General features: G+C 41.2%; 1 protein-coding gene and 1 pseudogene across 1 annotated transcript; both read right to left on the bottom strand.

Moving 5' to 3' along the window:
- Positions 1–9369: 9369 nt before the first annotated feature.
- map2k4.S (mitogen-activated protein kinase kinase 4 S homeolog) lies at positions 9370–48131 on the bottom strand. The gene is made up of 12 exons (XM_041578047.1): positions 47946–48131; positions 35895–35988; positions 26868–26981; positions 24721–24895; positions 23800–23919; positions 23206–23325; positions 22701–22752; positions 21354–21481; positions 13938–14015; positions 12736–12884; positions 11674–11719; positions 9370–10339 (listed from the first exon to the last, which is right to left on the bottom strand). Exons 1-12 carry the CDS (start codon positions 48040–48042, stop codon positions 10226–10228), a joined length of 1287 nt encoding a protein of 428 aa, XP_041433981.1. The 5' UTR covers positions 48043–48131; the 3' UTR covers positions 9370–10225.
- Positions 48132–50346: 2215 nt separating this feature from the next.
- Positions 50347–51953, bottom strand: LOC108702395 (annotated as a pseudogene).
- Between the last annotated feature and the right edge of the window lie 7009 nt (positions 51954–58962).

Here is a 58962-nt window from a genome sequence, read left to right as displayed (position 1 = left end):
AAAAAATATATGTATATACATAGCTAAAGTGCCGCCATAGACATGTTGGAAGCATCATAAAAATTGGTGTCAAAGTGGCCCCGTAGACTTGATGGGAACTTTAATCAAAACATATGGAGCCAAAGTGTCCCACATTGACTTGATGGCCACATCACAACGTTCTTATCAATCTGTGTCAGGGGACATTCATTTTTACCCTATTTTAGTACATTAAAATGTAAGACAGCACAAGTTTAATCAATGACCTGACCAAGACCAGGTATCACCATAAAAATTTACCACAAATGGAGGAACCATATGTCTCGCTATTAATTTTAACATTATTTTAATTTCAGAATCAGTTGGATTCAAATCATTTTGATTTTGATTTTGTTGAGGAGGAAAGTAGTTTTGTCTATCTCGGGGTATTTACCAAATATTTACTAGCAATAGCTAAGGATGTGGCTACTGAGAAGGGACTATAAAATACTACAAGACACTGTGCCTTAATTCTTCTCCATGAAACAAATGTTCTTAATAAACGATTTTAGAAATATTCTTGGGGGGGAGGACAAAAAAAACCTAAAGATTTATATTTTTAAATTCCTGTACTGAAAGTTACTAAACTTGTGTACAATTCCTTTTGCCTTTTTTTGTGAGAAATACAAATTCCATTTTTGAATAAAAACATTTTTTTTTTTAAAAAAAATGACTTTGCTCCAATCATTCCCTAATGAATCGTTTCTGTTAAAGACAAATTTTGGATCAAAGTTAATTCCGGAGATAGCCGTACAATGTGTATGTGTGTAATTATGTACATTATTAGAAAGAAAAGCCATTTAGAAAAATAAAACAATAGCCTGAATGGTACCGTGTCATTGGTGCTTAGTGATGTCATTTTTGCCACACAAATCATCAAAATGTTTATTATAAGAAATATTGTACCCTAGAGATCAAGGAAAATTATATTTGAAGTTGCTTAAAATTCTATGGCCTATACAGTGATTGTTGCCACCAGAGCTTGCCATTTATGTCCTCTATTCCACTAAGGCCAGTTTCATCAGGAGCCAATGAAGTTCAGAGTTAATTTGGTCCTACAGCAGCCACTGCTGAAACTGTAAACACAGCAGAGATTTCCTCTAAGGCATCTGAAGGCCACCCAGATTTATGTGGTAGGGGCATAACTGGGAATGGGAGAATGCATTGGAATGGCCGTAGGCTTCTCTGCACCCACTTTGGATATCTATTGGGATTACCAGTAAAGTACCTGAAAAGTCTGAAGTTCCAGCAATTATATAGTTACCTGTGTTTTAAAGAGCCCCATGGCACCCCATTTATAAACCTTTCCACTAAACTTAGAGCAAGAGCCCAGCTGAGAGAAAGCCATGTGTAATGCATGCTCTGCTGGGAGTTGCACGGAGTAGTGGTGTTTGTGTCCTGAAAATAAAGTACACCTCTGTAAAGACTGTTATATTTGTTAGGTGAGTTTCCATTTAAAATAACTCCTAGTATTCTCCTTTTATTCTCTCCAGTGTCTGAGACTGATGGATCTTAAGGTGGTCGTCTTCCCCCCACACACTGATTTCTGCTGTTTCTTGTTCCTCTTAAGCGCATGGGAAGTCAGGGCAATCCGGCAGGGTTAGCACAGGTCCTGGAGGCCAAGTGCAGTCATTTCTCTGTTAAATAAGTCAGCTCTAATTGAAATAGCACGCATTAAATGCTATGAGGCTTCCCTTCATACTAAAATAAAGACATGTTGCCATTGGGGCTCATATTTTATGTTGGCCACACAGAAAAAGTTCCACCTGTTTGGCAAGGTCCCCATACTTTCTCCAGGTAGTGGGTAAAATCAGGCTGATCTGGTTGTTTGTTACCAGGGCCAAGGAATATCTTAAACATAATTTAATTAAAAGGAAGTAATTGGTATCTTGTGGTGGATTCCCATAAGGCCTATCTGGAGGACCCAAGGGGAGCCAGCATTGTCTATGGTGGGGCAGGGTGTGGGTAGAGTGGGAGCAAGACCAAGGTAGTGATGGGAGGTGAAAGGTTGAGGCACAGCCTTTGACTCAAAGAACAATCAATCCACCTCTGGTGCTAAATATATACACAAAGTATCGGTTATGGAGTGGCACAATGGATCTGTTCTGAGTGCATTTGCCTTGCATTCTTTGCCTTGCAATCATGAGATTGATCCTGACCAGAGGTTTACTGACAAGAAGTGTGTTCTTTAAAAGGCATTAACGCTATATATTTATGAACAACAAGCGTAGGGCATGGCCTTCTGTGATGGCTTTGGGTAGATGCACCTGGCTTGTATAGGTGAGGCCATATGTTTGAATCTGCCCAGAGCTCACTGTGCAAGGATTTTAAAATAAATTACTCTTCAAGGAGCAGGAATCAACAGTTGCTTTTCAAGCACTAAACAATAAAACCATTGCACAGTGGCTGCTGCACAGTGCTTGGGTATTATATTCAATTCCAACCTGAGTGCTATCTTCAAGTATAGGTTGGTTTCTCACAATACATGCTTTTTACAACAGCACACCACTCAACTTACCTATTGGGAGGCCTGCCTGTATGGTTGACAACCCACATGGTCACAGAGCAAACATAAATACTTCTTCTTACTGACTGCACTCAAGTTGGAATTGAACACAGGCCCCAGGTACTGTTGAGTAGCAGTCCTTCCCTTTGAGCAATGATGCCATCCGAGATTTGATCTTCAACTCTCCCTATAATTATCATCAACACTTGACATAAAAAAAACTAGACAGCAGCACTAGCCAATGAGTCATTAGAGACAGGGAATAAAATATTGTATAGCGTATAGAGATTGGTCCTGGAGGAATTATACCAAGATACATAGTGTTAAGAAATGGAAGAATTAATCACTGCGCCTTTCCACCTTCCAGACAGGAGTTCTGGATGCATTGTGACTACACTGACCCACCGCAGGTAAGTCACTGATGCCAAACAATATTGAATATTATAGAAACATTGCTGAACCCCAGAGCTGTGAGAGATCTTACCTTGGGCAGATGCGCAAACAACACTTGGCTTCCTTCTGATGTCCCACAATATTGCAAAGGTATTTTAGTATTTTATTCAGTACTGTGTCCCCCAGAATGTCCAACCAGTTCAAGGTTGTCACCTCAACCACTTAAGACAAAAAACGCCTATAACATAGTTACATAGTTAAATCGGGTTGAAAAAAGACAAAAAAAATCTATCAAGTTCAACCCCTCCAAATGAAAACCCAGCATCCATACACACACCCCTCCCTATATACACATACCTATACTAACTAAAGAGCTTAGTATCACAATAGCCTTTGATATTATGTCTGTCCAAAAAATCATCCAAGCCATTCTTAAAGGCATTAACTGAATCAGCCATCACAACATCACCCGTCAGTGCATTCCACAACCTCACTGTCCTGACTGTGAAGAACCCCCTACGTTGCTTCAAATGAAAGTTCTTTTCTTCTAGTCTAAAGGGGTGGCCTCTGGTACGGTGATCCACTTTATAGGTAAAAAGGTCCCCTGCTATTTGTCTATAATGTCCTCTAATCTACTTGTAAAGTGTAATCATGTCCCCTCGCAAGAGCATTTTTTCCAGAGAAAACAACCCCAACCTTGACAGTCTACCCTCATAATTTAAGTCTTCCCTCCCTCTAACCAATTTAGTTGCACTTACTCTCTGCACTCTCTCCAGCTCATTTATATCCCTCTTAAGGACTGGTGTCCAAAACTGCACTGCATACTCCAGATGAGGCCTCACCAGGGACCTATAAAGAGGCATAATTATGTTTTCATCCCTTGAGTTAATGCCCTTTTTTATGCAAGACAGAACTTTATTTGCTTTAGTAGCCACAGAATGACACTGCCCAGAATTAGGTCTATGGAGAAGATAAAAGCTACTTCTGAACAGCGCCATGGTTGGGTCTCATAAGGCAGCAGCACTGCTCAAGGAGCCACAAACATATCCCAGCTTGACCTAGAATCTTATACTTATATAGTGAAACTGACACATTAGGGTCACTATACTGCTGGTATGTTTTTGGAAGGAGCCTGCATGGGGAGGACATGGGGAGAGCCATCAAGTTGGTATCAACACATTAAATAATTTTTTTACAACTCCAGCTTGTAAGTTCTGGGTAGGGTTGCCACCTGGCCAGTAAAAAATGATGGTTGATCCCAATGTTATTAATAGGGAAAAAAGATAAATATATAGGAAGGCCAGTATTTTTTCCAGAAAAGGTGCCAACCCTAGTTCTGGGAAGGGCCCACACATGCACAGGGAAAAACATAGCTCGCCGCCTAGTTCAGATTCAACAACAGTATTCAGCTTCCCCCTGATATCCCACCAAAAAGTGCACCCTGTGCCTAAAATGCACCATGTGTCCACAAGATAAAGGTGTATAGTACATTAAGGTGACACTGCCCTTATTCTGTATATGCAAGGTTTCCTAATCCCTACCACTAATAAAGCAGAGGGTCATTGGAAGCGGTGTATGTAGACTCAGCAGGGATTGTCCACATTGCACCACTAGAACTTCTCGCAAGTATCCATCAGGCAATATTTTGACATGGAGGTAGGCTGTGAATGCCAGTTGGAACAGGTGCAGGGAGAGTATAACTCAGGTTCAAGTTTCTCTTCTGCAATAGACCCTGCAGTGGTGTGGTTTACTGTATACAAGTTATACCACCTGTTCTTAGATTTGTCTGATCACCAGCAGGGGTTGGACTAGTCTACTTGAGTATATGAGAATTTCCTGGCAGGCCCAGGCCCTAGTAAGCCCTGAGTCTGAGACATTTCCCATCAGCCCTTTCCTGTTTGCACTATAAACCTATATGAATTCTATACCATTTGGCACTGTCTCATCTATTTGATGTGAGAGTGGGCTATGGATGTCTGGTTCTCTGGTGGGCCTTAGGGGGCTCAGTCTGACACTGGATTTTGTCTAATAAATGCTCAATAGTTAGATTGGTGGAGGTGGCTCTGGGTTGTTACTATTAAGTTGGTTAGAGTGTGACGTATTGTCTGTGTTGGAGTCGCCTCCCAGAATCCCCGGTGTTACCTTCATAAACTGTTTCACTATAAAACCATAATAGAACATGTTTTCATGCTGCCACTGTTTCAGATAAGAGGCTTCTCTTCCCATGAAATGCATGAAAAACCTTTCAGATCTCCTGTTTTCCCGGGGAGCGAATTATTCAATCAGGAAAAAGCCTTATAAACCCCCATTACACTATAACAATGGATCAGAATAGACAGACTCACCCAGTGGGAAAGTTTAGGATTCAAATGAAAGAAACAGCTGTTGGGTGGAAAATGATCTGTAAGTAAAGGGTGGGCACCACCTAGTGGCCAAAGGCAGATTTATATTGCCTTTATTATTAACTTTATTATACAGTTGTATGAACATTTAATAAAGTAATTTATAAAAGTCATCTGCCCTTCTTTATGGCTGATATTCCAGCCTTTTAACAAAACATTCTGTCACAGTGGCACAGATCCTATCAGATCTTTCTCAATGAGGTGGTCCAAACAGCAGGGTTGGTGAATGTGGCTACTGAAGGGGGTAGGAATGGCAAGCACACCTATTTCTGTGGCTCTCGCAGTAGCAGAATTGATCAGATTTATAATAAGGCTGGTGCTCTTTTTTCAAGGTTTAAGGGGATTGAAGTGGCTTTTTCTGATCACTTGATTCTTTTCTTTGAATATGGGATGTCTGAAAGTGTGGGGGTTGATAAGGGTCTGTGGAGGTTGGAAATGTTGAAGGATGAGTCATTAAAGCCCTTTTGTGAGTTTGCCATCCAGAATATTTAGTCAAAAATGATTTTTTCAGTTCATCAACACAGTGGTGGGAAGTTGCCAAGAGGTAATGTTGGGCTTTCTTCAAGTCCCTATCTGTTAAAAGGGAGGGAAATAGGCAATGACAATACCAGTCCTTAAAAAAGAAGCTGTTATTTTCGGATGTGGTGGAGGGGGGAAAGTTGCCCAGTCCAGCATCAGTACAGCCGCCAGTTCTTGAGAGGGATTCTGGGATAAAAATGTCCCCAGATCCTTTTCGGAACTCGGAAAGCGAATGACAAGGGAGGGAATACTGGAAGCTGTGAGATCCTACTATGCTGCTTTGTTTTGAGAGAAAACTTTGGAGAGGGAAAGGATGACAGTTTACTTAGAGACGACCCCTGGGCCTGACACAAATCATTTGAAAAAAAATCATGGAGGAGGAGGTAAAGTTATGTCCTTACAAGTTTAAAAACCCATTGGTGGCCACCCCCACCCCCCTTTACAAGTTTTAAAAATACATAGGTGGTCAGGGGCTCGTAGAATTATTTTTTTTAATTGGTTGCCGAGCCCCCCCCCCCCTACACGTTAAAAATACCATTGGTGGTCAGGGCCCCTTCTTACAAGTTAAAAAAAAAAACATTGGTGGTCAGGGGCCCCATAGAAAATTACAAAAAAACATTGGTGGCCAAGTCCCCCCCCCCCTTACAAGTAAAAAAAAACATTGGTGGCCAGTGGAACTTACCTTAGGTTCTTCTTATTTGTTCTTGTCGATGGCAGATTCTTCAGTTTTCTCCTAGAGATCCTCTAGTTCAGTGATCCCCAACCAGTAGCTCATGAGCAACATGTTGCTCTCCAACCCCTTGGGTGTTGCTCTCCATGTCCTCAAAGCAGGAGCTTTTTTTTTTAATTTCTAGCTTGAAGGCAAGTTTTGGTTGTATAAAAACCAGATGCACTGCCAAACAAAGCCTCAATGTAGGTTGACAATACACATGGGGGCTACCAAATGGCCAATACGAGCACTTATATGGCACCCAAGAACATTTTTCAAGCTAGTGTTGTCCCCAACTCTTTTTGCACATCCACCCACATTGCTCCGAACAGCTACGGCTCAGTTTATTCCATCAATATTGTCGGGCTTTTGGATTCCAATAAATGTAATGTTTGTTTCATACTGGGAAGATTTTGGGATTCTTTGGCTCAGGATGAAAACAGATAACCTGGAGGCAGCATCACAGACCCAAGAAGTGTTTACTGGTGGCTGGGAGACTGCATATCTTGTGTTTCAATCTCATTAACTGTATGCAGCATATTTTGTACCAATATTTGTGTGCTAGGCATCAATAATAAAAAAAATTAACAAAACAATATAATATTAAAAATATAACATGAGACAGACTGCTGCCTGGTTGCTAAGATGAGGGAAACCATATCAGCCAGGTAGCTTATACTTCATAGCAGAAGGCAACAGAATGAAAAGTAAAATAACATTAAAAACTCATAAAGAATAAAAATAAAGCCCAACTGCAACCTTGACCCTCTAACATGCATGTTCAAACAGAAAGACCCTCTAACTTGTAAACTTCTGGTTGGTCAAAGTAAAGACCATCTAACATGCACCTTCTAACTTGCCAGTAACCCTCTGACATGAAAACTTCTGGCCAGATAAATGAAAGAGCCTCTAATGTGTAAAGGCAACTCCGTTTGTACTCATCCCTATATGTAGAACGGAGCAGGAAGCAACACCAGGCTTCCTATTGTAAAACTACTATAAAATACAGCAGAGAGGTTGATGCATTTATTTGAGCTCTTCTCTTTTGTCCCCACTAGACGGAGCAGTTATTCTGAAAAGCTTTGTGTTACAGGCAACGATCTGAGCTAGATCCAAGTATAGGAGAAGGAAGAGGAACCCCAGGAGTATTACTGCAAACAACTTTTTATTCCAGGCAGTGGTAAACACAACATTTTTTCGGGTTCAATATCCTTTATCAAGTCAACATTCACTTGATAACTGCTGGAGTTCCTCTTCCTCCTCCTATACTTGGATCTTTTGCAGCAGTTGCAGCACAGAGCAACTATTAAGGAATTGGGACGCATATCATTTGGAAAAGCTGTTCTAACCACCATTCCCCTTTTCTATTTTGAACGATCTGAGCTAAACATGGAGCAGCACACTCGCAATAATTTAGGACAATCCCTAAGCAGCCCAGACCACACTGAGCATGTGCATGGTCTTGCAGAGATGTAGAACATAGTTACACGACGGTGACCTCCTGTGGCCAACTTTGAAAGAATAAATAATTTGTTTAATTAGGCTTGTGCAGTAAGTTCATGTTTATGTTTAGTATACAAAACACAGCATTTCTAGGCTTATTCTATTTTAGTTTCCCTTTAATTCTGTAGCATATACATTACATAGACACTTTTGTGTGCACCCCTCTGTTGGGGAAGGGGTTTATGGGAATTGTAGTTTGGGTAGGGTTTCCATCCCAACCATTTCAAACTGGGCTCATACCCACGCTGCAGGTTTCAGCCCCACATTTTGCTTTTCCCATCCAGTGATGAGAGTAAGTAACCAGACACCTGTAAAATATACACACTGCAAGAATGCCAGGTGGCCACCAAACTACTAGACACATTACATCCACCATTTTTTTTTTTAAACTGAAATACATTCGTATGCAGTAGACTGCACGCAACTAAAATGGTTCCTTGCACCTGCAATGCACTTCTTTAACCAGTAGGTAGCACTACTGTTTTATTAAACTGCTACATCTCACCAGGCTGCTTCCCTGAATTCTCTCTGTCCCTCCAAAGCTTCTCCAGTAATGATGGATGGTTGGGGGGTCCAGCCCACAAACAGGAACCACATCGCTCTGGCTGTGATTCTTGTTAGTAAACCCTACAATCATATTGCACAAGTTTACAGCAAAAAGGATGATATACAAGCGGGTATTTAAATAAAAGAACAGAAACATTAAAAATAAACAGTAAAATAAATGAAAAATAGAACCCTCAAAAATAAAAAAAGTAATTAAATAGAATTTGAATTTAAAAAATCAGTAATAATAATAATAATAGTAATACAGGTATGGGAGCTGTTATCCAGAATGCTCAGGACCTGGGGCTTTCCGGATAATGGGTTTTTCTGTAATTTGGATCTTCAGACTACTAGAAAATCATTTAAACATTAATTAAACCCAATAGGCTGGTTTTGCTTAGAATAAGGATTAATGATATCTTAGTTGGGATCAAGTACAAGCTACTGTTTTATTATTACAGGGAAAAATTTGGATTGTTTGATGATAATAGAGTCTATGGGAGCCAGCCTTACTATAATTCGGAACTTTCTGGATAAGGGGTTTCCGGATAACACATCCCGTACCTGTAAAGCATTTATATTAAAAAATACCTTCTGAAATAAAAAAAAAACAGTAATAAAATAGCATTTAAATTACAAAAAAAGCCAGAACCCTCTAAAAAAATAAAAATAAAAAACCCTCTAATAAAGTACATTTCAAAAGTGATCTTGAATATTAAAATAAAACTAAACCTTTTATGTAAAAAGAACAGACATTTCTCTTATAAGCAATATTTCATCTCTTAATAGTTTAATGTGAAGATTTCATCAATGCAACATCATATTTTATTTTTTTAATGTTTGTTGTTTTTTTTTGGTAAAGAGATATTTCACTATATTTAACAGGATTCCTTACAAATTAAAAAAAAAAAAAAAAAATCCACCCACTCTCAAGAACATTAAATAACTAGAATAGCAGAACAGATCTCTTTTTTTCCTTTTCAACCATTAACCCTTCTCTGCCTGAGGGGCCAACCGATAAAAAGCGTCCAGAACAGGATCCGTCACCTGACCGCCTGGCGGAGAATCAGTTTCATCTATTGCACTTTGTGAAGGAAACCCCGCCCAAAAAAAAAAAAAAAAAAAAAGAAAATGAAATTAAAAAAAGTACTTTTTATTTTCGTTTTTTAAAAAATAATAAAAAATATATATATTTATATAATTCATATTCTTTGCCCAACTCCGGGACATGGTAACGGGTTGTACGATGGCGCCAGATCTCTCCTTTCTAATAAAGATAAAATCTGTTTACTGTTCCATGCAGCATCTAGTTTTTTTTTTTGTTTGTTTTTTTTAATTCCCCTCCCCCCCAACCCAGTTATGAATAGAGTGTGGACACGCGGCCGTTCCACTGACCCAGACAGGTGTCCCATGAGACCAGCTGTTTCTTTAAAAGGAAGGGGGGATGCGATTTACATGTGACAGTAGCACACAGACACGATGGAAGGGAAATGAAACGAACACCGATCTTATTGCACGTGGCGCTGGAGCAAGGGAGAATAGGCGATCACTGACAGTCGCGGGTTGAAATCTCTCTGCGTCTTGGTTCACTCGCAGCCCTTGTCGCTAGAAGTTCGCATGAGGGCTGTGTCAATCGACGTACATCGGGGAGCTGGGGGAAGCTGGTATCTGATCCAGGATTTTGTCAACATACCCTGCCACGTCTACTGTGCGCTCTTCGTACATCAAGATAAAGGGGTGTTTCTGCGATTGAAAAAAAATAAAATAACGAAAAAAAAAAAACACCAAGGCAGTTTTAAATTTAAATTCGGATAGTCTTTATTAAGAGATTACAGATTCTCTGCTTGCGCTCATCTTCAGAAACGGCAACAGGGCGATGATCCATCTTGCGGTGCTTGATTTCTTCTCCCTGGTTATCGCCTATACAAGGCAGAGAGGAGAAATCGAGTGCCGCACGATGGATCGTCGCCGTTTCTGAAGAGGAGCGCAAGCAGAGAATCGGTGAGTAATTTCTTAATAAAGACTTTGCAAATTTAAAGTTAAAACGGCCTTGGTGGGTTTTTTTTTAGGTAAGTAGAAACTAATTTGTTTTTTAAATAACAAAATATGTTACTGGTCCTTTAAAGGCTCAGTAACATCAAAAAATGTAAGTGTTTTAAAGTAATAAAAATATAATGCAGTGTTGCCCTGCACTAATAAAACTGCTGTGTTTGCTTCAGAAACACTACTATTGTTTATATAAATAAAGCTGCTGTGTAGCAATGGGGGAGAACAGGCTCAGGTTGCACAGCAGATACTGTAAGCTCTGTAGAACATAATGGTGTTATCTGTTATCCACTATTTAACCTGTGCCATATAACCTTTTTTCAATTTCCGCCATTGCTACACAGCAGCTTGTTTATATGAACTATAGTAGTGTTTCTAAAGCAAACAGATCAATTTTACCAGCGCAGGGCAACACTACATGATATTTTCATGACTTTAAAAACCTTTTATTTTTCGGTGTTACTGTTCCTTTAAAGCCCTGCCATTTAGACGGCTGTAGATGAAAATTCTTCGAAGCTTAGCAGAGACTTAAGTGTCTTGTGGTCTCTTGGTAACAATTTAACGTGTAGCGAGCGGCTCAGAGAATCTTCATTATTGACTCATTGACTTAATTAGAGCTCTAGTTAGCAGAAAGACGCTAGAAGAAAGAGAATGGTTAATAAAACAGAGAGGGCTACACTCAGGGACCACTAGCAAAATGCTGTGTGTTAGGAGACTGGTGGGAATAAGGGGACATGATGTGGGGTCTTCGCTCTTAGCAACCAGATAACATTGCAGCAAATCCTACTACCATTTAGGCATTATTATCAGATTGCAAATGATATACCTGTATTTGTTATACTCTACTGTCCTGAGTCTTTGACCTTTCTCTGCTGCTGGAAAAATTTGGGGTGCACGACTATAACTGGATTTATTGAGGCTGGTTGGCTGCAGTAGGACTGCTTAAAAGTCAAGTTCTGATTGGTTGGTGTGGGCTATGCGGTTAGTTGGGTGTGATCGCAGGTCATGGATACCAAAATATTCTCACTTACCAAAAGTTCTTTGTATTTTGGTCTTTTTGACTCGTCCTTGGTAAGGCTGGAACAATACAAAAATACAGTTATTAACATCTCAGAATGGGGGTGGGGGGAACCCCATTTAGTTGTAGCAGAATGAGGAAGTCTGTGATTCTTTACGGTCACTGTACTGCAAGGGCTGTTGAAAGACGTACTACAGCAATATGGGCAAGAGTGGAGTAACACCAGCAACCAGATTGAGTCTTTAATTCCGGCCTAATCCTTTCATGATTAAAAAGAAAACACTTACAGCTATTGGATCTACCATTTGAAAACCCATTATGTATAAAACTCCAAAATAATATCTTATTAAATCAAACATGAGGGGCCCAAACCAGTGGCTTAAGGGCCCCAGACAGAAGTTCAAACCATTAAATATTATTGCTTTACTTTATTGCTGTGGTAATGCAGTAGAAAGAAGACTAATGTGCCATACATCCCACAGCCAGCAGGTGGCAGCATTAACTCCATTAATAAATGTACAAAAGGAAGCTATTTTCTGCCACTCGCCAGCCGGTAGCATAATCAAAGCTTCAACTAACTCTATGTGATGCCCTTTAATCAATTCACTGTTCGTTCTCCTTAAAGTGATACTGACACTAAAAAGCTAATTTTCAAAACATGAATGTACATTAAAAGTTACCTATAGGTCATGTTTTGCAGATCCCTTTGTCAGTAATTGTTACTTGAAGTTCCTAAATCTGACTGTTTTGTAATCCTGACCTTCTTAACCTGTCAGAGTTTCTAATGCTAATGGACCATTGCTGCACAAATATGGCAGCCCCCTCACAGAGGAACATTGGGGATTGGATAGGTAATGTAAAAGCATTGGGAAAATACTTTATGGCAACATTTTACATATATGATTGATGTTAAAATGTGTTTAATTTTAGTGTCAGTATCTCTTAAAGGTTTATCTGTGCCACACGAATCCTAGCATTGCCCCAGAACTTAACTGACCTTATTGCCCTGGGGTGACAAGTGTTCCCATCCCCGGCTTTAAGCTTTTAACCCGCCAAATGCCTTTACAGAACTTACCACTGATTCACGAAACTGATGAAGCTCGGGGAGAACTGCCTCTCTTCTGAATTGCTCAGCTGAGGGGGGTCGCCTTTCACAACCTGCGTCAGCTGATCAAATACACTGTTCCACTTGGGGTAAGGAAACCGGCCCGTGGCCAACTCATACTGGGGATACGGAGAGAAAGCAGCATTTACTATATACTATATAAATCTCGTTTAATACAAAATTGATAAGTGACCCATTATAAACACCCTTAAAGTTGTCAGCTCAATCATTTAATTCCACCACTGTTCAACTGCAAATTTAAAGGGATACTGTCATGTGAAAAAAATTTTTTTTCAAAATGAATCAGTTAATAGTGCTGCTCCAGCAGAATTCTGCACTGAAATCCAATTCTCAAAAGAGCAAACAGGTTTTTTTACATTCAATTTTGAAATCTGACATGGGGCTAGACATATTGCCAATTTCGCAGCTGCCCCAAGTCATGTGACTTGTGCTCTGATAAACTTCAATCACTCTTTACTGCTGTACTGCAAGTTGGAGTGATATCCCCCCTCCCTTTTCCCCCCCAGTAGCCAAACAAAAGAACAATAGGAAGGTAACCCGATAACAGCTCCCTAACACAAGATAACAGCTGTCTGGTAGATCTAAGAAAAACACTCAATAGTAAAAACCCATGTCCCACTGAGACACATTCAGTTACATTGAGAAGGAAAAACAGCAGCCTGCCAGAAAGCATTTCTCTCCTAAAGTGCAGGCACAAGTCACATGACCAAGGGCAGCTGGGAAATTGACAAAATGTCTAGCCCCATGTCAGATTTCAAAATTGAATATAAAAAAATCTGTTTGCTCTTTTGAGAAATCGATTTCAGTGCAGAATTCTGCTGGAGTAGCACTATTAACTGATGCGTTTTGAAAAAAAATATGTTTTCCGATGACAGGATCCCTTTAATCAGTAATCGGCTGTGGTACGTTAGCTTAGATACCAGTGCAGCTGACTGGTAACCAGCTATGCAGCATATGGATTTCAATGTGGCTTTTATTTAAAGGGATCGCAAACTAAACAACAGCCATTAAATGACCAACCAGAAGTTTGCCTTTATTATTCAATTGGCAGCAAATCAGTGAAAGCTAACTGCTCATTGGCAGCTCTGGGTGATAAAGCAGCGCATGTTTTACTGTATATATTTTGTGTAATTCAGGTTGTAGAGACTCACTAGCGTGATCCCGAGGCTCCACACGTCTGACCGGACGTCATATCCTTGTCTGGACGCACTTGGGTCTATCCTTTCTGGCTGTAAAACATAAAAAAAGAGAAATGTCATCACACTGAGCCAATAAGAATACAGTATGCCACCACACACAGACGCACCTACAATTTCTGGGAATTGTAGTTCACCAACAGCTGAATTAACACACAGTTGCGGTCAGAATAATAGCAGTCAGACATCACTAACCTAATGACTCACTGTTAATGGTAGAAATTCTATTTTTACATAGAAAATAATTTACTAGTAGATGTAGTAGAGTAATAGAAAACCAACAGTGATGACATGCATGCTGCTGATTCTGTGTAATTGAATCATTAATTGAGGCTTGTTCCAAATAATAGCAGTGTTCAAAACAATAATAGCTTGTTCCAAACAATAGCAGTGTTAAGTTCAATTAGTGAGGTCATTCAATGTGAAAAAAAGGTGTCAATTACAGCCCTTATTAAAGGAGCAAATGTTGTGCATGCTGGTTATAATGCATTTCTCTCTGATAATCTGAGTAAAATGGCTCATCCAAACATTGTTCAGAAGAACATATAAAAACATACAAAGAAAATGATAGGCTGCTCAGTTAAAATGATCGAAAATGCTTTAAAATGGCAACCAAAACTTGAAAAAATGTGGAGGAAAATGGAAAACACCATTCGAATGGATAGAGGAATAACCAAAATGGCAAAGACTAAGCCCTAGAAATATCAAAGAAGGATTGTACTAATGTGAGTTACAATAAGAAGACACCTATGTGAAGCCAAGCTATCAGCAAGAAGCCCGCGCAAAGACCCATTGTTGAAAAAAAAAAAAAAGACGTGCTGAAGAGCTTACAATCAGCCAAAGAACACATTGACTGCCTTAAAGAGAAATGGCACAACATTTTGTTGACTGATGAAAGCAAGATTGTTCTTTTGGGGTCTAGAGGCCACAGACCGTTTGTCAGATGACCCCCAAACACTAAATTCAAGTCACAGTACAGTGTGAAGACAGTGAAACATGGCGGCACAAGCATCATGATATGGGGATGTTTCTCATACTGTGGTGTTGGGTCTATTTATCACATACCAGGGACCATGGATCAGTTTCAATACATCAAATACTTGAAGAGGTCATGTTGCCTTATGCTGAAGAGGAAATTCCCTTGAAATGGGAGTTTCAACAAGACAACGACCCCCAAACACACCAGTAAATGAGCAACATCTTGGTTCCAGACCAACAAGAATGATGTTATGGAGTGGCCAGCCCAATCCCTGGACCTTAATCCAGTAGAAAACTTGTGGGGTGACATCAAAAATGCTGTTTCTGAGGCAAAAGCAAGAAATGCAGAAGAATTGTGGAATGTAACAGGTGCCAGAAGTTGGTGGACTCCATACAACACAGATGTGCAGCGGATCTCAGAAACACTGATTATACAACTAAATATTAGTTCAGTGATTCAAAGGAAAGCAAAATATTTAAATATTTTTCAGTTTATACAGTGAATGTTTGAGTTGCCAAGAAGAATGCAGACACTGCTCTTTTTTGGAACAGCCTAATATTCCCTTTTCTTCACTTTCTGTAAAGGAATAAAACAAATGTGATCAATTTTTCTTGGAATAGAATGTGTAGTGTTTTTCTAATGCATTGGCATGTATGGAAATAAAAGCTATTATAAGGATTTTGAGCTTTAGTCATACTGCTATGATTCTGAACACAGCTGTATATAGGGCATGCTAGGAGCTTTAGTCTAGATCTCGAGGGTGGGTGCCATAAAGGGGTACATGGGGTACTGCAGTCGGGGACTCTAAGAGGAAACATAATTAACATGTTGTGAAAGATCAGGAGCTTGTGAGTGGGGTTTGCCTGGATGTTGGAATAACTTAGGGTGGCTGGGGGAGATACTTGCTGAAGGGTTCACTAACCAGGGGGTGCAGATGACCAGTGCGCCAATAATTGGGGTCTTCTGGAGAGACGGCCCAGCTAAGTATGGAGCCACTTGATTACTGGCAGTGGAACTTAGATCCATGTTGTTTGCTTCCACAACTGTAACTGAAACCTCTTGGGGGGCGCAATGGGGAAATTGCATAGAGGGTTTAGATCGACTTGATGCTTTTAAGCGTTCAAGTGAACATGGGCAGAGGTCAGGCAGTTGAGGGCCCCATGATAAACCGAGACAAATAGAAGATTTTTTAATAACTTCGGGGTTCTTTGCCTTCATTAAATGTGTTGTACCATGTGACCCCATACAAACAGAATGATGCCTTCATTATCCTAACAGCACCAGATCAGCAAAGCACAGCAACCAATCAGCAGGCAGCTTTCACTATTTTAACTGTGTGGATTGCAATGGGTTAATAGAATGGTGCTAACTATGCCCATGTTAGTACATATCCCCAGTAACAGGAGGGAGCAGTAGGTCTTTGCTGAGAAAGGTTACGACCATGCCAACCCTTTCGCTGGGGTGACTAATCCTGTAGTAAAATCCTCAGTTACGTCAGGGCAGTTGAAATATGCACAGGCTTGTTTCTCTACTGAGTCAACCTTGGCCAGTGTCCAACAAGAAGCCGCAGAAAGATCTCACTCCTTTTGTATTTCCTTAAAATGCAGAGTGTGCAGTAGAGAGAAAGCAGGAGGGGTGGGATGTATAAATAACTGGCTTTATTTTGGGGAAGGCAGCGAAGAAATATGCACGACCAGCACTCTCTGTTGTTATGTCAACCTTGCCTTTAAAGGAACAGTAACACCAAATAATTGAAGTGTTTTAAAATATTGTGTACGGTTGCCCAGCACTGGTAAAACTGGTGTGCTTGCTTCAGAAAGACTACTATAGTTCATATAAACAAGCTGCTGTGTAGCGATGGGTGCAGCCATTCAAAGATGAAAAAGGAGAAAAGGCACAGGATACACAGCAAATAAAAGATGAGCTCTGTAGTATACAACGGGATTCTTCAGAAATCTACTGTGCTTGAATGGCTGCCCCCATGGCTACACAGCAGCTGGTTTATATAAACTATAGTAGTGTTTCTATAGCAAGCAAATCAGTTTTACCAGTGAAGGACAACAGTACATTATACGGTCGTTCCTTTAAAACACTTTCATTTTTTGTTGTTACTGTTCCTTTAACTGGTGCAGATGCCATGTAACGAGTCAAGAGGGAAATATAAACCCACATGAGCATTAACCCCCCTTAACCCCCTTCAGCCAGGAATGCAATTTGCAGTTATACTTTTTATGGGCACAAATGATCTTGTCTGACCTTGTCCATCATACAGTTAGTAGCACAGTTAGTAGTAGCAAATTTTCAATTGATATCTAGGAACCCCTAAGGAGGTAACTGACTGTAAAGCTGGCCATAGATGTTGAGGTTTTTAAAAGATCAGATCCTGATCGTGAGACCACGATCTTCTCAGAACGATCGTACGTCCTACGAACTAAAAAGACCAATTTGCCAGGAAAACAAAGGGGAGCTGCCTGCTTGGCCCTGCAAACATAGATAGATTGCACTGGGACCGACAAAGATTTTTTGACCTGGCCGATCAATTTCCCGACAGATGTCGGCCGCAAAATCGTAAGATGTACGATCGTTCGAATACCACTAACCGCACGATAATTTCGAAGGATTGGTTGGGCTTCCCTAAAATCGGTCGTTCGGCAAGAAGAATCGTCGCGTCTATGGGGAGCTTAACCCCAAGAAGAGAAGACCGCAAAGAGTTAGCAGCACAAAAGGAAACTGCTCCTGCCCTCCTACTGCATGGCTACTGTAATTCCCAGCAGTGGAGTATTTAGAGATTATGCTTTAGCAGCACAAAGGGAAACGGTCTCTGTGAAACTTCAATTGTACCTCTGTTTTCCCTAATTTTACAGCATTTGTTAATTTTACAAAAGACTTTGACATTGGGTGCAATTCGCCAGACACTCCTGTGTATTTGTTTCCTGGTTAATAGCCATATTATTTGCAAGGAGCCTCAGGCTTAATGGACATAAATAGCCCCGGTGTTTCCTTGCAAACAGGCACTTTCACTTATTTGGTACCTGCTGCTGCCCTGCTCCTGACCAAGCTTCTGCCAGACGGAACGGTGGCCCCCAAGGGCCAGGCAGAAATAATTATAAGGAGAATTCCAGTATCCCGGCAGTGGTGGAAATAGCAGGGGGAGGGTGCCTGTGACATCAGTCGCATGCAGAATAATTCATGAGATGCTCAGCTCCTGACTAAGAGCCTTCTATCAAAGGGATAGGATGTCGTCACCCAAATTCTTCAGTGCTTTGGGCTGAGAAAATACCTTGGCTTGCTCATTCAGAATTAGCAGGGCAGGCAGGGGGGGGGAGCTTTATGATGTTATAGCAGCGTGGGACTTCTGCAGGGCTAAATTTAGCCCATGACATCACTTGGGCCAGTGCCCATGCTAATAGCTTCAAAAGGATTAGCTCATGCCTCAGCTTGCGTAACCCCCACGAGGTTCCTATGATAAACATAACATTGCTCAGTCTAATCCTGAGCCCAGCTAACGGCTGTACTGTCAGTGCGAAGTACTCCCACAATCCCATCTTCTGATTACACCAATCACATTGTCCCATCTGCACAGTTGCCTGCAACCTAGGCTTTGGAAATAGGGGCAAGTAGTAGTATGGTACTCCTAGTGCCATCCCACCGGCAATTTACATTTTAGCCAACGGGAAGGCAGTTCAGTGAGATTAGTCGCCCTGAAGAAGAGGAGATTTGTCACCGGGCTACTAATCTCCCTGAATCTGCCTGTGTGCCCTGACCCTAAAGGAAAACTATACCCCCAGAATGAATACTCAAGCAACAGATAATTTATTTCATATTAAGTGGCCTATTAAAGATTCTTACAAAGTGGAATATATATTTAAAGTAAATATTGCCCTTTTATGTCTTTTCCCTTGAGCCTCCATTTTGTGATGGTCAGGGTGCTGCCTCATAGATCACCTGACCAGAAATACTGCAGCTTGAACTGTAACAGGAAGTTAGAGTACAGTTAGAAGTGTGAAACAGAAAGTTAGAGTTACAAGTGTGAGTGTAAAAGTCACAGCTTTGTCCATTAATTTAATTGTGACCCAACATTTATGCGCGACATTAGCATGCTTGTGTGCACTGTGAGTAGTAGGGTCCCAGGGGACGGACCTCAGTACATAATATTTGCAATTTTCTATTTAGGATTAGTACTTCGGATACGAAGAAAGTATAATTTTATTTTGATGAAGGAGGGTTTTTCATACAAGCTGCAATATATTTTTATAGATATCTACATTGTTCCTGGGATATAGTTATCCTTTAAGCCGAGTATACACTTAAAGGAACAGTCCAGTGTAAATAAAATCTGGGTTAATAAATAAGCTGTGCATAATAAAAAAAAATGTTTCTAATATAGTAAGGTAGCCAAAAATGTAATGCATAAAGGCTGGAGTGAACAGATGTCTAACATAATAGCCCGGACACTACTTCCTGCTTCTTAGCTCTCTAACTCTGAGTTAGTCTGTGACTTGAAGGGACATAACTGTCCAGTTAGTTTGCTTTTAATCTTTAGCATGCAGGTCAGATTCAAAAAGCAAATGGTTATGGCCCATGTGCCCCCCCACCACCACCACCCTTCAAACCACTGAAAAATAGGCCACTGGTTTAGAAGGGCAACTGGCAATTTATATTGTCCCATCTATGACACTGATCATCCAATCAGAGTCAAAATGATTAAATGACAACATGATGATGATGATGCTCTCGCATCAGGTGTCCACAAGCTCTGGACAAGTGGGGCAAATTTTTTATTCAGCAGTGTTGCTTAAAAAGCATGTTCTTGAAGTTGCTGAGCTCCAACTGCCAGCATGCTTTAACCTTTGATAATATATAAAGATATGAACTACATACAGCCTGTTAAAGCTGTATATTAAAAGTTCTTTTCAAAATAAAATCCAAATTGTTTTTTTTTTTAAGCGTCCATAGCTGTTTTAAACTCATTTTTTTTCTCCCCTCTCTCTTTACCATTTAATTGTGTAGCCAGAGCATGGGGATGGACATCAGGTCACCACTTCTGGTGCACAAACAACAAGGCTTGCCTTAATAACAATGTCCACAAAAATGGACTCCCCTGCTTGCTATAATTATGAATTTTTATACCAAAGGAAACAAAGATTCAAATAATTTAAATAGTGTAATTAAAGTTTATTTTGCTTGATTAAAGGGATTAAATAGAATTAAGAATAATTTTTTCAGGTAACCGGTCCCCTTTAAATTCTATTCTGCCTATTTTGACCCATGTCTGGATGATTTTAGTTAAGGGTTAACTACTGACTGAACCTTCACAGTAGAGCGCAAGATTTACTGATATAGGAAGTCCTGGCGGCACATTCCTGTCCCCTGAAGTTATGCTGGGAATGACCCAATGTGTTCCCTGTGACGTGGAGATTCCCCGTCTGAAGCTCTCCCAATTTAGCTCCCAAACGTGGCTTGGAAAGTCACAGGAAGCAGCTTGTCTGCCGAGAGAGAGAGAAAGAGCAACACAGCCAGAAATGGAACACATGGGTCAATTCTCTGGGCTAGGAAGGGGAAATTAGACACCTCCCACACAGATATAGTGGGGAAAATGTCCAGGAACAAATACTGATCTCCATTGTGACATCTACATATAGTGGCCTGTTTATTATGCTGTATAAAACACTTGTTGACAAACATCACCAATGATAATGCCCATAACAACCAATCAGATCTTTGCTTTTCTTTTCTAACTTGTAGGTGACTTATGAAATCTAAGTGCTGATTGGTTGCTATGGGCAACATCACCTGTCATGTTTTTCTCCAATGTTTTAATGCTGCATGATAAATAGGCCCTATAGCCACTTGTACACACACAGAGATTTAAGGAGTATGGTGCAAATATCCAACACAATCCACAGTGATCTGTAAAGGTTATACATCATTCCCCTGAGTCACTGCCCCAGCAGAGTTTACAGTCTAAGGGCTCTATCACATTCACTCCCCTGGTCAATTATATCAGGAACATGTCTGTATATTTGTTGGGTGTGTGAGGAACTTATCCTTGCAGATAGTGCCCTGGCTGCAATTGAACCTGGCACCCCAGAACACAGATAGGAGGAGATTATACCGAGTTTAGTATCAGGGAACAGTACTAGCCAAATACCTTAGAATCATGTTCCAACTAATTGTGCACTATGGAATATTTTTAGGGCATGACCCCAGTACTGTGTTCCTTCTTCATACACCAATATAAAGCATTCTCTGTAAATAAATCTATGAAAATTGAAGACTGCTGGAAGCAAGGTGCGTGGGCAATAAGGTGACAATTTAGACAACATTAGCAGCTGTATTATTAAACCCCTTTTATTCAGAGATATTTCATTTGCACAGAAGGAATCACTTACTGCCATGTAAGGTCTGCACCCAGCATCTCTGGTCTTGGCAATGGAATCCACCAGCTGCCCGCTAATGCCAAAGTCACAGAGTTTAATGTTTCCATTTGTGTCCAGGAGAATATTGGAAGGTTTGATATCTGTAGGAACAGGAGAGATAAACTCAATATGTTTTAGGTCTTACACACCAAATACTCAGATTACTGTATTAACCAATGGAAGTTTCAGACAAAAGACAAGGCATTGACCTGCTAATGGGACAAGCCCTATTACCAAAAAATATTTAAATAATATTTAAAAAATATATTGAAAGTCTACCCTTATCACCCTACCACCACCTGTTTTCTGCTAGTTAAATAGTAAAGGAGAAGTTAAATAGTAAAGGGGAAGCGGACACACATAAAAAGAAAACTGCCAGTTAACCAAATGAGATTGCACTGGGTTATCTCCATAGATTTCAGTGGGCTAAAATGAACTTTATGCACACTTGGTAAAGTCACCAACTAACGGATCACTATAGGGCCTGTCGGGAGATGAATGCATCAAAGTGATAAGGCAGACACCGCCCAACAGGTTTTCTAGCCTGCCCTTCAGAAGGGCCCTACATAAGTGCCAATAAGCTTGAGGACCAGTTGTCAGCTTTTATCAACCATGTATACTTTGAAGTGTATAATTTTCAGGTAAACGCCTAGGATAAAGACTGGAGATGCACCAAACACAGGACGATGTGCTTGACACAGCCAAATCCTTGTTTGGTGCATCCCAATTTAAACCCATGTCATTTTAAAAATCTGGACAAATCAAAGCAACAATGGTTAATTCCCAAAATATTACTGTCTAATTTTAAGGGCAACTGCCCTTTTTCAATAGTTTAATAACCCCATAATAAAAAGTAAAGACCAATCTGCTTGCCCATAATTCTCACCAGGCTAAAGTTTAAAAGGGATGTCAATAAAAAAAACTGCCTAATGAAAGAAAATGTTGTTCAAAGAAGCTTCTCAACACACATTCACACCTTGTACATATATACATTCACACTTATTTGCAGTGGTTTTTGAGTGGTCAGTGTAATTTCAGTTGAAAGCAGTGTCTGTCGGTTAGTCCCTTTCTGCACTGCTGGTTTTGACAATGCAGCTGAAGTAAGTTCTCTTCCAGAACCACAAGTGCAGAGAAACAGACTAGATATGTAAATATATTAACACAAATGCAATGAATGTCTATTGGGCAGCTGCTTAGAACAACACTGCCCTTTATTAAACACAATGTGATTTCTGGGTTTACATTGCTTTAAGGCTGGTTAGTTTTCAGAAGCTTGCTGTATCGGTATATGGGCTGGTAACAGGTTGCAGTTGCACTCACCTCTGTGAATGATTTTCAAGTTTTCTTTTAAATGATTTAAGGCTTTCACAGTCTGTGGAATGAGGGGGAGAGAGGAGAAAGATTAACATGGGGGAAATAACATATAATCCAACTCCCTCCCTCAGGTCACCCTGAAGTTTCTGGGTCACAGGCAGAGGCATTTCCCTGTTTTGGGATTCTGCAAACTGTTCTCAAATGGCTGTTCCAAAAGGGATGGCTGGCTTGAGCGTCTGCCTCAGACATAGAGGCAGAGAAGGCAATACGTGATTTTTAAATAAAGTTTGGATAAAAAAAAAAAAAAAAAGATTTTGGTTTCATGTCTAATTTGAAGGGTACTTATACAATAAAAATTTACTGAAATTAAAAAGTGGTTATATTTAAAGTTGCATAGATAAGTTGCGTACATTGCCTCCAACCAAAACATGTATAAACACACCTGAAAATTATGTCACAATCTGAAGGTGCAACAAGCATATTTAGAGGTTTGAGCAGAGCACATACTCACCGCTAAAGTGATTTTGCCTAAGATTTCCTCTGGAATAATGTCATCTAAACTACAATATACATATTTGTAAAACTTGTCAAACGAGGTAGCCATGAGCTCCATACAGATCCAGCAGTCACCCTGCAATGCAAGAAAAGCCACATCATGTTTTGCTCACTACGCCTGCGGTAGCTCATCAAAAATAAGATATAATAGGGGCAGGACCTAGCTCTTTGACTTTAGGTATCAGGTACAGGAGGTGCAGGGTTGTACTCAGGAGTCTGGTTGGTGTGGTTAGGGAGGGAAGCCTGTGCAATGGCCTTATGCTTTATAAATGGCTTTATTTCTCCTTTAAATTAGAGTGCTCCCTTGAGGATCACCTTACGCATCAGTTGCACGAACAGGCACAACACTCGAGGTGGCACTAAATACAACAGTTTGTAGCATTTCATTTTGGGGACACTGGAAGCAAAAATTATATTTAATAAAGGGAAGAAAGAAGTAGATAAAGTGAAATATGGACTGATAAAATAGTGTGGGAGGCATGTGGACAGGAAGAGGTTTGGAGACTACAACTGGATCATCATAGATTGTGTGTAGGAGCACAGCACCAACCTCTCTGAATAGCGCCCCGTAGAACTGGACTATGTACGGACAGTCACTACTCCTCATCACCACATCCAGATCCATCAGGAGCTGCTTCTGTTCTTTCTCATCCACTGTGGAGCGAATCCTCTGCAATCAACAACCAAAACTTATTTTAGCCTACATTTCTGTTACAGGTCTGGAACCAACCAGCTAGAGGCCTGGCTATCTGGGGAAGGGGGGTTTGTGCAGGTGGGATAGATGTAAGTATATAACATTCTCCCAGTGCAGTAGGTACATTGTAGCCCTGGGTATTTTCTGTGCATGAGGGAGAGGAGTGGAGGATACACAGTCACTTCCTCCAAGTGCAGTAGATACAATGGGTTCCCTAGGCATTTGGGGAAGGTAATTTCTGTGCAGGTGGGAGATACACAGTCACTTCCTCCCAGTGCAGGTACAGTGGGTTCCCTGGGTATCTTGGAAAGGTAATTTCTGTGCAGGTGGGAGAGGGGTGGAGGATACACAGTCACTTGCTCCCAGTTCAATAGCTACAGTGGGTTCCCTGGGTACCTGGGGAAGGTATTTTCTGTGCAGGTGGGAGCGGGGTGGAGGATAAACAGTCACTTCCTCCCAGTGCAATACATACAATGGGTTCCCTGGGCATCTGGGGAAGGTACTTTCTGTGCAGGTGGGGACACACAGTAGTGCAGTAGGTACAGTGGGTTCCCTGGGTATTTGGGCATGGTACATTCTGTGCAGGCAGGAAAGGGGTGGGGGATACACAGTCACTTGCTCCCAGTGCAGTAGGTACAGTGAGTTCCCTGGGTATCTGATGAATATAATTTCTGTACAGGTGGCTGAGGGTAGGGGATACACGGTCACTTTCTCTAGTGCAGCATAGTCGATACTTAGGGTTAAACTGAGCATCAATAAAGGTGGGGGGGAACTCACCTTAACAGCCATAATCTGCCCGCTGGGAGTATGACTCATTTTATTAACAGAGCCATAAGCGCCTCGGCCAATCTCCCCTAGGTCCTTCAAATCTTCTGCTGTGAAGTCCCAATGTTGTTCTGGAGAGAGCTTTAATTTTCCAGATGATTCAATACTGTGTGTCCGCAATCTCTCTCTGATGGGAATGACAAGGTACCAGTGTTATAATTTTGAGTATAAGCCCTACTATAGGAACAAAACAAAGGATTTGTTTGCCCAGAACTGCACATACACGTGTTTCATATGTAACTAACATAAACAATATGGCAGCACAACTCATTTAATTAATGCAAATAAAATGAGAAGGAGTGGTGTGTACTGCATAATAAAACACATTACTGTGCTGTCTGAGGAAAACAAAAGAGCAGCACTCACCCATATGTATAAATACAAATGTACAGAGAAGGGATGTTCTATATACACACACCAAACTAGAGGCAGAACACTGCAACTTTATCATGAAACAACCAGAATTAAAATTCTAATTGGTAAACATTGGCATCATCAATTAAACAAGCCAAACTCATTAAGATCCAATATTCCCAGGTGCCTCGTTGGCATTAGGAAAATAACTAAATGCCAATGAACAGATTTCCATTAATATGATTGTGAGAGCCAAGAAAATAGTGCATATATCTTCTGACTGAAAAGATTTATTGCAATTTATAGCTTGACTGGGGCTGGTTTTCAATATCACAAGTCTGTAAACACATTCAGGAGGAGCACAACATCATGTTTTATACAGAATGGCTGTTTTTTTTTTTTGCATTCAAGACTGCACGGCCCATATCTATCTATCTGCCATATCAATGGGTCCATTGTTAAGGCAGGTTTTAGTTGACACTCCTTAGGGCAGAAACAGATGAGAAGATTCGGGGAGGTTTAGTCACCCGACAACAAATCACATCTTCTTCGAGCGACTAATCTCCCCGAACGGCTAGAATTTAAATCATCGGCAGGATGGCACTCAGAGCGCTTCGTTTTCCAAAGTCACAAACTCACAAGGAAACTTCGGGCGACTTCAGAAAACAAAACAATCCGAGTGCCATCCTGCCGTTGATTTAGATTCTAGCCGGCGGGGAGGTAGTTCAGGGAGATTAGTCGCCCGAGGAAGAGGCGATTTGGCAACTAATCTTCCTGAATCTTCTCGTCTGTCTCTGCCCTTAACATGAATATAATCCAGTCAAACGAAACTCATTTGGGTAGCTGTTTATTTTTTAGATGACTGGAGTTGCGGCTTGTTGTAAAGCCACAGGTAAAGATGAATTATATAATATATTGGTTATATAGTGACTACAGTCCCCCTATTGTAAAATATAAGGATATTATATGTCACCAAGGAGTTCCATGAGCTTTTATAAAGGTCATGGAACTCTTCGGTGACTTTTAATATCCTCAAATTTACTAACAAGGGGTACTTTATTTATTATAATATAAAAGTTTTTGAGAGTCATGTGACAAAAATGACATCACTGCTCACCGTTTATAACTGAGGACATCACTAGTCACCGTTTATAAGGATATAATTTACAAGATATTCATGGCTTTTGTGTATTATAACAAGCTTGTAAATGATATCGTTATAAATGGTGAGTACTGATGTCATCAGTTATAAACAGTGAGTAGTGATGTACTTTGTCACATGACTCACTGAATCTTGTGTATTATAATAAAGAACCCCTGTTGCAAAATATGAGGATATTAGAAGTAACCTCGGAGTTCCATGACCTATATAAAAATACTCAGCATTGTGTTTATATATGGTCATGAAACTTCTCAGTAACTTAAAATATCCTTATAATTTACAAGAGGGGTACTTTATTCACTACATAACCAATTACCGCATCTCTCCTATTCAGTTTTCCATGCACCAACTAACATCTCATACCTTCCTGATGCTTACAAGTCCAAAGCCCAAACATACATGAAGGAACATCCCTCCCTGACATGTTGAAATTGGTTTTCCGGAATTTGCCCCCTGCCCAACCCCCACCAATACATTTTGTGATTGTTACAACATGCTTTTTATTTTGCTGTACTCATGGGGTATGAACATTTTTGATTTAGTGTTTCTTCCCCTATTAAGACCCAATGATCGGGGCACATACAGCCTGTTTTTGGTCGCCTGTTCATTTGAGCTTAACACCTTCACGCTAGATGTCCGCAAATCCTGTTTTTGATACGTCGTCTCAAGTTTTCTGATAGGGTCCGGTTTGTGCATCCTTGGAAGACAAATAATCAAGAGAGACAAAGAAAAAGGATTAAATATAGCAATAAACAAAATCAGCACTGTAATGAAACGGTTCAATAGAAGTTACAGGAACTGAGAACATTTGGATGAACTTAGATCAGCCCCATTAACATCAGAACAATTTTGTTATTTTAAAAAAAAAAATTTTGTTATTTACTAAAATAATGGTGACATTTTTTTTTTTTTTTTATTAAACTGACCTGTATGATTATACACACATTCTACATGGTATTGTAATTCAGAGAATTTCCTACTAGTTTTGCTTCAATGTTCATTATCAGATCCCCCACATTGGTGTGGAAACAAGATCCTATGAAGATCAGATTGAAGCCATTATCTGCTGTCTCATTAAGCTTTGCTAATGTGACAACATATTTTGGAAAGGGTATTTGATAACTACTTTAAAATCTTTCCAGATCGGTAGACCATTTCTTAAGGCAGAACACAGCGCTCTTTTTAAAGTTGGCTATGGATCACTAGACAGTATCTTTAATACATCCACATCTTTACTTTTCACACATACAATCCTGGAAGAACAGCTTTCTTTGTCATTAGACTTGGTGCCATAGGTCACAAACTGTATCCTACCTTCATTCTTCACCAGTATTTAGCTGCTGAAGACAGGGGTTTGGGTGATAGACAAAATGCTGGCTGGGATCCCAGGCAAAACTTAAAAAAGAAAAGAAAAATCTACAAGATCTGGTGATGAATTCCATATTAAGCCTTCATAGGACCTTTGTAAAGGAGAGGCTGCTCAAGAATCCCATCACATTAACCCAAAAGGGTCTAGCAGATGCTGAAGGTCTTTTCCTTCCCAACCAAATGTCATTGGAAGAAACGCAGTTGGGGATAAAAAACAGCAGCCAGGGCCAAACTGATCAACTATCCTCTGCGTGGTCTACTAATAGAGAATTATAAAAAAGCACCCAAACTATGATGGTAAAATTCATGTTGTGGCATGTTGTAACATTCACAGACTTTCATTACTGTAGGTAGAATGTCATTTCTATTTGACTTTTGAAACAGAGCACTTAAGCCATGGTAGGTAAATAGCACAAAATGTAAATTTAGGGAGAAACACATAAGTCAATGTATGATGAGATCTAGTCTCCTAGTTAGAATCTATCATTGGATGGCATTTATTCTTCTTCAACCACACTTGTTCAAATAAAAGATGGATGAGTGTATACTTTTTTTCTCTGCTAGCATTAGACCTTTGCCATGGCTTAAAGACAGAAAGCATCATGGGAGGAGGGTGAATGAGGTATCACGGCAACAAATGTGCTAAACTATAAGGGTCTGGCCACATGGGCAGATTCGTGGAGATTAGTCGCCAGGGACAAATTTCCTCTTATTCGCGGCGACTAATCTCCCCGATCTGCCTTCCCCTGCTTAAATGTAAATCGCCTGGGGGCAGGCACACGGAACGATTGGTTTTCCAAAGTCGCCCGCAATTGCCTCATGAGGAAACTACGGAAAACAAAGTGCTCCGTGTGCCTGCCCCCAGGCAATTTAAATTTTAGCCGGCGGAAGGCCGATTGGGGAGATCAGTCGCCGCGAAGAAGAGGAGATTTGTCGCCTGGCGTGTGCCTGCCCCCAGGCAATTTAAATTTTAGCCGGCGGAAGGCCGATCGGGGAGATCAGTCGCCGCGAAGAAGAGGAGATTTGTCGCCTGGCGTGTGCCTGCCCCAAAGCAATTTAAATTTTAGCCGGCGGAAGGCAGATTGGGGAGATCAGTCGCCGCGAAGGAGAGGAGATTTGTCGCCTGGCGACTAATATCCCCGATTCTGCCCATGTGGCCAGACCCTTAGGGTGAAGGCACATGGAGCTACTAGTAGCAGCTACTTGCATTGCTACAAGAATAGACAATAGTGATAACTGGCTTTGCTAAGACACTATGGGGGGTCAGGTAATAAAAGGCAGTACGTTTGCTTAGGGGCAGTAACCATGGGCGTTGGCAGAAAATTTTCCGGGGGGGGGGGGGCAAGGAAGAAAACATATTACACAAATTACTTGTACCCACATTTTGGTTTCCACACAAACCTAACAACAACTTTTCTATAAATATATAGAGTAGTAACTGTTGCATATGTATAGCTAGTCCTCATTAAAGGAAGCACTGCATGCAAACACTGTCCTTGTCAGATTTAATTAGAAGGTGGATGCCTTCCTCAGCACCTGCTACAGTATTATACATACAAAATATCTGCGGTTTCCAGAAACTGCTTCTGATGTAGGAGCCGTGTTATCTCTTGGAGAGGACAGGGGCGTATTTATATTAAGACACCCGAGGGCCTGTGCCTAAGGCGGCAGGTTTTGGGGGGGGTCCTCGGGTGCCTATAAATTTATTTTTTAAATTTAAGGAAAAAAAAAAAAAAAAGATTCCCCAGCCTCTGCCACGGATTTCCATTGGAAATCCGGTGATGGAGCTGGGGGGGTGAGGGTGCACGGCATAGGGGGGGGAATGTTTAGGCCCTTGCTGGGTCTGCTGCACCCTACTAAGGCATATTTGTTGGATGCAGCTCTAGTCTCAGTCTCTATAGACAAGTGCCAATAGGCTGTGGCAATAGGCTGCAAGCTTCAAGGGATACTATGCCTTTCTATGTCTATTTAAGCCTCTGCCTGGTTGCTAGGGAGGTAGAACATTTGAAACAAGAAAACTATTCCAATTCAAACATAAAGAGCTGCAAAAGAGTAAAGTGAAAAACATATTCCCAACAGAATAATACTGTCTGCCTCAATAATCCCATAACTGTATCTCTCTAGCCACTGCTAAACTACAATTCCCAGCATTCAAAGCCAGAACCAGTAGCAGAGTTGTAGATGATGGGCTAAGAGGGGAGATCTCAGCAGGACCTTCATTCATTGGGCATGGGACAGTCCAGTCAGCTACCAGTGAGTTCTGATGGTGGCCCTGGTTCTAGGACTAGAGCCAGGCCCAGACTGACAATCTGTGGGTTCTGGCAAATGCCAAAGGGGCTGCTGTAAGATGCCAAAGACCGACACTATTTATTGGGCTGCTGGGGGGGGGCTGTGAGGGTCTCTGTGTGTCTCAAATGCCAGAGCCGTTTTTAAATCCCAGTCTGGAGTTTAGTCTAGAGACAAAGCTCCCAAAATTGCCCCACCATTGCCTGCTATTGTAATGGTCTGGGAAGGTGCTTGTCATGAAATTGTCCATTGGAGAAGTCAGTTTGTCTTTCCAGTTCCATCTTTCCAATTTCATTGTAAAAGGGGGGACGGGTCATTTTTGGTGATAAGCCATCAGGGGGTACAAAGGGGTACAACTACAAGGGAGGGGACAATCAATGATGGGGCCTTGAAAATGGGTTTTTGGTGGCAGCCCTGCCCCTTCCCAAACTACTAAAACTTGTGGGTGCCAAAGTACCCAAAATCTGCCTGTGTGCCATTGCTAAGGGGAGTGAGACAACATGAGAACTTGCTGTCCCACTGACTCTAAACCTGTGCTTATCTAGTTGTGCCTTAACTACAATTCCCAGCACTCCTGTGGCTGACTTGTAGTTATAGAATATAGTGTATTTGGTATTTCTTGTTTACTTGTTACAGCTTTTGAAGTGTTAGACCATTTACTCTGCCAACTGCCATTTTCCAACTGCCATTGGCCAACTGTCCCACTCATCCTAGTGGCCTCAACATTAGAGTAGATGATGGGTAAGGGAGGAAGTAGGATGGCACACACTGTTGCAATTGTGCTAAAACATAAGTGTTTTATTTGGATCTCAAACATGTTTGAGAACACTTATGTTTTAGCGGCGAAAGACCCGAAGTCACAAAAGGAGGCGAAGTTGAAGTCCTGAAGCCATGAGTTCAATTCTACTGAACACCAATTTGAGGGTTTTTTTTTTTTAATCCCCTGGCCACCAATGTATTATTTTAATATTCTATAGGCCCCTGCGACCAATGTTTGTTTTTTTTTTTAAAAAAAATATATATATATTTTTTGGGGCCCCAATTTTTTTTTTAACTTGTTAGGGGGCCCTGGAACCAATACTTTTTTTTAAAAAAAAAAATTCTTTTTTTTTTTTTTTTTACTTGTAAGGGGGCCCTGGCACACATGCTTTTAAAAAAAAAACTTTTATGGGGGGACCTGGCGCCAATGTTTTTTTTTTTTTTTTAACTTATAAGGTCAATAGCTTTTTATAACTTGTGTGGGGGGGGTTACTTTTTTAGTGCTGACGTCTGTATGGTCTTTTAACTGTGATGTGGAGTGGGCGGGATCTGGGGTGGGGCTCGGGCGCAAGTGCGGGTGGGGCCCAGGTGGCCCTGAAAATGTTGTTGTACGGGGCCCTGTGCTTTCTAATGGTGGCCCTGTTCCCATCTGTAATATGTATTACACAGTAGAAGAGGCTGAAAAAAGGCACAAGTCCAGCAAGGTCTACCTTTTTGTGTAACTGCTGATCCAGAGGAAAGTAGGGCCCTGACAGAAATAATGGGCTGATTTGTGGACCAAATAAAATGGGATGGTATTGTCTTAAAATGGGGACATAGGGAGCTGGTGGGGAGGGGCATTCTATATACATAAGTAAGCATTTGTTTCTAATTGGAACCATAGTTTCTGAATGAAAAGGGTTCTTATTAAATAAGGTCAAAATATGCTGCTGTTATTACCTCTGCTCTTTATTGTGCTTATTTGGGGGTCTTACATCTTTACGTTAACTCTAACCTTCCCAAATCTCTATTTTATATTACAGGAACATCAAAGATGGGCATGAGTGCAAGTAGCAGGCTTTACTACCAGTGGCGCTATGAAAAGGTAAAGGTGCTTACAGCTAATTTCCTCATTTTATTTTCTGACTGCTGAGAAAGGTATCCAAGTGGTTAAAGGAGGGGCTAACCCAATGCTAAACATGGCATATCTTCTGCGTAAATACAATAAAACAGAAAATTGACAGGGTTTAGCATAGTGTGAGCCCTGACCTCAATGATTTCTTGCTTCTTACATTTTTCTAGCCCTCATCGTGGATCTCGCCTGATCTGGACATCTTTGAGATCAGGGATTTTGAGGATCCACTCGCAGGCCCTTATCTCCAGTGCATTAGGGACAAGATCACCAATGACATCAGGTTTGCACTCTATGATCTGTGGATGGCCAAGGACTGTGTGAAGATTACAAAATGGTGGAAATTACACCTTAAGAACGAGTTCTGGCAGGACTACAGATACATCAAGGCCCACCTGAAACACCTCTACAAAGATCTAGAGAAGATCAACAAGGCCATACTGATTAAGAACAATGAGAGATATTCAGGTGCAGTATATTATCCATTTTCTTTCCCACTCTTGGTCAATCATTTAATTTTGCTTAATCACCCGATTTGTGCTTAATGTGCTCCTAAATATTACAGGTGTGGGATCCGTTATCCTGAAACCCATTATCCAAGAAGCTCCAAATTACGGAAAGTCCATCTCCCATAGGCTTAATTTTATTCAAATAATCCAATTTTTTTTTTTAAAATAATTTTCTTTTTCTCTGTAATAATAAAACAGTTTCATGTACTTGATTCAAACTAAGATATAGTTATTGGAAGCAAAACCACCCTATTGGGTTTATTTAATGTTTACATGATTTTCTAGTAGACTTGAGGTATGAAGATCCAAATTACAGAAAGATCCGTTATCCAGAAAACCCCAGGTCCCAAGCATTCTGGATAACAGGTCCCATACCCGTATAAGGATTTTACAGGGATATCACTTGCTAAGGTAAAAAAAAATACGTAGTTTGATTTATCTTGTTTGGTTTTACAGATGGTCCTCGGAACAACTCCCAAACTGCACATGATACCAGCACCACCAGCAGTTTCCTCGGTACCAAATACAGATGCACCTCAGTCTAGGCACCACATCCTCAGGAAACAGCAGTAAGTATGGGACATCTCAATTCCACCAGTGATGCCTCACTTTCATCCACTGTACTTTCACCAGCGGTGCTTTCAGCCACCTTAGTTTCACCAGTGGTTCCTCCCCTTTATCTAAAATATGGTATTATACACAGGAACTCCTTTAAGCCACTTGGTAGACCCTGCATTCCTTTTCATTCCATCCCTCAGACTGCAAATGCCGGGGTCTGCAGGCTTCCCATGGTCCAGTGGAATGGAAAGGAATGCAGCATTCATCGTGCGGCTTAGATGTGCCTATGTTTATGCTGCCATATTCCCTTCTCTTTCTCATCCTTTTACCGCAGTCCCTTACCTTACCATATTCCCCCCCCCCCTCCGCTTCCCTTGATTCAATGTGGCGCATTGATCGTGGGAAAAAATCCGATCGCCTTTAAGGGGTCAGGAAGGAATTTTTCCCTCTACTGAAGGGAATTGGCCTTTTCAGAGGTTTTTTGCCTTCCTTGCGATCAAAAAGCGCAGTTTATCTAATTATTAATAAAGCTGTGGATTACACAGATTAACCACAAAGTCATTGTGTGTATCTTTATTGTGGGTATTGGGCTAGGGATTTGGCAGGGATAACATATAGAGGGGAGGGAGAGATGTTAGAATAAGGCTCTTATAGAGCAGGAAATGGTCGCATTGGTTATGTTTCTCCTTGGTTCCTAACAATGAAACTGAAACAACATATAATTGCTATGTCAGTCCTACTATCCTCCATAGGACTTTTAGAATCCTATGTAATAATGAGAGCCAATAAACATCCTTCCCAGATCTCACCCTAACTTGCCTTTGGATAACTCCTCCCTTTGGGCCTTTGGAAAAGGGCCGGCCCCACAGTTTAGAAGGGCCCTGATGGTCTGTCTGTGTTGGTTTAAGGAAGCCATGGAAATTGAATATTTAGAGAGAAAACCAGTGACATGCAGATCTGCAACCAAATTCTGTATTAGAATCATCCGCTCATGCTCTTTTACCTTAGTTGTCTAAAATTCCCTGGAATTAGGGAGGAATCTACTAATTTAGCCTCTTCAGTAGATGATAACAAAGGCAAGTTATACTGGATTGCAGCTGGATTAGGTGGGATATTTATATAGACTTGACTATAGACTTGGCCTTTATCACATCCATTTATTAGTGTAAGAAGGTATAATCTATAGAGGTTTTATGAAACAGATGTTGAGAATCAGACTCCTGGAATGAACACAGGGTTGAACATAGCTAGCTGTACTTTACAGAGGAAGGTTATACAAGATAAAAGTGCATTACGCAATTCCCTCTGTAAAAAGCTGATAAAGCAACAGAGTAATACTGAGACTGTGGGTGGTTAAATGACAGCAAGACCAGCAGTTTAGACATACAGTATGAATGAGGATATTATAGATAAAGGGATCCTGCAGGCAATTGGTTGGCGGAAGTGATGTCATGCGCACAGTGTAGGGGGCGTGTTTAGGTCAGGTGCCTAGGGTGGCATCAGACTTAAATACAGCCCTAGGAGAGAAACAAATTATCTGAAATGAAATGTTAGTACCTTAAAATATTCAATATCATGAAATCTTTACAAGTAGTAAAGGGAACCAAATTAAATTAGTTACATTGGGATTAAATTATGGCTCCCTCCCCCGCACCCCTGTGGCTTTGGGCTCAGTTGCACCACTCGGCACTCACAGAGATACCAGGAGGTGAATTGACTGAACAGTGAACACATCAATGAGCGCTGTCACCGTAACAGTTTCTGCTCAGGGCGCAGGGATTGTCCTTTGTAGTAATAAGAGAATGATGATCATGAGGCGGGTAAGTGCCTTGTCCCTCAGGGTCCTGGGCTGTGCCATTACAGATGCACATGGGCAAGATAGGCATGAAGTACAAGTCCAGGGGGGGCAGTGCCCATGGCAGTAACCCATCAGCAGGCAGCATTTACTGGTCATCTGTTTAAATGCAAACATCTTATTGGTTGCTATGGTTACTGCTCCTGGGCAAACTTAGCGCCTTATATTACATATGGGGATATGTCTGCTTTAGCAGAGGCAATGCTCAGTATTGTCTTTGGCTGGCTATTTACTGGCACTTTGTTGCCGTGACAAGTAGCTGCTACTAGTAGTAGTTTGGTAGTGGTTTTGGTCTCACCCTATAAAGATTGAAGATGGAGCTCCCAAAAGGAAATATTCAGGCTTAAGACATTGCACTTATTTGTGGATTGCTCACCATCTTATTACAAAGTGTCTTTAGCAATTGTCCAGTGGCAGCCAGATCAGTGTTTGAAATTGTCAAAATGGTAGCCATATTAGTATTTCCCCAAAACATAGTACTCTGCTTTGTAAGACCCCTTTTCCCATTCTCTTTACATCATGCTCCAGACAAATTCCTATCTGTACATACCCCTTTCCTAGTAGGTGCTCCTTCCTATGAAGCTGAGATATGGACAAGAATAGGTTGGAGTACAGAAGCAAATCTTGGCCAGCACCTGTGGCCTGTCCTCACGGTTACCACTGGAGAAGAGGACAATATTTTAAGAAGAACAAAAGTGTACTAACAACCCTGACACGGAGCATGTGCACCTGAACCCATGTCCAGATCGGATTTAACTAAGCATGCTCCTATTACGGGCTTGCAGAAAAAGATCCATAAAGGGGCCAGATAGTGTCTGCCCGCCACACAGGTACATTGATAAATTAAGTTGTAAGAATCCCTGGTTGGGTGGTTCAGAAGTCGTGGGGAGGACTTTGAGAGGGTCCAAGACTTTTGCAAATCTTTAAGCCTGGCTCCACCCACCTCCCAGGGTTAAAATAACACGATAACAAGCTCTGTATAATGAGCTTCTAACCCCTATCCCTAACTCCTCTTCCCTGTGCTGCCTATGCTTTCAATAATATTCTCACTCCAGAGAAGGAAATGTAATTAAACTGCTCAAGCACTTGATCTCTTAAAGTCTTGGATGGAACAAGCATACAGTCTGTCCCCAAAGATTTGAAATCCATGTCAGAAACACTCACATGTGGGTACTCTGGATAGTGGTGTTCAGGGTGAATTTTGCAGTCGTTTTGAAGGCTGGGTTGGCAAAATTCAACTTCAGTGCTTTGCGTTTACCTGAATTGGTGGGGGGGAAGAAAGTATATTAGTAGTTTTACTGAAACTTATGTTAAAGGACAACTAAAACAAAAAATGAAAATGGTTAATTGCACTTGACATTATTTAACCCTATCCTGTACAGGTATAAAGGTTTTCTTTGAAGTCCTGGTTATTTACCACAGGGTGTTTGTAATCAATCGCGTCAGTCATCTTTTATCTGAAGCCCAGCGTCCAATAAAGCCTCAGATTATACATATACATGAGCTGCCTTGCACTTCCTAGTAAAGGTGCAACATTTTAAACAGTGCAGGCCAAGTGACCAATACATATAAATGCATTTAGGGCATTTTAATTGCTCACGCGGCTAAGCTTTTTCAATAGTAGCCCAAAGTTGCTGGGCGACTATTGAAAACGTATCGCCTCGTGTGCTTTAGCGCAGGCGACTTTTCATTGTAGCCTATGGGAAAACACGCTGAGGCACTTCGGGGAGATTGTCGCTCAGAAGACGAGGCGATTAATCGCCAGGCGACAAAATCTCCCAGAATCTCCTTGTGTGGCTTTACCCTTGTAGGATGACAGCTGGCTGGCAATTTCCTTATCACCTCCCACAAGTCTTCTATTGTTTTATAAGCTTATTACAAGAAACCAGAAAGGGCTGTTGCCTAGCAATCATGGCAATGTCAACATGTAATTTTGTTTACAGAGAAATAACAAAAGTATGGCAGCATAGGTATTCCTTTGTATTAACAATTTAGCAGGAACAGCCGCCTAAGTTTGATCACAGCCTGTTCGAGTAGTCTGCCCAATTGTGTGGGTATTTTGCCCCTCTATTTGCATAATTAATATTCACTTGCCTGCGGACTGTCGTTTACACCACTGCAGACAAATTTATAAGAGCTAAAGATTTAATAAACGTACTTTTCTTCTCGAAATAAACAAAATATAAACGTAAACCCAATAAGAACAGAATATCCCCACGTCAGTAAAATTACACAGATATATATATATATATATATATATATATATATATCACGTGAAATTACAAGAATCCTATCTGACAGTCTCCAGCAGCAACACAACAATGGGGAAATAAAGGCGATTGTACAAAGTTATTTACAAGAAGAAGCAAGACAATGTTCATGTGCTGACATCTCCAGGAATGAAGTATGCCAGGAATCTATCCTATTCTGTGCACAGGCATTGGCCGGGTATATACCCCAGGGGTCAGTGCACAGGGCAGCACAAAAGTTCCAGAGCTCCAATCCAGTAATTTCACTGGGCAGACAATCTTGCACAGTGGTTACATAAGTCACTCATTTATAGGGTGACTCACTCCTGAGCTGGTAAATACGAGCGGACATTACAATAAAAGGGACCGTACCATTACCATAAAATCATTTAGCATAAATTATTTATCTGCACTCATGCCTGGGATTGCCTTGGCTTCTGAACCACCCTAGAATGCTACAAGGGTATCAAAGGAATAGGAAACCAGTGTGACACCCCCCCCCCATGACTTCTTCTGCATACAGACAGCAAAGCAAGGAAATCATACATTATTTATAATTGCACATAAATGATTTAATAGGGAAAAGATAAAGAGCACTAGTATTGGGATACAGCCGGTGGTTCTCTTATACTTGTACCTAGTGATGAGCGAATTTGTCCCGTGAAATTCCTGCGAAATTTGCAAAACAGGTGAAAAATTAGCGAATCGTGAATTTTGACGCCGGCGACAATTGATGAAACGTGAATTTTGATGCCAGAGACAATTCACTGTCATCAATAATGTCAAATGGCATCCATACACATTTTCACGGTAAATATGCAAATTTCTGCGCTGGTTGGAAATTCGCTACAAAAATCTAACCCGGCGAACAAATTCACCCATCACAACTCATAACCTTTACAAAGTGATACTAACCAGATTTAGCTTATTTTAGTATAGAGTAGGAATGCACTGAATCCGCCGTTTGGGATACGCCTGAATCCTTCATGAAGGATTTGGCCGAATAGGGATGGGAAAGGAAAAAGTAGAAAAACACAAATTTGTGAAAGGTGAATTTTGACAGCAGCGACAATTCACGAAAAGCGAATTTTGACGCCAGCGACAATTTACTAGCGTCAAAAATGTCAATGGGCGTCCGTTTGTCGCTGACGTCTAAATCGACACCAGCGTCCGAACCGTCGCCGGCTGCAAAAAAAAAAAACAACATGATGCCGGTATAGAGTAGGGATTTTGGCCGAATAGAAGTGGGATAGGAAAAAGTGGAAAAACATTTTTCTACTTTCTTGTTTTGTGACGATAAGTCACGTGATTTACCTTACCATCCCTAATTTACATACGCAAATTAAGATTCGAATTTGGTTCAGCCACACACAAGGATTTGTCAGAATCTGAATCCTGCTGAAAAAGGCCAAATCCTGGCAGAATCCCGAATCCTGGATGTGGTGCATCCCTAGTATAGAGAGTTGAAAATTGCAATAAAAAGACGTTTCTAAAAATTGCACATGGAAATCATAAGAAATCACTGGCCAAAGCCCACTGGGAGTTGTAGTTCTAACATGAATATCAGTTTTCAATAAAATAGTCTGGCATGCCAGTGCTAAATTGAGGTGGCTGGGCTGCAGCAGGTGGGAGATTTTCCTTCCGCATATTTGTAGAGATTATTCGGTGCCACTTCCTATAGACTATTTTCTGCCGGCTGCTATAAATATTCTTAATGCTGGAACCCCTGCAATGCAACTGGAACCACAAACAGGAGGGGCTCCTATTCCCACAGAGGGACAGATATATTCTTCCTTCTGTACTTTCACAGATGCTAAATGCCAGTCTACGAGGCCTTTTTGAATTCTGTAGCCTTTACATTACTGAGAAACCATGATCACATAAATACTACAGGTGTACCATTACATTCCATTTTTAATAATTCTGTAACTTAACATTTCATTATCTTCCTCGTTTTCTCCAATCTCTTAGCTTCGTCAGTCAATGGCAACCCCAGGCAGCAGTGCCGAAACATCAATGAGTCTTTCTGACAAACAGGCAGCTCACGTGTCTTGCATACTTACCAATATTTTCATTTTACAAAATTTGGCAGATTATGAAAGTCTGAACACATTTCTGTGTTTTTTCTGTGTTATTACAGTTTTGATAATGAAGGTGAATTGCCCTTTTAGCTGCAAGTCTGTTGTCCCCAAGAAACCTGCTTATCCTTAAATTGTTACAATTGTTTCTTTGCTTATCTTAAATTGTTACAAAAGTATCTAAGTAAACTTGCCACTTATTCTGGGCTCTCTGCCAAAAGCCAATTAAGATTTAGAAACGTTGCATCTGTTCAGTGCAGGAGATCAAAGAGAAGGTCTGGAAATTTCAGTAACAAACCCAGGACTGCGGGTTGATCTGTCAAAATCAGGATTTTCCCACGAAAAATGGGACAGTTGGGAGGTATAGTCTTGTGAGGATTGGTGATAGCAGCAAATACAAGCTAAATCACAGCACATTTGTTGCCCTGATGTTGCACTGAGAGTGGATTATTATACAGTGCACTTAGCCTTGCCTAGGTTTCCATTTTTTCAAAGACCTTTCAAAGACTTCTGGAAGCAAAGAGGGAGTTTTAGTTGATGGTTGCCCATGTGATGCTGGGGGTTGTAGCAACAAATGGAGGCCATCAACTGGCCACACATGGTGAGATCTGTTTGTTTGAGGAGGTCCAAACAATCTTGACTTGGCTACCTACTACAGGGGTTACAGGGACTTTTTGGGCAAGCCTGACTGATTTCCATCCAGATAATGGTCGGGTAGGCCAAGCAATGGGCCCCATACAAGCCAATAAGTTGCTGACTCAGCCTAAAGGGTCCAAGTAAGCAGCTTTATTTTATTGGCCCACATATGGCTAACTTTACGATATGGCATCAGTATGACATAGGGGCTGATTTATCAAAGGTCGAATGAGAGGTATTTTTAACCTTGTTTGATGTCAAAATTGAATGGTATCTTCTTTAAGAAAAAACTTTAATGTCTAAAACTCGAACAAATATTACCGACCTGAAAACTCGAATCAAGTTTTTTTCTAAGAAAAGCTTGAATGTCAGGAAGGCTATTAACATCTTCAAATGGGTCACTGGACCTCTGTCATGGACTTCTACATGAACTGGGAACGTTTTAGGTGGCAAATAGTCTAATTTGAGTTGTTCCGAGGGTCCAGGTATGATAAATCTTGAATTCGAGTTTGGAATTTTGACCAAAAATCAAACTCCAAAATATGAATTTACTATTCAAACCTTAATAAATGTGCCCCCTAAAGGGATAAGTGGTTAACTTTTAGTATGACAGAGTGAAATTGAGACAATATGTAAATTGTTTTCATTTTTTATTTGTGGTTTTTGAGTTATTTAGCAGCTCCCTAGTTTGCAATGTCAGCAATCTGGTTGCTAGGGCCCAAATTATCCTAGCAACCATGCAGTGATTTGAATAAGAGATTGGAATATAAATAGGAGAGGACACCAATAGAAAGAAGAGTAATAAAAAGTAGAAATAAACAATGAAAATGGGGTCAGTGACCCCCATTTGAAAGCTAGAAAGAGTCAGAAGAAGGAGGCAAATAATTCAAAAACTATAAAAAATAAATAAATTAAGGCCAAATGAAACATTGCTTAGAATTAGCCATTCTATAACATACTAAAAGTTAACTTAAAGGTGAACCACCACTTTCAGTTCTGAGATATTGGTGGATTACATCTGCAGCAAGCATGTATTCCCTCTGGGTGATACGTTGAAAAATGCCCAGCAGCATCACTTGGTTAAGAAACATGGTTTAAGAACATATGTATCTACTTCATAGCAGAGATCTATAGACCCGAATGACATACAGAAGGATCAGTTACTCTTTATCTGCAAGGCCCATTCACAATCACAGCACTGATGGCTGGAGGTGCTGGTGTCAAATTAGCTAGGAGAGGGCAAAGAAGGCAAAACTATTTACCAAAACCCACGCAAAGTGAAAACAGATTATCAAATCAAATAAAAAGAAGGGATAATATTATGACAATATGGCTTCTAGGCCAATCACAGTCGATAACCTGATATTTCAATTGCCGTTTTCACTTTCTAAGGAGAATAGAAAACAATGACTGTTTTCATCCATGCAAATTAATTGAGAAGTGCGGCTCAGTCCAACTCCGCTGGGAGGCTAATAAAAAGGAATTAACATTGGACATTTAATTAAATTTTAATTCTAAAGTTAATAATTATAATTGTTGGCAAACAATGGAATATAAATGAATGCTGTTATACAGCATGGATTCATATCATGATTGAAAATGACTACTATATTGATATATATAGATAGATAGATAGATAGATAGCTAGCTAGCTAGCTAGATAGATAGATATTATATATAGATATAGTTGCCTGGATGCCGGCACAACTTGTGTAGAGGTGTAAGTTGCCTGGGTGCAAATAAAGCCCAAAAGGATAAGTATATACCAGAAGGAGGCTAGCACTCACAGGTCTTACAAAGAAATAACGGTGCTTATTAGTCAAAACTAAGAACTTGTTCTTATTTTTGACTAATAAACACCGTTATTTCTTTGTAAGACCTGTTAGTGCTAGCCTCCTTCTCAAGAAGCATCAAGAAGCATCAAGAGCAATTCGTGCTTTAAAAAGGATTGTGAATGATGTCCTAGCACTAGCCCAAAAGTAGGGCAGGCACCAATGGAGGTGGTCCAGGCCCATCATTCTGAACCTGTAGCAGAGTCCTATTGATATTTCTCGGCTCTCTTCCTTGGGTCAGTGGAATGGCTCACTAAAGGGGGTCACTTAGGAAAGCAAGTGCAGGGTGCAAAGTGCAACTTTGGCCATAATTCTCCATGTTTTAGTTGTTTTACCCAGAATGCATTGTTGCCCCCCCCCCCACCCAATTGCTGCTTTTCTGCATCAGTGAGGAAGAGTTGCATCCGACTTTCTGTCTACAGTATCAGTTTATCAAGCCTAAGGGCAAGGTCACACGTTTTTACGTTGTGTTTTTTAACAACATGCGGCCGAGCGTAAATACGCCAATGAAACCACACAGCCCTAATAATGTGTTTTTCAGCCTGTAGTTTTCTATTCCCAACATGCATTTCTGTTTTTTCTCGTTCCCCCACAATTCCTAGAATCTTAGTAAACTTTGGAGAAAAAAGGCTAAGTGGAAAACAATTTACATACAGAATATAGCCGTACTGCTCGTCAATACACAACGTAATTATGTCACCAGCATAAAATTATAATATACCCATAGAGGAGTAATATACACCTGTGCTTAAAGGAGAAGTACAACATAAAAAAAAGAAATGGAATATAAATGCAGCATATTATATACTGAACTTACTGTACCAGCCCAGAGGTTCAGCAGCCCAAGAACAGTAACAATCCATGCCTTGGAATTTGCCCCCAGCAGCTCCCCATCTTGGATCTTGTTAGGCCATCTTGAGTGTCAGTGGCTCTACACATGCTCAGTGCACTCTGGGATACGGTTGAAAAGTTAAGCTTAGGGGTCATGGAAGTTGATACTACAGGGCTGATTATTAAATTTGGATGCAGAATATGTGAAATACATCTTGCGAGAGTTTGGCCGACATGTTGAAAATATTAGGGATGCACCGAATCCAAGATTCGGTTCGGGTTTCAGCCTTTTTCAGCAGGATTCAGATTCAGCTTAATCCTTGTGAATGGATGACCGAATCCGAATCCTAATTTGCATATGTAAATTGGGGTGGGTAGGGAGATCACGTGACTTTTCGTCACAAAAGAAGAATTTTTTCCACTTTTTCCTTTCTAGCCCCTAATTGCATATGCCAATTAGGAATCAGATTCGGTTCGGTATTCGGACGAATCTTTCACCAAGGATTCGGGGATTCAGCCAAATCTTTCACCAAGGATTCAGGGATTCGGTGCATCCCTAGAAAATACGCAGCGTATTTCAGCGAAGTATATTTCCAAACCCGCAGATCCCATAGAGTTTAATAATATGGCTCAGGTAAGTAATAGCAACCGTGAGCAGGTGCTGTGATTCAGGGCACAAGATGATCAGGAGCTACTGAGGCAAAGATCTTCCCTGCTAAAGGGTCGTCTCTGGGGCTGGTACAGAAACCAAAAACATAATTCTTCACCAGCCATGCTTTCTTTGGATTATTTATACACCACCCTCTTAATAAAACACATGTACATGGATGGTTAGTGGAAATGAAAGTGGATACATTCCCATAGCCCAAGACGGATATAGAAAAGGCAGCAAAAGACGGAATAGAATAAATCAGCGCTTACTTTGTGTATTCTCACAGAAGTTTATCTGAAGGCCTGAAGCAAAAAAGACACAAATTTCCAGTTCAATTCAACCAAAGCAAAACATGTTGCACAACATCACAACACTGTAAAGGGGAAATAATGACTGTTTTAAACATAAGCCTGGAGGGGAGGGGGAGTCATTTTCAGTCACACTTCCTGAGTTAAGGAAACTGAGGGCAAACTAAAGCCATGAGGCAACCATGTTTTCTTTATTTTCAAAGCAATACAAAGGACTACTGTATCAGCTTCAATATACAGCATCCCTCTCTGCATTTTGCAGCTTACAGGTTCCATAAAGATTTACTACCACATTTCTGCACATGACCTTATTTCGGTGTCCAGGGTAAAGGACATTTACAGCAATAGAAAGAGCCAAATCTATAAGTTATATTGGTGAGAGCTAATGGGATCGAACTGCTTATGGGCTGGATATGGGCTGGGGAATTTTCAGTCCAAAGGCATTGTGTTATTATAAATGTCCTACCCCTAGGTGGCAAAGATACCCTGTCTATTCAAACAGTGGCGTTTTACTATTTTTTTTTTCATAGCATTACCATTAATTACCATATTAAACTACTTAAACAACATCGCTTAGAATATCGATAAAAAAGGACAGTGTTTAGATTTTTGCTTTATTATGCTTAGCTTTCTTCTCTCACGCTATATTGCAGTGAAATAGCTGGTCACAGATCTCATCATATTCCGATTGTAAGCAGCAGTCCTGCTCTGCTTTATGGCTGAGATTCTAGCTATCTTTACAACACAAGTAATATTCAGAGTTCTCTGTATAGCCTGCAGCCTTGTGCCTTTATATGGTCACAGAAACCCTCGGTGACTTCTGATATCCTTATAATTTACAGTAGGGGGTACATTATCCCTTATAATACATGAGTGATACTCAGAGTTCCCTGTATAACTCAGCCTGAAGCCTTGTGCCTTTATATGGTCACAGAACAACCCCTCAGTGACTTCTAATATCATTATAATTTACAGTAGGGGGTACTTTATGCCTTATTATACATGAGTAATACTCAAAGTTTCCTGTATAACTCAGCCTGCAGCCTTGTGCCTTTATATGGTCACAGAACCCCACAGTGACTTCTAATATCCTATACAAATTTATAGTAGGGGGTAAATTATCCCTTATAATACATGAGCGATATGCACCTGTAAAAGCACAAGTGTGAATTAAAGTATTAAATAGTCACACACAGGATTATATTTTCATATTAGTATGAATATTTTCATATTCACATGAACAATTTATATTGATAATAGGAACCCAGGGTAATTTGCATTGTAAGAGGAAAGCTCAATATTTTTGGCTTGACCATTTTAATTAAAGGGTGGAGTTTAAAGAGATTCTTTCATGGAAAGACTTTTTTTTTTTTTCAAAATGCATCAGTTAATAGTTCTGCTCCAGCACATTCTTTCAAATAGGATCTGTGCCACGGAGACAGAATGCTACTTTATAAAGATAGCTAAAATCTCAGCCATAAAGCAGAGCTGGACTGCTGCTCACAATGTGTATGAGATAGCATCTGTGCCACTGTGTGAGAATGCTCTGTTATAAAGATAGTTAGAATCTCAGCCATAAAGCAGGGCAGGACTGCTGCTTACAATGGGTATCAGACAGGATCTGCACCACTGTGACATAATGCTCTGTTATAAAGATAGCTAGAATCTCAGCCATAAAGCAGGGCAGGACTGCTGCTTACAATGGGAATCAGATAAGGTCTGTGTCACTGTGACAGAATGCTCGGTTATAAACATAGCTATAGCTACAGCCATTAAGAAGAACTGCTAATCAGTGAGAGACCTGGAGTATAAATTTGATTACATTTCTGTAATCAAGACAAAAATGACAATTTAAAATGACATCTGACAAAACACTAGTTTAGTAGTTTTACACATTTGTCTTTAGGCCCAAACCCAAAATTCATTTTTTGATGATAGGGTACATTTAACTTTATAACAGTGCATACATAAATATACAAACAACTGTACTTATTATATACAGTATAATCCCCACTATACTTTTTTTCAGGGGAGCAGAAAAGAAAAAGATCCCTAGCCATTTAAAACAGACTTAAATACATGGGACTGACTCCTTGCAGATCTGGTAAGAAATGACAGAACAATCGATAACATGCAAATGACACACAATAATGTGCGATTTAAAGGTATACTGAAATGGCTGTAAGGTACCAGTGTTGTGAATGTGCTAGTATCACTTTAAGGATATTTCAAACACAAAATACAGGCATGTGGCCTCCACTGGGAACAGTTACACCAGACTTCTGCAACCCATAAAATACACAGTTCTAGGACATCCAAAAGAAATATTCCACTTGCACTGCAAGCTTTCCATTCCTACAGGGAAAGAACGCCACTTGTTGCTTCCTCTTGCCATTATTAATATGAGAATCTGGCAAAAGGAAACAAAGTGTGCAAAAATATCCACATTATCTTACATTTCCCGATCTCTATCAATGCAGCACCATGCTCTGCCCAGTATTTCCTTCCAGGTGCTCATAATAAACACCCCAAAAATGAGCATTAAAACAAGCATAAAAGCTTGCCAAGAACCCACATAGCCCAAGGGAGAGGGTGCACTGGGAGAACCCACACGGTCCAAGGGAGAGGGTGCACTGGGAGAACCCACACGGTCCAAGGTAGAGGGTGCACTGGGAGAACCCACACGGTCCAAGGTAGAGGGTGCACTGGGAGAACCCACACGGTCCAAGGTAGAGGGTGCACTGGGAGAACCCACACGGTCCAAGGGAGAAGGTGCACTGGGAAAACCCACACAGACCAAGGGAGAGGGTGCACTGGGAAAACCCACACAATCCAAGGGAGAGGGTGCACTGGGAGAACCCACACAGTCCAAGGGAGAGGGTGCACTGGGAGAACCCACACAGTCCAAGGGAGAGGGTGCACTGGGAGAACCCACACAGTCCAAGGGAGAGGGTGCACTGGGAGAACCCACACAGTCCAAGGGAGAGGGTGCACTGGGAGAAACAACACAAGCTAGGGCAGTGTATGTATGGAAGGAGAATCCATGCAGGCTATGGCAGAGGGGTGAACTGGCATATCCAACAAATGTTGAGGAAAAATGGCCATAGTAAGGGAACCCACACAAGCTAATGGGTATACCAGGACATTCCCTACAAGCTAGAAGGAGGGTGAATTCTGGGAAAGGCTAGGTGGAGAGAGCTTTTTTAAAGAACCCACAAAGGCTAGGTGGGGTGAGGTTCTGGAAACTGCACAGGCATGGTGGAGAGGGAAATCTGTGAGGACTCACATAGGCTAGATGAAGGTTGCAAACTGGAAGAACGAATACCCCATCTATGTCCCAAATGCATCCCAAATAGCCCTCATGGGTGCCTGGGGACAAAGAGATTGGATGGGTGAAGAGAAGATAGAATAAAGCAGTAAAGTAAAGGACCATAAGTGGGAAAAGTTGGAGGTGAGTAACGCTGGGTGCAAGGGTGACAATCACAGTCTGAAAGTTGAAACACAGGAAGGGTTATCAGAAAAGGAAGTGCATGGGAATTTACGGCTTCAGAGAACTAGAAAACAGAGTTGGTCTAAGGGTTTGGTTGCTGGTAGATACATGACCTTTTCCCCTCCCATTGAATTCCTATAAAGAGTGTGTGTTAATGGTGTTTAGTACACTTGATAAAGGGCAATTGGGCTCGAAACATGTAGTGTCGAATAAAAGGCGTTTTTGCAGCAAATAACTGCGTCTACCTGGTCTGTTCCACTAATATAATTTGTACTGACTGCTAGTACCTTGGACGGGGTACAGGGACAGAACCTAAGGATTAAAAAGCTACGGGAGAAATACCACATCCAGTGGAAACAAGGAAACTTCCAAGTTGTGGGTATCTATGTGACTGTGTGGATTTTGAGGGGGGGATAAGATGCTTAAACAAATGAGTTGTAGGAGAGCGTGAAGGAGACAAACTGGGGCTACTGGGAAACAGTGAAATAGCTGGGTTTCACTAGAAAGATCTGAGGGGAACAGTAAAAGGCCAGGCTGTGCTGGGAGAGTACAAGGAGACTTAGATTTTATAAGTACTGGGAGAAAGAGAAAAGGACAGTCTGGGGTGCTGGGTGACACAAGAGAGAAAGGAGAGACTGGGGGCAAGTTGATAATGGGAGACAGCGGAGAGGACAAGCTGGGGTGCTGGGTGACACAGGATAGGACAAGCTGGGGTGCTGAGGGACACTATGAGATTAAAGGAGAGGACAAGCTGGGGTGCTGGGTGACAGTGGGCAGGAGACAGAGGACATGACAGTCTGGGGTGCTGGCTGACACTATGAGATTAAAGGAGAGGACAGTCTGGGGTGCTGGGTGACAGTGGGCGGGAGACAGAGGAGAGTACAGGCTGGGGTGCTGGGTGACAAGAGAGTACAGGCTGGGGTGCTGGGGGACACTGAAAGAGCAAGAGAGGCCAGGCTGGGGGTGCTGGGTGACAATGTGAGACAGAGGACAGAGCAGTGTGGAAGTGCTGGGTGACACTGGGAGACAGAGGAGAGGACAGGAAGGAGCGTGCTGGGTGACGCTGGGAGAAGAGGACAGGCTGGAGGTGCTGAATGACGCTGAGGGATACAGAGGGCGACAGGTCGGAGGCCGCTTACCCTGCATGCTGTTGACGGTGCTGTGTTGCTGGGACTGTCCTTGGAACCCGAGGCCCGCACTGGTTCCACTGCTGCCGCTGGGGTTGGAAGTCGCCATTGTTAATATATTCGCTAGCAAATGAAGGCTGCAATGCAGCAACCCCCTCTGTGCCTGCCCCCTTCCCACAATCACTCGCGTTGCCGTCAGAGCCCTGCCCCCCAAATGACGTCTTTCACCCCGTCTCCTCCGCAGCAGCAGCAGCCTAAATGACGCTGGGAAAATAGCCCCCTCGTGGTGAAAGTGAGGTATTACACGGCCTATTCACTGGCGGCCACAATCCTGCTATTGCGGCTGCTTCATACATTTCCACTTAATGAATGGGTCGAACTGACTGCTCAGTGCAACTAAGAGGTTCTGCAGCAGACACGCATCTCATTGGTACAGTCATATAGTACCTTTGTATTAGGAGCTTTGCTTGTAAGCAATAAATGTACATATATGAGGTTTATAGTTATGTTATTATATACAGAATGGAGTCTGTGCCTCTGTCTGTAGGGAAATAAGACAACATTAAACTGATTTTATAGCTCTTAGGAGGGAAGGTCCTGCGATTTCTAGGGATGCACCCAATCCACTATTTGGGATTCTGCCGAATCATTGGTGATAGATTCGGCCAAATACTGAACTCAATCTTAATTTGCATATGCTAATTAGGGGCAGGAAAGGAAAAAGTGGAAAAAATTCTTCTTTAGTGATGAAAAATCACGCGATTTCCCTACTCGCCCCTGCAATTTAAGATTCGGATTCGGTTTGGCCTGGCACAAAGATTCAGCCAAATCCAAATCCTTCTGAAAAAGGCCGAATATCAAATTGAATCCTGGATTCAGTGCATCCCTAGTGATTTCTGATGGCAGCTCTGCTTGTGTGCAATGTAGTGCTGCCCCTACTTATGTGCCACCTACTTATGTTTCCACTTATGAGGAAAGATCTTAATACAGTTGGTTTGCATTTGAGATGATGGGAAGTCTTTGCCTTTTCATAATGCTTAAAAAACAGGAGAGGCCATTGGCCAGTTTACTATTTATTTTAGTTTTAGGTGACCTTAACAGAGTTTAATTGCATTTGAACCACAGTGGAAATCCCAGCAAATTTTTATCAACCCCCCTCCTGATTCATTTTAAGATTAATTCTTTATTCTAAATATGGCTATAGATCAAGGGGTATCCATAGCAGCAAATAAGCACTCATTCTACTTGACCTTCGACTGGGCCCCTTCTGCTCATAACAAGGTTACAGATATATAGAAACATTGGGGTCACAGTCACCCTGCTATAGATTCAGGGGTACCCAGGGCAGCAAAGAATCACTCACCCCAAATCTTACTCTAACTGGCCTTTAGGCTGGGCCCCTTCTGCTCATAACAAGGTTAGAGATTTATAGAAACATTGGGGTAACAGTCACCCTGCTATAGTTCCAGGGGTACCCAGGGCACAAATAAACACTCATCACAAATCTCATCCTAACTGGCCTTCAGGCTGGGCCCCCTTAGCTCATAACAAGGTTACAGATATATAGGAACATTGGGGTAACGGTCACCCTGCTATAGTTCCAGGGGTACCCAGGGCACAAATAAGCACTCACCCCAAATCTCACTCTAACTGGCCTTCAGACTGCACCGCCTTAGCTCATAACAAGGTTACAGATATATAGAAACATTGGGGTAACAGTCACCCTGCTATAGTTCCAGGGGTACCCAGGGCACAAATAAGCACTCACCCCAAATCTCACCCTAACTTGCCTTCAGGCTGGTCCCCTGTAGTGCATGAAAATAGTTTGAACTCGGTACAGAGTGGCACTTGATCATCACAGCAATTGTACTTTAATACAGTATGTAAAACAAATACTGCTTGTAAAGCTGAACAACTGTTCTACCACTTTGTCAGTGGTTCTCTCTCTATTTGTGTATTTTCTTACCTTTTATCTTAGCAGGAAAAGCAGTATAGCAGCTCCAGAATACATAAATATATATAATTATGCATATAGAGAGGGTCATTTCTGAATGAGGTGCAGAGTACAATTTTCAAATGAACCTCACCATGTTGTTTTTTTAACCCACGATACACCACGTCCCCTCAGAATTCTAGCTTCATTGAGGCGGAGGACTGAGTTGCGTCTGCTGAATATTATTATGTTAACCGATCATGTATGCTTTAACTAATAACGACAGAAGACCTGCAACCCTTAAACACCAGATTTTAATATTCTAACTACACTATATTCAGTAACCCATTGAAACCAATCAGATCTTTCATTTCATTATCCTAAGCCCATCAAGCCAGTAAAAGGAAACTGTTGATTGGCTGCTATGAATATAACTAACAGGGGCAAGATTTAGCCTTAGACTTAGGGGCCATATAGCCTTTATTGCCCTATTTATATATTCTTGGGGTCTCTGTAGTATAAAGTTCTGTCTTTAACAAGGCCTATTCCTTTCAGAACCATTTTATCTTCATACACATACATTATCCCAAAGGCCTGGCTTTCTGGGGGCGTCTCTATGACTCCATGAATGTGATATGGTGAATTCCATAAGAGTCCATACAGTATCTGGCTTCATGATTATGTCCAGCAAAGTATGCTGCCACACAGGGATGGGACTGCAGTATGGACAGGACCTCAGGATAATTCCAAATCAAGCACATAGGGTCGGCTGCATCTGGGTGACCTGGGAGGTGGGCTACACCAAAAGAGGAGAAGTGTATGATAATACAGTTGTACTGGTTATAATTAGTAATTCCCAAGCCTTACTGTGTGTTACACTGCCCACACAAATGCATCTTTGTGCTGACTCCCTCTAACATTCACAATTGACTTACACAGATGGGGCGGGCTGTTAACTGTCATGGCAGCTTTCAGGGAGAAAAACAGGGACTCTTTCATAGCCAATATATAAATGAAACCGCAATATCAGAAGGAACCAGCACAGAGCAGTAATACTGTAAAGTACTTAGCATCACTTCCAAAAATGAAATGTTACAAGGCAGGTCGCTACCTTTAACTATTAGCTTTACTTACTAACAACAAAGACTTTTTCTTCCTTTTAAAATGCTTTCAAACCAATCAAACTGGGATGGACTGATGCCACTGTTGAACAATACAAACTGCCCCAATCCTGATGGGGGGACAAAAAAATATATAGATGCTTGGTGAAAGTTGTATAGCACATGCAACTTGCTACTTTTGGACACATCCATGGCATGCTGGGAAATCATAGAGTCACATCTGTTAGCACTGATGATTAAAGGGTTTGTTAGGTGTATGCATGCTAAGTAACACATGAATCTGATTCAGTTCCACTGTCATGGTCTCCTGATTGTCGCATATATCTCTCATGTCTAGAAGTTTTGACATTGGATCAGTCTTGTGAATAGTCATATTATACCTGTTGGGCTGTTCAGATCCTCATTTGTGTTATTTTCCTTGAGTAGATTGAAGGCAATGTCATACTTGGGGCTCATCTTTTCCTACCCGATGGGGTTAAGATCATACCCGTCGATTTAAAGGAATTGAAATTTGGGGAAGGGACTAAAATGATAGGCATAGAATGATTCATCATTGGATTCCCCATTTTCAAAAGTACCTGTTTCCTGATCGATCCTGTTTTCTAAATTCAGTTTAGACCCATTTAAATATTCTCAGCTGAAGTTGTAGGACTCATGGTTGCCCCATTCATGATGGAATTGGATGTGAAGTTTGTCCATTTCCACTAACACCCTTTCAAGCGCTGTTTTTGAACTCTTATGTTCTTCAATGATATCGCCAAGTTGAAGAATGAATTTTGGTTTTATGGATTCTGTAGCCCACTCCTTAATGGCAACTTGTGTCAAGATGTTCCTGTAATATCTCATACTAGTCTTTAGGTCGTTATATTGATTATCCTTATCAGCATACTGGATATCTGATATGATTCCAAAGGTAAAATATGGCTCTTTCATGCTTTTACTTTGCATGATCCTTTGAAGTTTCTGCCCCCTGCTGACAAAGAGGAAAACTGTTCGATGACCAGAATATTTCATGGAAACTCCTGGAAACTGGACATTTACCTTGAAATTATATTTTACTACATTGTAAAAAACTGTTGAATAATAAAACCTTTCAGCCATACAACAAGGGAGAACAATGCTTATAATTGGTATTAGATAGGATCTGTGCCACTGTGACAGAATGCTCTGTTATAAAGATAGCTAGAATCTCAGCCATAAAGCAGGACAGGACTGCTGCTTACAATGGGTATCAGACAGGATCTGTTCCACTGGTACAGAATGCTCTGTTATAAAGATAGCTAGAATCTCAGCCATAAAGTAGGGCAGGACTGCTGCTTACAATGGGTATCAGACAGGATCTGTGCCACTGTGACAGAATGCAAGGAAAATAGTCAGTGTTTTTGTAAACTCATTTTGCAATGCTTCTCTATACCATGTGGCTGTGTATGACAAGGAAAAAAACTCACCCACAGACAAGAATGCTGAAATTCCTGTTGCTCCCCTATTGAGTCAAGTAGAAGTGCATTAACGTGATACAATAACACCATAATAATATATCACATATACAGGCCTGAATATTACCGAAGGCCACATAAGCCCAGGACTAGGGTGGCAAAGTTTCAAGGACAGCATGTCACCCACTTGCTGTATTAACAGGGAGTTGCACTAGGGACTATGCAAAATCTCCTGTTCTTGATGCGGCTCCTGTTTCTTCCTGTAAAGCAACTTGAGGAGTGAGCATGGTCTCCTATATGTACTCAGCTGTGAACATACAGTAAAGGTGGCCATACACGGGCCGATAAAAGCTGCCGACAGACCGTGTCGGCAGCGTATTGGCCCATGTATGGGGCCCCCCGACGGGCTTCACCGATCGAGATCTGGCCGAAAGTCGGCCAGATCTCGATCGGATGGGACCAAAAATCCCATCGGATCGCAGCCGCATCTGTTTGTTGATGCGGTCCCGCGATCCAACCGCCCGTTAGGCATCATTAGGATCCGATCTTTGGGCCCTAGGGCCCATGATCGGATCAGCCCGATATTGCCCACCTCAAGGTGGACATATCGGAGGGAGATCCGCTCGTTTGGCGACATCGCCAAACAAGCGGATCTCTCCATGTATGGCCACCTTAAGAGTATGCATACTTGGCGGGGGAGGAGGGCGACAGATCAGGTATGTGATTGCTGGTCTAGGGGAATATAATATATATATTCTGGGCACACAATTACCTGTAGATTCATACTGTGGGGATATGCAGTGAGAGTGCTAAGGAGAGTTTTTTGACCTCCAAAAGCAACACTTTAGCCTTGTTAATAACTTTATAGTTATGAAGTTATAATTATATTATCTGTCCTTGGCCTAATATGCAGTGGAGGCTACTGTGCCTATGCATTTTGTAGTCTGTAAATATACCATAGAGCCCTGTCACCATGGCATTTAGAGTTGTGACTTGTTCCCTTACTATACATGCTATTTGCTTTGCCAGGTCATGTGATCTGGAAATTGCTAGCAGATTTGCATTCTACTGTGTGTGCAGTTGGTACTCTCTACCTCTCCAGGGGCCTGTATTTAAAAACTACAAAGAACATCTTGCGTGAAGAGGAAGGCAGATGAGAGCACAAAGATTTGCATAAGCCCCACAACATAATATAACATAATAACAACGAATAAAATGTTTCAGTTCTTTTGACGTTCTGGATGATAAACAATAAATGTGAGGGGGGTGTGGGATATAAACACTGATGCAATGGAATTCTGTAATTCTATAATCATGTGAGGACACTCATCAGAGCAGCAGAAGCCAATGGAATCCACCACTTCCCTAGGGAATGGATCAACTCTAATCTCCTGCCAAGGATGGTATGTCCTGCAGTTTGGCTGGAGAGCTCCAGGTATAATCCCAGATTAAAGGGGACCCGTCACCCAAAAAAATTATTCAAAATCCTATTTTATCATATTAGTCAAGCAAAATGAACTTTAATTAAACTATATAAATTATTTGAATCTTGCTTCCTTCAGTCTGGGATTTCAAAATTATAGCAAGCAGGCAGGAGCCATTTTGTGGACACTGTTATTAAGACAAGCCTTGTATCATCTCAGAATCTTGTTTGTGCACCAGAATGGGGGACCCAATGTCCATCCCCATGTACTGGTTACCCAATTAAATGATAAAGAGAATGGGGGAATGTGGGGAGAGCAGTGACATCTAGGAAGTGCTGAAGGGAAAGTGAAAGTAATTGTCTGCCCCGCCTCTATGCCACTGGCATAGAGGAGTGGCAGACAATATTTGATTGACAGCTGAGATTTCTAAATGAGCTTACAACAGCTATGAATGCTTTGATAAAAAATAGAAATTGGATTTCATGTTTAGTTTGAAAAGGACTTTTATTATACAGATTTTTGTGTCTGGGTGACAGGTCCACTTTAAAAGAATAGCCCAAAACCAACTGGAGAACAGGAAGAAGAGCATGGGATGGAGCAAGTGCTGGCCAATAGAGAGACATTAGAAAGAAACTCTATAGAGACAAGTCTAGGATGAGATCTCCATGTAGGAAGAGAAACTTTCCCTTCTAATCTCCAGTCTCATCCAAGTGCAAGGAACGGAGACCCAAGTCTGATACTGGGTGTACGCTGTGGCAGCTCAGTTGCCTTTTATTAAACACGTGCAAGTAATCAGTGTGTGAGGGGAACCTCTGCCTATGACCTATGTCATATGTATCATATGTCCCTACAGCATTGCATGAGAAATGATGATGATATAAAAGTAAACATTCTCTGAGTGACACTCAAAAGAGTTCCCTGTATAACTCAGCCTGCAGCCTTGTTCCTTTATATGGTCACAGAACCCCTCAGTGACTTTTAATATCCTTTTATATTAAAGTAGGAAAAAATAATCCACAACTGACCCATTATCCTTTCTCTTCCCAGGGAACTATCAGGCTTTTGATAATTGCTGGATGGATATTTCTCTGCAGGAAATCACAGCAGTAAGTTCTGTGGGGCCCTTTCAGTCTATTTAGTACCAGTACAGGACCACAACTACAACTCTTTTTTTCCCAAGTAGAAAATATGTAAAATAACAAAACTGTCTGTTTTTGTAAACAGGTCGGCTATTGGTAGAATCAGGCTATTTATTGCCATTTCAGTTTCAATGGCCCAATTTTAAATTTGGATCAACATTTATATTAATAAGGAAATGAGAATGACCAGGCCATAGCACCGCAAAACAGTCATTTGATTGGCACAAAGGTAACTTAAAGGGGACCCATCACCCCAAAAAAATATTTAAAAACTATTTAATCACATTAGTCAAGCAAAATGAACTTTAATTACACTGTATACATTATCTGACTTTTGTTTCCTTCAGTCTGGGATGTCCTAATTATAGCAAGCAGGCAGGAGCCATTGCATCATCTCAAAATCTTGTTTGTGCACCAGAATGGGGGACCTGATGTCCATCCCCATGCTCTGGCTACACAATTAAATGGTTAAGGATAAGGCCACACGAGGAGATTCGGGGAGATTTTGTTGCCTGGCTACTAATCGCCTCGTCTTTTGAGCGACTATCTCCCCGAACTGCCTCAGCGTTTTTCCCCATAGGCTAGAATGAAAAGTCGCCTGCTCTAATGCACACGCGGCGATGAGTTTTCTATAGTCACCCGAAGTTGCCTCACTTGCCGAAAGTCATAGGCGGCTGACGTCATCTCCAAGCGTCCAGGAAGTAGCGAGGGGGGTGTAAAGGCAACGCGGGTCGGAGCCCAGATCACCAACCACTAAAGACACTTGGAACATTTGGACTTAAGCATGGAGACACGTTATGCCTGATTTTAATCACGAAAATGTGAGTGTAACCAATTGGTTTTTATTGTTATAAAATAAAAAAGGATTTTACACAATTTCTGCGCTCTTTAACTTTTCCTAGCAAGAGCATATCTCACAGCCATATTTCTAAAATGTGCACATGTTACTGCTAAAATGTCTGTAAGTACCCACCCAAACTCCCACACGTGGTGATTTATAAAGGATAATCACACTAAAGGTAGAATTGGGATTATATGGAAGTGTGGAACTACAACGTTATAAGTAAATATTACACTTAGAATTTTTTATTGTTTTCCCTTTTTCATCCTATTTTTCCCCTGAGCTTCAAATACAAGGCAGGTGTAAACTCTCTGCTTGATTCTATGTGTTTTCTGATGGGTAATGAGATGGGATTGGAATTTGTACTCTTTTTGGCAGGTTGGAAACTTCAGGCGCTTCTTGACAGCAGGGGCCACACACCTCCGTCTTCATCTTCAAGATCTAGATCTGACATATTCCTATTGTCCTCCTTCCCATCACCTTCCCTGATATTGTTGGCAGGAGATGCGCTGACACAAGGGCTCTTTTTATTGTCTGTAGGGATGCACCGAATCCAGGATTTGGCTCGGGATTCGGCCTTTTTCAGCAGGATTCGGCCAAATCCTTGTGTCAGGCCAAACCGAATCTGAATCCTAATTTGCATGTGTAAATTAGGGGCAGGTAGGGAAATCACGTGACTTTTTGTCACAAATGAAGATTTTTTTCCACTTTTTCCTTTCCTACACCTAATTTGCATATACAAATTAGGGTTCGGATTCGGTTCGGTATTCGGCCGAATCTGTCATGAAGGTTTCGGGGATTCGGCCGAATCACAAATAGTGGATTCGGTGCATCCCTAATTGTTTGTATTGTTTTCATTAGAGTTATCCTCTGAGGAGGAGCTTTGTTATCTTCATCTTTATCAGAACGGGGGTTGTTTGTAAGACCTTTTTCATCTCTTTGGGAAAGAAGTCATCTGCAAGAAAGGAAAGTTTTATAGGTGTGAGCATGGCAGATTACATACATTACATACATACATTTCGAATGCAGTGGGGGGGAAGCAACTTTTTATACAGAGCTCTTTAGGGTCTGGCCACATGGCCAGATTCAGGGAGATTAGTCACCAGGCAACAAATCTCCTCTTCTTCACGGCAACTAATCTCTCCGATTTGCCTTTCTCTGCCTTTGCACTTCGTTTTCCGAAGTCACCCGCAGTTTTCTCGTAAAGCAATTATGGAAAAATGAAGCGTTCCATGTGCCTGCCCCCAGGCGATTTACATTTTAGCCGGTGGAAGGCAGATCGGGGAGATTAGTCACGTGAAGAAGAGGGTCAGGGCACACGCTCAGATTTGGGGAGATTATTCACCCGGCGACAAATGTTCTCAGGGCGAATAATCTCCCCAGACTGCCTCCCGCTGGCTAGAATGTAAATCGCAGGCGGGATGGTTTCATCGTGAGGAAGCTTTTGGCGACTTCAGAAAACGAATCGATCTGAGTGCCATCCCACCGGCGATTTACATTCTAGCTGGCAGGAAAGCAGTTCGGGGAGATCAGTCGCCCCAAAGAAGAGGCAATTTGTCGCCGGGCAACTTATCTCCCAGAATCTGAGCGTGGGCCCTGACCCTTATACTTAATTGCACTGGTAGAGAGAGTGTGAATGATTCACTTTCTTCTCACATCAAAGCTAGACATACACATAAAATCAACTTGCTTGCCAAAGTCTCCAACAAACAGATCTTTCCCTGATTAAACCACCCACAAGCTAGTCCAAATTGGCCAGATACGATCGTTTAGCCTTAGCCCAACAGCTGGGTCATACTTCAGGCCTACAAAAAATCAGTAGTCAGTAGAGGGCCATTGTTAAGGCCTCATACATATGCCAAGAAGCTATTGACTCAATCCTGAGGGGTGAGTATGCAGCTTTTTTGGCTCATGTATGGCCATCTTAACCTATTCTCTGTCTACAAGTCTAAAGCTGGCCACACGTGGCCCAATAAAAGCGGTCGAGTCAGCATCTTATCGGCCCAAGTACGAGGTTCTGCCCAATCAATATATGGCTGAAAATCAACCAGGTTTGTTAATCCCTGTAGGCACGAACAGCATTGGTGAATTGATGCACTCCTCCCCAGTCAGTTGCCCATACTGGCCAAACTTCTACAACTGCTGAATTGATTTTATAAATTCAGCTCAAATCTCTAGTTCTTCTTATGATGTTATTTTGTGAATTACCTGATGAATATCAGAAAAATCCTCTATTTCTTCTTTCACTTCATCTGAAAGGGACAGCAAGGTCACAATATATAACTTAATAGAAATGTTGCTACAATATATACATATTAGCATAGTCATTTAAAGAAAGACACGGTTCAATGCAAGACGAGCTAAGAATTACATTTCTGTAAGGATAATGCTCAGCATTCACATGGTACGGATTTACCCTCTGCTGTCCAGAATCTGGACAGCAGACCAGAATCATTAGAAAAACAAAATGCAGATGGAATTAAGACCTAAAGGAGAAGTATAAAAAGTATATAGTGATTGTATGGTGTGTCTGGTTTCATAAAACGTTTGGACCCATTATTAGAATGCCATAGAGTGTACCAAGCAGACGGACCATGAGAACCAGGGCATTTTACCTTGAGTTACCTGCGCTGTTGTTTTCCACTTACAATAGCTAATTTTTTACCTGCAGAATAATCCATAGATTCACTCTTAGTCTCCCAAAAGCCCTTATCAGAAATCTCAACTTCTTCAATTTCTTCTTTAATCTGTTCTAAAAGGAAGGAAGGAAGGAAAGTTAGCTAAATATTTAAATGGTTTATTTGCAAGACATTTGGGGCATGTCACGTATCTTTTTCAATACAGAACTCAAAAGACTATACTCACAACATACAGGGAAAACAGTGCCACTAATCATACCCCATGACTAATAGTGGGGTATCACCACCCCAATAATAAACTTGTCGAGTGCAATGAAACAAGCTGAGAAGTTCTATAATGTATAAATAAAATACATAAATTGGACATTAGAGCTTCAGATAAAATATACACACTCCCTATAAAAGATATTTCAATGTTATAGATTTAAAACATGTACTGTATAAACACATTTGCTTTGACATTACCGTAGGAGGGTATAGTTTATGGTTATGCCCA

This window comes from Xenopus laevis, chromosome 9_10S, assembly GCF_017654675.1.
Source record: "Xenopus laevis strain J_2021 chromosome 9_10S, Xenopus_laevis_v10.1, whole genome shotgun sequence".
NCBI lineage: Eukaryota > Metazoa > Chordata > Amphibia > Anura > Pipidae > Xenopus > Xenopus laevis.
Note: the sequence above shows the minus strand (reverse complement) of the source record. Positions and strands in the feature narration are given on the sequence as shown.

Bases quoted from the DNA above. Each gene is read 5' to 3' on its own strand.
- map2k4.S (XM_041578047.1), bottom strand. From the start codon at position 48,042: ATGGCGACTTCCAACCCCAGCGGCAGCAGTGGAACCAGTGCGGGCCTC. The intron at 23,920-24,720 runs GTGAGTTCCCCC...TGTTGATTGCAG, and splicing joins GGCAGATTATGGCTGTTAAG to AGGATTCGCTCCACAGTGGA. The intron at 10,340-11,673 runs GTAAGTGAGAAT...TTTCAATCGCAG, and splicing joins CAAAATACAAAGAACTTTTG to AAACACCCCTTTATCTTGAT.